We start from the raw sequence: 72089 nt of genomic DNA on the forward strand, positions 1-72089 counted from the left end.
TCACTGAGGTAAACACAGTCATTCGACATTTACACCCATGCAGTTTACCTCAGGATTTTATTTTCCTGCTCCTTAGGGCCTTTGGTAGTCAAGATAGCTCTGTAAAAGTACTGACTGGGGAGGACAATATAAACTTTGCTATCAAAGTCAACGAATAAAATAGTCATGTAATATAAAAAAGTCATGTAAGTGTGACATACGTGAGTGCTGATAGAAGAAACTGAATAAACAGCTTAAGAACAGCTGGACACAGTCACCTCACATGGGCCAGGGTTACAAAGGACTATCTCTGTCATATGACTTGGGTCAGTGCTATTGGTTCCAACAACACAGACATATCTTCTGTCTTTTTTGAAATTCAAATGTGAACAAAATATATTGCAAACTACAAAGTTGGCAGTACAAGCCAATACAACCATTAAAGAGTAGTTACTGCTAACACCCAGTAGCTGCTACTATTGCTTCTTGAATTAAAAAAAAATTAAAGATTGAAAGTTTCACCTTCATCCCCATCATAAAAAATGATATTATATGGGATAGGAATTAGCATGGTCTTTTACTCCTTCTGGCCTCAGAGAAAAATGCTGCTTGGCAAATGCCATTTATTATTAAACAAGATGTAAGAGTGGAAAAAGTCTTATGCAGGATGTACCTTTTCGTATAATAATTAGAAACAACCAAACTCCTAACAGACTTTTATGAGGTAAGAAAAGGAAAGCTGCATTTGTTTAAGTCAAATTATTGCAGTGTATCTGTTGCTCTTTTAAAATACTTTGAATGATATGTAGAGAGATTCCAAATGTATTTCTGTTAATGAATACTGAGAATACAGCCAGTAGAGAAATAGAAGGTTTGCTTCTCTCTCCTTATTTAGATTATAATAACTGCCAATACATTTATTTAGTTTTAGTATTGTTTTCTTCATAAAAATCTAGCCCCTCTCAAGGTGATATGGATGATAAGGCAGGCATATACAATAGATTTGGTATCAGGGGGTGAACTAATATGAGCAATAATTCAGGCAGAAGCTTTTTTTTTAAGTCTTGGGGAAGAGTGAGGGAAACGTAAAACTAAAACATATTCTCATCTGGAGAAAAAAAATCATTTAAAAGCTTGTCCTAAATGAAAACAATTTACTTGTACCAGTGTCCTTAAGTGCCACAAACTCTTCTGCTTCTGCTGCTACATTCTCTAATGATATTACTGCATATAGCACATCTCATCTAATCTGTTAGTAAAATCCTAAAGTCACTTATGTCAGTCTCTAATGCAAGCCAAATGAGTCTTCCCAGTAATAAGAAGCTTCGCAGAATTAGTTTTCGTTTTGCAGAAAATTGCCATTGGGGCTGGCACTTTTATCTAAAAATTTCACTCGTGCATAAGCAAAAAACTCATATATTATTTGGTTACATTCCATCAGTATGAGAAATAACATTGTGAGAATTCTATGCATGCTAATGATATATAGAAATCCACCTGCTTTCAGATAAAATGAGTTTAATTTTCTGTTGCCCACTGCCTGGTTGGCCTTTCATAAATTACTTATGCACAGCTATTATTAAAATAGAGGGAAAGCAAATTAGAAAGTCCTCATATCTCTCCACTGGATTTAACCAAGGCAGGGCTGTGACAGCTAGAGTCAGCGTTTTTGAAAAAATTCTGCTCTCTTGAAAAATTTTGCATCTCTATACAATTCTATGCCACTGTTGTAAACGTTCTGACCTGCCTTCTTACCAAATTAACCTAAATCCTTTCTATTTTTCAACATTAATGGAATCCTCTAGAGTCCTGCTGATATATATTAAAATATATTTATTGGTTAATTTGAATTCCAGCATTTTGTACCTCATTTCCCAGTACTTCTGTTATATCTGAACAGCTTGGAGCTTTAGCATTAAAAACTTACAAATTAAGATAAATACATCTGACAATTATCAGATCAAAACAACTTAACTTTCATTGGAATATATGATTGCAAATTTCCCTTCCTGATGAAAGAGAAAATGAGGACTGTCTGCTTGAAACAGTTAATTGGATTTGAAAGTACTGTACGTTTCAGCAATCGGTGCAGCTTTTGGTTGGTCAATGACTACTTGACCTCCTGGTTTTCCAACAGACAATTGGTTTTCATTTCTTGAGGGTCTTTTAAGTCCATAGTTCATGGTGACTTTAAGTTTAATTTTCTGTTAATGATATTATTTTGCTCTTTTAAGATAAAACTTTCTTGTTTGAGCAACAGTGGCAATCCCATTACTGCATGAGGAAGGACACCTTCTGAAATTGCATTCTTTTAACATTCTCTGTACTGTTATGCTATTTCTAAATGTCATTTTAACACTTTGGGTTTGTATTTCGTGTGCATTTAAATGGATGGCTGCTCTGCTCCTTGAAATAAATACTAATACAAACAAAAACCAAACAAACAAAAAAACCCCAAAAACCAAAAAACAAAACAACAAAAAAAAGCCATTGTTGTCACCTGCCCAGCCAAAGCTCCTTTTTAGGTAACAGGGGTCCCGATTCTAATCAGCCACTGGTTTAACACCTTCCACCTCTCTGACTAGACTGACTCTGCTTAGAAGTGGTGTGGGTTAGTTTGGGCCAAGGACATGCCCTACAGGTTTCAGGCTCAATTTCTCTATTTTCAAGCCCATTAAATTTGCATCCACACTGTATAATAGTGCATTAAGCCCATCCACACAGCAGTCAATTTCCTAATGCTAACAACAATTTGGTCCTGAGCTGACATCCCCAGCGCTTGGCTAAACCCAGCTGGTAAATGCTGGTCCTGCTAAGAAGTCTCTGTAGTTCTTACACTAAAGCAGCTCTCCTAATGACTCAAAGCAATTATTTTGGAGGAGCTTTTCCCTAAATTTACATCAAATGCATATTTATTTGTTTTCTGCCATAGGTAGTATTTTATTTCACACTGCATTCTCAGGAGTGACCAGAGACATGCAGTGCTGGTCAGCTCCCAGGCTGTTGTTCCTCACTACAGCCTCGCAAATCCAACATCTCCCTGCCACCATGGGAAGCCCTCCTGCTCTTCCTCTACCTCCATATTTCAGTTCACAGAAATAAACCAGGAGAAAACCATCCAGTTTTTTGGTAAGGTTAGTTTTCTGAGAGTTGAGGTTCTTAACTGATGGAGAAGATGATGGAATAAATGCCGGAGTAGGAAAACAGAAGAAGAGAGAGCATGTGGCTGTCAGTTAAGAACAAATGGTTTCACTATGAGGTATTTCAAATGTCCATTCATGAAAAAAAAGGCTCTGGATAGACAGGAGAATGAAAAACCATCTGTAGGGGTAAAAATAGACATAGATTGTAAACAAACTGCAGAGCTCAGAAACTCTGCTGGGTTCATTACAAAGCTGAGTAGAGAAAAAGAAGATTTGTCTTTATGTAAATTTGGATTCTGGTTCTTCATTTTATGTGAGCACAGGGTGAGCAGGAGGTGCTTAGCTCTGGATTCTCCCTCTGGCAGGTGTCACAGAGCGTAGTGGTCCCTCTTTGGTTTCTGGACCTGGCAATCTCGCCCTGTGCTGATGGGAGCCCCTGAGCCAGCACTCAAGACCTTAAACTGATTTTTAAGCCACTTCTGTGCGTGGCCAGCATGGAGAAGAGAATAGGTCTGCCTTCATGTGTCTATTTAAGCTTTATTCATATCAGCAACCTTTGCCTCACTCAGGGTAATCATGTGAGAAAAGCCAAGCAGAGTGCTTGGGATTGGGATCTCAGAGAACAACTTGTGATCACAGCCAATTGTGGTTATCAGCCCTAAGGTAATCCATGAGTTTTTAATTCTTAGGAGTGTTTCTTCTCAGTAGTGGTTGCTAATGCAGAGATTGGTTCTATTCAGTGATTCACATTCCTGCTTATGTAGATCTATAAAAGTGAACTAAGTTGAACATACCTCATGCAAGGTACATTTGGATAGAACATGCAGTGCAAATACACACATTTTTCTCTAGATTTGGAGCAAAAAGTATTTTTTTAGCTGCCTAAAATGTTTCTAGAAGTGGTTCAAATAAGAACAAACATATGAATCCAAACATTATTGTATACTATACAAATTTAGAAATCTCAGAATTAGTCAAGAAAAGTTGAAATCCTTTCTGTTATGGAATATCCTCAAACTCCTTCCCCTATTAATTTTAGAACATACACATTTTCCCTTGTTTCTTACAGTTCTGTTATCTAACCAAGAGAACAGGTGGCTAACTGATCAAACACCAGTTTTTACCAGAATCAAAAATATTCAAAAACTCATTACTCAGCTTCTCCATAATCATTGATTGTTTTAGCTATAATTATTGTGAATAGCTAAAAATACATCAAATCTGTCTCTGATTTTGAGATTTTTAGACTGTACCTCCTTCACAGTTTCTAGGGTTAGAACCTTACATCCATTTCTCTCCAATCTTCAGTGACATTTTCAATTATCATAGATCCCTGTGAATCCAGGAACATTCTTTACTGGAAAGTGTATGTTGCAAAATCTGTGGTAAAATTGTAAAAATTAGCTGGTAGGGTATAATACTGATTTTCACACACAAAAATGCTTCTTATATGGTTGCATGCTTGGACAAATTGAAATGTGATGTACTAAACATTACAGAGCACTGCTGCTCACAATATTTGACTATTCCCTGCAGTTTCCTCTCCCTCCTGAAGATTCCATACCTGTAAATCACTTTGATAGAACTCTCACCCTGCGCAGCCAAGGCCCAAACAGTTCATTGTGAAGCCTCAATGGACCACACATAATGCAAAGACTTGAGACACAGTGATACAAATCACGTGAGATGAATGACTGTAATTTCTGGCTTATATTATAGGTACACATAGGAATTCTGGTCAGGACCCCACTATGGTACATGGTAGACAAACAGGAAAAAAAAAGGTCATCCTTCCTGTCAGAAATTTGCAATCTGAATAATTTAATTTGTAGACATATCTTTGAGCATAATGCACTCTGCTACACAAATAGCTTGTGAGAAACCCATTCTCCTAAAACAATGACAGATGGTTTGGAACAATAATGAGCAATTGTATTAAAAAAAAATTTAAAATTCTGTTTCCAAATGGTTCTTGAACACAACAGCTAAAGTATTCACTCAGTGTAACTTACCCGGATGCAGAAGACAACACTGAGTAAAAGCCTATCAAGAATTAAAAAATGTTCTGAACATAAAGTACACCAAAAACTATGATTTCTTTTTATACCCTCTCAAGTACAGAATGTCCTGTGTACTAGTAGAGGACATCCTACACTATAAGTCTGTTGAAATGCTATAATTAAAGGTCTGTCAGAGTTTCCATTAAATCCCTGATTTTCAGGGTTTAATTAATAATAACAGTGAAAATTAATGGGAGTAGAATTAAAGCCACTGTCATAGCTCTGCTGCATATTAATTCCTGATTTTAAGTCTCTACAACATGTGGGACTGATTCAGCTTCCTCTCCTCAGTCAAAACTCCTATTTCAATGTAAAATTCCACACTGGAGACAGTGGATATTTGCCTGAACATATAAAGTGTGATCAGGCTATAGTATTATAGTACCTATAGTATTCATCTAGTAAATTAAATGAACATTTCAGAAAGTCAAGAATAACTATATTGCATAAAGTTTTGGAATAAATACCTTAAGTTTAGTTTATGTACCTGAAAACAAGTGAACATTCAAAATTTCTCAGTCAATAACTTCCCAGCAATCGACTCAATGTAAGTTTATCCATTTATCTTTGGAATATTAATAATCTTAACTATTTTTATTTTTTTCTAAGTAAGAATTAAGAGGTTGACTCCTTAATGAAAGATGGAGGACAGATGTAAATATTGGGGAATGGACTTTCCCTGGAACCACAAGAGCAAATCAGATGTTCTGTTACTGAAACAAAGGCTCCTGGCATTTTGGATTTGGGTGCAAATAATTTAGAACATTCCATGAGATACTTCCCTGAAAATAAGCACTGGTATCTCACCATACAACACAGGAAATTTAATCTTTCACATAAAAGGATCAAATAAAACTACCTCAGTGTGGAAGTCTAGAGAGGGACCTGGCAGAATACTAGAGGATATTCAGTTCTCTTCAAAGTAAATAGTATTACAGCTGAAAAATGTGAAAGCATGAAATTTTCTCAACACTGCTGTGAGAAACAGACCCAGAAATCCCAGACGTATGCAAAATACTATAGTGAACAGTGGAGACAGTACATTCAGAAATTGTTAAAAATGTTAAGAACACTTTGTTTCACATAAAAACACCTATTATAAAATACATATTTTTTTGTCCAAATTCCAAAATAATAGGTGGCATTATTTCATCTTACATTAAAATCTATGCTGTAAGTGGATATCACACCTTTCAGAGGTTAATAGGTAAAGAGGATCAATGCTATTTGCTGTTAGGACTGCTAAGTAGGTCAAGGAAGTTCACAAGTCAGAAACTTTCATGTAATAAAGCCAAGTGGGAATTTATATGGTTAATGAAATCTACTCTGTTGAACTAATGAAAAATGAAGTTGACTTAATCAAAAATTCACATTTTATCATATATAATGATAAATAATAAGCTGGAAGAAAATGGCAGAGAATATAATCTGTCTTCAGTAAAGCAGGATACATTTGCAGCACAACACAAAAATGGGGGTAGAAGGTCAGCAATCAAAATGCTTTGTGGTGATCATGTATCTGCACTGTCTTGATATCTGAATGTGGGGATCCACTGTTGTTGTCAATGTGCAAGTCACTAAAAGACACTCTTTGATCTGCAGAACTTAAAATCTGAACAGATAATTTGTTAAAAATGCTGGAAAATGAAGAATTATCATTCAAAATGTTGGGAAAGACAGAATTATCATACCTTTATCAATCTAGAATTGAGGCTGTATTTCCAGAGCAAGCTGAACCAGAAATGTAACTGCCAGGCCCTGCCTCTCTATGTGCTCCCCAGGCCACTTGCTGAGCTGTCCTAGTTCACTATTCCAGCATAAAAATATCCCTTCAAAACCAAGCACAGAAAGGTACTGACACAGATCAGTAAACTAACTGGCAAATACCTGAGGCAGCAAGAGACAAAAATGTGTGTCCAGGTGGGAGAGGATGGAGGGGAAAAACTCCTGCTTTGGAATAAGTCAGACATAGAGATTAATTTATCCAAATTCACTTAGAAATTCTACGGCATACATCATATAACTTTTCAATTATGTGAATAAGTAGCTATAAACAGACCCTGGAAAAGTTTAGAATGGACATTTCAAGAGACTTTTTAATTTCTAAAGCAGCTAAAGTTTGCATCAGCCATCCTGTGAGGTAAATAAGAGCAAAAATTGTAAGAAGATTTTAGATGAAACTTTGCACTGTACGAGGTGGTTGACAAAGCTAATAAAGGGTTACAACTTGAAAATTCTAAGTTTCTTTTCAATTCTGAGCATTTTGAAATGCCTCAACTAATTCTTAACTAAGAGAAGATGAAAAATGCTCCCTTAAGTACATCATATTGGAGGCAGTTAAATCAATGACTGCCAGTGCTAAAACTAGGAAAAAGATACAAATCTAAATCTGAAACTCTTAGGAGTGGAGAATAATGTTCTTTATGATTTGCTAACATCACTAACCCAGGAATTCATACAGGCAAATTACCAACCAAACCAGAGTAAACTATACAATTAATCTGGACTGTATCTTGCTCTGCTTCCATAGTCTTTCAGAGTTAAAAGAATTGAGAAACCAAAGCAAAACTTGGCATGAGGACATAGTTTGCTGTAATCAATATCATGATAAAGCAAGGAATTTCTCAAAAAAATGGAAAAAGCCAATAACTGTTTGTGTATATCTATTGCTGAGCAATGACCCCTTGTGTTAGATTTAAGCTAAGTACCACACCAACACATCCTCCTCTCCTGTGTTCTCTAATGCTGAAGTCACATGACAAACATCTGGTGAACAAAGTGAAATCACGAACTGGATAATTTCTACTTGGATGCTACTTTTTGGCTCCACTTATCCCTGCAGCTGGAGCATTTCCTTCCAGCATCTCTATGCTGTTTTGTGAGCAACGCTGGAAAAATGCCACAAATGTATGAAAAACTTTGAAGGGGCTTAGCGTTAAAGACTTCTGCTTTCCAATCAGTACAGCTTGAATCAATAGCACTGCTGCTAAACGTAAACAGGCATAATGGGAATTTTACAAAGCAAGGCTGTTTGTATGTAACATCAAAACCAGCACAAAGTCCTCTTTCCATAAGAGTGCAAATCACATTTAGAGTAAGACCAGAGAGAAAAGCAAGATTACTTCGTGATGATTTGCTGCAAAGTTCACTACACTCTTTGCTTGATAATGAATTTTGCTCATATTGTCATGCACTTCAGGCTTCATCAACAGAGTGCTCAACTGCCAAAAACCATGATTTTAGCACATCAGAACAAAGGTGGAAAAAAAATGAAAAAGAGCACACATTATTATTTGATTTTCTGCAAGTAATAATTCATAAAAATATTATTTTACTATAAACGCTGCCTAACCACAAATTCCAAAAAAAAGACAAGGAAGGGAGAAAAGATAGGGGATGCTCTGGAAGGATGAACATGGATTCAGGTATATGAAATATTGGATAATTATGTGGTGAGATTTTGCTTCCATCAGAAATAATAAACACGAAGAGATTGCTAAATACATTTCCCCTGCAAAGGGAAGAAAGCAGTTTCTGGTATGTTGCACTTGTAACAATCTGAATTTTTTTTGGCTTGTTGCTATTTACAGTATCTTATCTACATTAGGAATAAATACAAGACAAGCAGCATCTTCTGCTGCCTCCCAAGTCATAACTTCCTGGCTGCTCCATGTGTGCTTTCTAACAGCTGTACACACTGACAGCAACTTGTGAGTGGGTCCCAGCAGCCTTCTCCTGGCTTTTGAACATGTATAAAAGTATGACCCAGTTGTAAGTAATTAAAGAATTTACTGGTCAGGTCAGGCTCCAGAAGCTGTAGCACACAACAGGGAATAGCCAGGTTTGGTACCTCAAATTCCCATGTGATACAACAATTACAGAAATACACAGCTCTTGGTCCCTCTCCTCTCTTCTTAGTCTCTGGCTGCTTCTGCTCTTACATCTGCTCTTCTCAAGCCTATGGATATGCTTTTGAATTAGCAGGAGTCACTGGGCAGGGAGGCAGAGAGCAGTTGCTTTTCTCAGAGCTCTTGCAAAGAACTTGCTGGGAATTCATCAAGAAATCAGTTCTCTGAATTGAAACTTTTCCCTGGAGTTTATCAATTTTAATGAAACTTTCAGAGAGAAAAGTATCTCAAGTCAAGATTTGTGACAAAGTAAAGAAAGAGAGGCATGGCCAGCATCCCAGGATATAGGTACTAGCCTGGAATGTCAAAGACAAAATGTTCAAGTGAATCTGAGGCAGCATTTGTACAGTTGTAAATACAACACTGTGCTTATTAGAACACCTAAATTTTCCAGATTGTTGTCAATATAGAAGTTGCTTGGGTGCATGAGACTCCTGGTTGTTGAATCAGGTTGTGTCTTGTACAACACTGAACAATCCATAAGGAACCATCTTTCCTGAGATGTACAGTGCTGGATGAGTGCCCAGCATGCTCAGAAACCTCAGCCTCAGGGAAGATGCAAATAGGAGCTTATCATGAGCATAGAGGAGCAATGACTGGAAAGTTGCCTATAAGGACTATGAAAATGCTCTCCCAACATCCATTTGATAATGAAGTTATTCCAATGACTTCAGTGAAATTTTCCTTACTTTACACGGGATTCAGGGAAAGGTGAAGCTGCTCCAACTGTAAAAAACTACCTTGTACATCTCATAATGCAAATTAAATTTAAAACCCCCATGGAAACAGTCCAAAGGACTTTCTCTGCATGTGGCTGTAAGTCATTTAAGTCATTCAGTGAGACAGGATAATGGCCATCAGTTTTCACTTGGCCAGTTCATATTGTGGCACTGGGAGGAAGACAGTCTGTCAAGTTTTTGTCTGCAGTGTCTGATTTTTCACCACAGTGCTCCTGTCCTCCCTCCATTGTGTCAGGAGTGCATTAGGTGTTGGAAGGGCAACAAGAGGCTCAACCAGTGGGTGGAGAGGCTGGACAAGGGGGGTTGAATTGTAGGCAGCCTGCAGAGTCTGATGGAAAGGCTGTGCTCTCTTTGTGCTGATATGTATCTATGTCCCTGTGCCACATTACATGGAAGGGATTAGAAATAGGATTTCTGATATTTCAGCTGACATGACAGGAGTGATAATTTCATGCAACTATGTTGCAAGCAAAATTCAAATATTCCACCTTTTAAAGGGATTGTATATATTTTCATCTGTGCTCTTAGGCTCAGAACCTTATTCTGCAATGACTGATACAACAATAAAATTCACTTCAAAGAGTCTAATACACAGATAATGTCCTGTCTCTCTACGTATATCTTACTCACACCCTACTGACTTAAATGACTGCATGAAATGGTAATAAGTGTTAAAATAATCTCCAAAATCTCTGTGTATCACAGTGTGTAAAAGTTTGGAATATCTTTTGAAAATCAAAAATCTAACAGTTTTTTGGTTTATTTGTTTGGGGTGCTTTTTTCTTTTTCCCCCAAGGCCAATATAAATAAAGAAACAAAGTAACATAAAAATATCCTAACTCTAAGTAGAAGGTATCAAGGTCACTGGCTATAAATATAAATAATGCTGCTGCATAAATCTTAAACAGCTTACTGCAACTACTAATATAACTTTACAGTATTTACAAGATTAATCTTTTTAAAGAAAATTACAGGATCATAATATGAAACAAGATTATGCTATGTCCTATATAGCATTTTACATAGCAGTAACATGACAGTAAATATGCACTTCAGACATATCAAGTAACTACTGCATGAAGAGGGTGACACTGAGTACCAAATACTAAGCACAGCAACAAGTTTTGGGGCCATCTGACCTTCCCATACAAAACACTTTGTTAAACCCTTGATAGCCTCATTTCTGTCTAATGGGACATGTGTAATTTTTCATGCCTCCATAGAAATATGCATTGAGTATTCCGACTATAATTTACAGGTGTAAGATTTTCTAACTGTTGGCTGTTGAAGCAGAAGAAATACCAGAAATACTACAATGCAGACAGAATCCTTGGATCCTATCCTTGGGGCAGAATGAAGGAACTTTTGCTAAGTTATATGCATTTCTAGCACTCTTGCAATAGCATTTTCTGTGTTGAATTCATGCAGCCCACAGTCTGCACCAGGTAAATTGTAGCATAGGTCTGTTGGTTCAGGTGAGCCCTGTGCCTTATTCTAGCTAAGGACTTTGTTCATTGTTTGTAAGCTTTGTCCAGCAGCAGAAACAAATCTCCCAGCACAGGCAAGCAAGATCACCACAGGAATCCATTAGTAGTTAGATGAATAGACATCCTTCTGGAGCACTGAACAGTGATAAAATTTTAAAACAGAATGCTTTGCTTGCTCTAAGTTCTAGGTAGTAAAGAGAACCAAGCTTCCTTTCCCTTCCAAAAGCCTAAACCCACTTGATTTATGCCAGCATTTCAATGTGGCCTTGCACAAGAGAACAAACACACTGAAGAGAAGCCCAGTTTGGGCCTGTGATTCTAGACCTGAGCATACATCAGGATGCTGTTCTCAGCAGCTCCACCTCATTATGTTGCACTGTGAGTAGCTCCTACTTGCCCTGACCCACCCATAGATGGTGTTTGCAGTAAAGGGACCACGCACATGTTCCTGTGCCCTGCCACAAAAGCCTTTGGTTCTCTGGAGGACATTCCTGTCCCTTTCTCTTTTGCAGCTCCCCAAGCAAAAGCTGTTGCCTTGACAACTCTGGGGCGTTCTCTGGCTCCATGGATGCTTGCAGGAGGAAGGCCAATTTCCTTCCACAAGATACAGAACTGCTAAGGAATAAAGAGCTAAAAGTGTTCAGATTCTTTCAGTAGTGCCAAAAACAGAACGAAAATGAAGAAACTTACTACAGACACAGGATTTTATAAGCCAGAAGCAGCAGGATTCAAGCACTGAGAAATCACAAACACAAGTAGGGAACAGAAGAAATTGCAGTTGCCTGAGATTTCAGCAAAGGGCTGGAAAGGCTGTGGCTAAGGTCAGGCTAAGGCTCTTCTCTTTGATCTCCCTTCTGTAACTGGAAGGCCTCTGGCCTTCCATGGCACTGCCCTTGCTTTACCATTACACTGTTTATAAAGAAAGTGATAAAAATTAAAACCAAAACAAAATTTAAAAATATATTAAAGAAAAATAAAAATGATGGATTTGCAGTTTTCACTGCTCTTGCCTATAACCTTTCATAATATTAAGTAGGACTAACTTTCTTCATTTCTAATCTTGTGCTGCAATTTTATTTTTTTTACTTCAACTCTGCTTCAAATAAACATATTTTTGAAGCAAAAAAGAAGACACAAGAAAACTGATGGTCAGAAAAGGGATCACATTGCACTCCACTAGAATGGACAGCAGACAGAGGTGCTGCTTATATGTAACACAAAGAAAACATGCTGCCATGAAACTCTGTTTTCCTGTGTCCTGTAACTGAGCTGAGTGCTGCTCAGCCATGGAATACTCAGCTGTGTGACCAGTCTGTCACATCTCACGGCATCCATGAGAAACAGAACATCCACTGGAAGTCACAGCTGGTATGTAGAAGGACAGATACCCTGTTGCAATCTTTAAATTCCTCAGTACTTTGAGCACATATAATGGCTTTTGGTTTTTCTCTTTTATCAAACCTTCCCCTCCTTTAAGGGTTAGCCAAAGCAAAAGCTATGTGTACTGCCAGCAGATATCTAATGATAACAGGTTATGTGCATCCTTTACCAGAAGGAAATTATTTTGGAAAGTATCCATTAGTAATTAGAGCTGGATTTTCAGAGCCAATAGAAGCTAAAACTACAGGAGAAGCTGATCACAACTTCATGATGCCAATAAAATCTGTAATAAAAAAGCAATGCACTTTATATTCCAAAAAGGCTGCAGCATATCAATAGACACATCTGACAAAAGCACCTAACACCACTGAAGCTCTAGCATGCATTATTGTATTTTATTCAAGGAAAGCACAGACAAAAGCTACTGGAGCAACCTTTCTGCTAGCAGTTAAATTTAACATGCAACCAGGTATGACCAGGCTTCATGATACATCAACCTACTAGTCAAACTAATAGCACTTCTATTTTAAGCTAAATGGAAGGGGATTAGGGTAAGAAAACTCCCTCTATTGACCACTGACATTGTTTATTACATAAAAGGTAATTGTTTGGAGAAGATTCCATCTCTTTTTGCTGCAGAAAATGTCTTGGTTTGCTGTTAACCCTTCTCCCATTACAGTGCAGCCACATTCGTACCACTGCTCACAGAAGCATAGGGAGCCTTGTGCATGATTGAGGGCAAGAACTTTGTAATGCACTACCTTTATCTGTCATATTTTGGTCTACAGCAGTAAATTTTTTATGCCTCTACTGACTACTCCCTGGAAATATGGTAAAGATGTGGCCTTTTATACAAAGATAAGGTACACAGAAATGATATCCACAGAAAATACGGTAATAGAAAAGAACAGGCTCAAACAACAATGAACAGCTCACAGTCAAATCCAAAAGCATTAGAAGATTTCAGGCTGTGTTGGTAGAGTACAAATCCATCTTGGATCAAATTATTCACCCATTTACTGTGGTCCCTCACTTGGCCTGGCAATTAGTTCAACTGTGGAATGCTACTTACGAGTACATTCACAATCCCCACATATTCTCTACAGCACAAATGGACTTTGGGAAGGAAGAACTGGATACAGACTACCCATTGTAAACAAAACAGCCACTACTTTCACAGAGGTGCTAAAGCCATGCCTGCAAATAAAACATAAAATAAAAAATTTCTGATTTCCTACTTGGTATTCTGGGCAATGTGAGGGAATTTACTTAACCTCTTCATGCCTCTGTTTTGTCATCTCTAAAACAAGGATCACACTACTGCCTTCCCAGGACTCACTGCTAGTTTTTGGCTCTGACAGGGCCATGAATTTTTCTGATCTATGTAACATACATGTGGAGCTTGGTAATTCTGTGCATTCCTGTAACATAATGCCCTCTTGTTAGGCCATGGATAAGGCTCATCTGTCAAGCAAAAACTTTTGTTAGCAAAATTCATTCAGCAAAACAACATCAACAAATAAGGAAAAACCAATCTTTAACACATTCTTGAGGAACTCACCTGCACAGACAGAAGGCAGAAATCAATGTCAGTGGATGGGCCTGATCTGCAGAAAGAGATTTTTCCATTCTGCTTAAGAAACAAAGAGAAGGAAAACCTATTTTTAGAATTACAATTTGAAATGCCTGTTGGAAAAATTATGAAAAGCAAAAGTATATTTCGCCCTGTTTTTCCTACCACTTCTGATTTATCATTGCATGACACAATTTTTACGACAACTTACAGTAAAATATTGAAATTAGTTTAATCCCTTAGGGATGTAAGCTACTTTTTACATGCATAAATAAACTGCTTTATGCTAAGCAGTGTTTTGGATATAATTAGCAGCCCCTGAGAACACAGTTGTCTATGACTGGCAATTTTGCAGTAACGATTCCCCTCCTGTCATATGGGTTTTAAACTGAAAGGTCATTTTGTATAATAATTGCTATGATTCTACCTCTCTTTCCCCTCAAAGTTAAAAACTTGAGTTAACTCATGGTGTCAGTAAGGGATAGGAACATGTTTTCTTGGAGGGTTTTGGAAAGGTACTATAACCTTGAGCTACACGAAAAGCTTTCAGAGGCAAAACTGCAGTTTTGTTTTTCAGAGTAAGTCCTTGGCTTTACTCCCAAATTCCTCAGAAAGCTGCTACGCATAGCATCAAACAAAAGGGTGATTTTTAACAAGTTTTGTGCTTGAGTCTGTAGAATTTGCTCACCTAACACACAAGGCTGCATTTTCCTTTGCATTTATCTGCTTTCACTCAGAGTAAGCAGGCCCTTAGTCACCCTTCAGCTGACCAGCATCAATGACAATAACAATACATTTTTATTTTTAGACCACTCAAATCTAAAGGCAAGTTAGCTCTGCACATGTATGCATGCATGCACAAATGTAAGTAATATGTGAACATTTCCGAAGGACAACAAGTCCTTTTGGAATAGTAATGAATAGAGAAATCATCTTGTGCCCTGCATGAGATAGGTGCATTTCAAAATTTTCCTGTATAGCTTCCATGAAAATTGGCCCCTAAGCAAGGGTGTGAGTCATTGATGAATGCAGCTCTGAGGCTTCACGCTGTGCAGCAAGAGCTGTAAAAGGCATTAGAGGAACAGAGGGGAGGAGGAGGAGAGAGAGAGAGGGTTAGGAGGTTATTAAATAAAATCTGGTAATGGTTTTACACGAACATTTTCTGAGCAGTGTTTGGAGAAGGCACACCCCGCCCCGCCGGGCAGCGCCTTTGCCGGGCGGGGCACGGAGGGGCTGCTCTGCCCCTCCACAAATCACTCCTGCCCGTACCAAAGGCATTGCTCTCACAGCTGCCCTCCCAGTGCTTGCTGACAACTCGGGTCCTACAAGTAAAATAAATTACCCTATGGCACATACTGGCTTATAGCAACTTTTCAAATGAATACTGCAGCAAAAGGATGGGGGTTTTGTCCTCTGCACCCATCTCCAGCACACAAAAGCCACTGTACTGTACCAGCAATACTGCAGCCTTTGCCAGCACAACTATGCAGAAAGCATAGACCAGGATAAAGAGAACAAATTTAAACTTCCTCAAACTTCAAAAGTATTTGATTTTGGCTCATGTTTGTCTTTTTTTTCCCCCCAAGATCAATATATTAAATTGCTGTTAATTTATATTATTTACTGGTTATGAATAGATTAAACATAACTGATAACACATCAGACCTAAATTACAAGCAATTCTCCTTTTTATGCAATTGTGCTTCTCCTACCCCAAGTCATGAGATCCAGCTTTCAATAAAGACATTGGGTTTTTAGTCAATACTTCACTCATTATCATGCCAGATCCTCCATCCTTCAGACTTCCTGCATGTCCTGATCTCACACTCACTTGTGTGGTCCCCTCAATCTCTCTTCCTATTTTTGCTTCTTCCATTGTGCCAGCAGCCTTAGTGCACCCATCTGAAAGAGAAGATACAGTGTGAGCCATTACATCCCATTATCAAACACCCTGCCACTTGTGAGTTCACATGGGAAATTGATTATAAACAATGATTAACTGACACCAACTGGCTATACTGGGTTAGTTATAAATAATCAAATAATCCCTTAAGTGAGTCTTTTTTCAGAGGATGTCTTAAATGTACAGTCAGGAAAAAATATTTTTCCGTATTTTATATAAAAAAGTATCATGTATTAGAAAGAAATCCATCACTGAAATCTTTATTTTCACACAGATAACAGTTTAAGGAGATTAAGCATAAACAAATGAAAATTATGTTTTTTAACAAGTACAAGAGGAGCTTTAAGTATTTTAAAGGCCAGAAACAGCAGGTTTTAATTTAAGTCTTTTGAACAAATGGGCACAGTAGTCTGCATAAGTGAAAATTCAACCCAAAAGGAATGTTAACAGGAAAACAGTTTGTCATGTTACAAGTACTTCTGTTCCTCTAGCACCTTTAAAAATAAGAGATATAATTTAAAAAATAAAACAAAACAACCTTCTGTGTATATATATATATGTATATAAGAACAGAAATTTTATATTCCCTTTTAACTGAGGAGTCGATAACTGACTGGTGCTATTTTCAAAAGACACCAACCAAACCCCCCTGCATCCACAGACACGCAGCACCATCTGGTGGATTAGCACGTCTGGCAAACAGTTCTGCATTTACTGAACACATTTCCACAGGCAGGAGAAGGGAGAAACCATACAAACAAAAGCATATCATGGAGATTTTTGTAGTCAGCGTCAGGCAAGAGATAGTGAGGGAGGTGGAATTTCCACGAAAATTGTGAAATACTCTTTACTCATGTAACACGCTATACTTTTCAGACACTAAGTATAAATCTGGATTCAAAAATATGTGAACACTTATGATGACAAAAATTCAAAAGTTTGGTATGTAATTTAACTAACTGCATTAAGATTGATTTAATTTGATTTCTTTCATGCACACACTAAGGCATATGTTTATAAAGTACCATTTTTTCACTGGAAGCCTTGCTTAGTGAACAGGACTGATTGCTCACCTAATAACAGTTCTCCAATAATTTGCTTTCTTCTTCTCAGGCACTATATGGTCTCATGTCCTTTCACACACAAGCTCTGCTTGGATAATACAAGATTATCAGGTGCTCATCACTGCAATGCCACAATGAATTACAGGTGTCAACTTAAAATCCCTGCAAGGCAAGTTGCATTTATTCTTCACATGCAGTGAGAAATAGGTGGTTCTATTTTGAGTAGGAAAGGAAGGGGTCCTTAATGTGTACACAGGGATGTGACATTGTAGTCTCTGCTGTCTTTCTAGTAGCTTGTAGTGTCTTTGGAATTCCACCTTTCCATTGAGCCAGGTCACCTCACCGCACTCTGCAATAGGTGGCTCTTGGCACGAGACCCCTGAGGGGGTCAAAAGGCCCAGTCCCCCACAGGCCACGTGCTCACCCAACACCATCCAAGCAGATGAGGCTCTCTCCTTGTCATCACACCTCTGCATCACCTCTACACCAATCCCTTTGTGCTCATCCCCATTTCTGGCACAGTGCTGCGAGCTGCTGGTCCTAAGATTTCATTTTGAAAAGCCACCTGTCTACACATGTCTGTCTTCTAGAAGTGTCCTCCACATATGCTAGAATCAGGAATACATATCTTAAGTCTGAATTTTCTGCCTACAGAAGTTTCCCTTCTTCTTAAAGGCCATATATCTCAGCTATCTTTCATCTTCCTGCAGATCATCTGCATCTTTGTCTTGCCCAAATTGGTAACGTAGGTCCAATAATCCCTTTGGAAGACACTAACTGTACTCAGCACATCATTCTCACAATGAGAGAAAGTGTACAGCAAGATCCAAACACAGGACACTGGCCATCACAACTTCATACATCCCAGAGGGCAAACAGGAAGGTGGCAGAAGGGTGCTTGCTGCCAATTACTGTCTCAAGACATGACGTTTTCCTTGATTCTTCAAAAATATTATTTAGCATTTCTTACAAGCATCCACACCCAACTGTGCCAGGTAAGACAAGAGGCAAAAAAGATCTTCCTCGTGACATCTATATTTTTTTCACAGGTAGCTTGAGGCACTGAACCCTGTACCATTCCTTTATTTTTAAGAAACTGTTGCCCTCATAAATTGTTGTTCCCTTTTCTTTCAATACTTTAAGAATAATGCAGGACTGTTCCCAGGGCATGATCAGTGAAATGACCAGCAATACTCTGTACAACACTGCAAGTCTCCCTTTTGGTGCGTCCTCATCAGGCCTGACTTTCACTGTCCTTCAGCAAACTTTTATTCTCTGAAAATATCCTATAATACATTTATAGATATGTAGCAAGACCAACGTCTTCTGCTGTGGTCAGTGTTGCTAGCCTGCCATGGGCCCATGTTTGTAACAAATCCCACTGCAAACTCCTTGCTCCTCCAAACCACCTCCCAAACATTTGTCAGTTTGCTGTTTGGCTCAGGCACCTTTGAATCATGCTTTGATTCATTCCTTTAATGTCTTTTCAGATGCTTTAGCCATACAATTGTCACCAACAGAGGGTTTCTGCATCAAGGCTACCCTTCCTTTTTAGGGACTTTTTCCAAGAGCATGTAGTGACAGGACAAGGAGGACTGGATTCAAACTAAAAGAGAGTAGGTTTAGATTAGATATTAGGAGGAAGTTCTTTTCTGTGAGGGTGGTGAGACACTGGCACAGGTTGCCCAGAGAAGCTGTGGCTGCCCCATCCCTGGAGGAGTTCAAGGCCAGGTTGGATGGGGCTCTGAGCAACCTGGGATAGTGGAAGGTGTCCCTGACCATGGCAGGGGTTGGAACCAGATGATCTTTAAAGTCCCTTCCAACCCAAACCATTCTATGACTCTATGATCCTTGCCAAGAGTGTTGTCTCTGTCTCCGTCTGTGAATGGTGGAACTCAGTGGCACAGGGTAATTTGCAACCCAGTAGAACAGATGGCTTCAAAAGGTGACGGGCAAGTTCACAAGGACGTTGCATTAGTGTTTATGGTCACCTGAAGGCAGCGTGGCTCAGGAAACCCACCTGTTGTGAAGACAATGCCAAAGGCGCCAGCCCCAGACCTATTTGGTGTCCCCAGCGGCAGATGAGCCGCCCCTCTACCGGCCCCAGTCCCGGTGCGGCCGTGGCTTGGGCCGGCTCTGGCAGCGGAGCCGCAGGGCTCTGAGGCGCTGCCAGCGGCTGTGGGGCTGACACCCGCTCTGTAGCACGGCCACGAACGGCACAGCCCCGTGCCGGCCCGGTGACCCGCAAAGCGCCGCGCCCACCCGGCAGCGGGACCGGGCCGGCCCAGCCCGCAGCCCTCGGCGGGGCCGCGCGGGAGGAGCGGCGGCGGTGCCGCCCGAGGCCCCTCCCGGCCGTTGCCGCCGTTGCCAAGCGCCCAGAGCCGCCTCAGCCCCGGCCCTGCCTCCGCCCCGGCTCTGCGCGGCCCCTCCGCGATCATGGAGAGCCTGTACAGCCCCTCCGCCGCCTCGGTGCTGGCCGAGCTGCAGTGGGAGCCCGGCTTCGCCATCCCCGTGGCCAACGCCGAGAACAAGGCGCTGGAGGACGAAGTGAGCGCGGGCCCGCGGCCGCCAGGGAGAGGAGACCGCCCTTTCCCCGGGGCCGGGGAGGGAGGGATGGAGGGATGGAGGGATGGAGGGATGGATGGAAGCCCCACGAGTTCCGCGGAGCTGCCCGGGGAATCGGCAGGGAGATCCCCGCCTCCAAGCGTGGGACCCGCGCACCCGCATCCCCCGAGCCCCTCGGGAGCAGCAGTGCGAGTTGTGCGTTTCCTTAGCAAAGCTCCGGGTTTTCTCCTGAAATCCCTCATTTCACTGCTTTGGAGGAACGTAGTATCTACTTCTTACGTTATTTTTTCATTAATAATTGCAATGACTATTTTTAGGTAGTTGCAGGTAATAAGCATTTAACCGCAAACAGTAGCTTGACGATTCTAACTCTTAAACAGCTCCAGAAGATGCTAAAGGAAAAAGAGAACCTGCAGAATGAGTTGACCAACTTTGAGGAGCGCATAGAAGCAATGACGTCTCATTTGAAAAACGTGAGACAAGAGATAACCTTCTCTCAGGTAAATGGCCACCTCTAGCAGATCTGTTTTGTCAAACAGACCTGTTACCTGAGTATCTCTCTGTGGCTGGTGTCCCTGTATATTTTGCCAGCTTTGTTAGAGGTTTGTTAGGCCTTTATTCCAGGATTTCCACAAGAAACAGAAGTTAAACTATGTATCTCAGTGATTTTATTTGATGGTCATTAAGACCATCCAAATTCAAATTACTGTACCTAGGAAAAAGCCAGGAAGGGTGAATTTTAGAATTCTTCCTGAGTGGGGACTTTTGTAGGTATTAATAATAATTAAAAAAAAATTGGTCAAGGAAAACACTAGTGTAAGATAAAAATAAATTTATAATCTTTATAATGGTGAAGAATTAATTGCAAAATGCTGGTGAAGACTTAATTCACAGACATGAAAAATGAAGTGAGATGGTCAAGATCTAAGTCTTACACTCTGAATTAACTGACCAAAAGGGCTGGTTTAGATTTCTAAAGTGTCTTGAGATGAAGATTTATGCCTTTCAGATAAAATGTCCCAGGTGAAAAAGTCTTAAGAAACTCCCCTGCCATTGAACAACTTCTTAATTTTTTTGGTGCTAGATTCAAGTGTTAATTTGAATTAAAAGAAAGATTAGACAATACATAAATACTGCTATAGGCCAGCAGGGGAGGTCAGTCTCAGCACAGAACAATAAAATATTTTTGCTGTGCCTCCTGAATCTGATGTAAAGTCAGTGGTGATCAAGAGACTAAGATTTTGATGTTGAAAGTTTAAGATCCTGAATCTTGAGTGAAAAATCTTAGAATTGAATTTTTAGGGCTATAAGATGTTGATCTGTGGATACTTGATACAAGGTATATATATGTATACATAAGGATACATGTATTTGAAATATTAAAATCAAACCAATAAATTTTCTCTGAAAATTCCTTCATTTACATGGTGAAACCACTCCATGTCTGACTTGGGATTTGATTTTGTGTAAAAAAAATGGTTTGTTGATGTATGCCTTTTGTTTATTGTAAAATACTGAACTTTATTATTCTGCAGTCTCTTTACAAAGCCAAAGAGAATGAAATTGAAACTGAACATCACTTTAAAGCCGTTGCTGAGAGAGAATATGGACGTCTCAAAAATGACATGAAACGACTGAAAGATGAGATAGCTTCCTTGAGACAAAAGAAGAACATTCAAGAAGTAAGGTTTGAAATTTCTGGAAGAGAACACCTATACTGCTGAATTTTATGGCTTGTCCTCACTTGCACATACAGCAACAGTAGTATAAGTTAAGAATAGCTAATAAAAATTAAAGCTTATAAACTGTAGTGGATGATCTGGATGGGCTTTTCCCTGTGTAGGTGAGTGACACTGAGGATCTCCTTGCATAGACTGGTCAAGACTTAGCAAATATTAATTAGATATTGAAAGAGTTCTGTTCTTAATGCCAGATACACAGCCACACATCCATATCATCGTATTTCTAATGCTCACATGTGTTTTCTTAATGGTTTAAAAATTAAATTGTCAGTGGCAAATCTTCTCTACATAAAATAAACTTGGGTCATGATTTCAATATCAAAAATGTAAGTTACAAAGTAATCTAATGCTACCCAATCACAGGTGGTTTTCTGGGTTTGGAACTGTCTCTTTTTCCTTCTATTAATTATTTAGTTTTTTTTAATCTGCTCTTTTTCTTCTGATTAAGGCTGTTTGTAATCTCCAGTCTCTCAGAATAGGTAGCAGGATGAAGATATTCACACTATTCAGCTGGATCTAGATTCTCTCATTTTTGTGTCAGGAAGTCTGTTCACAGTCACATGAAGAGGTCACATTTGAAAATTGATATGTAGGATAAGGGTCTAACAACTTGGCCTTAATGAGTGAGAGAGAACTTTTACCTTTTGATGCCTCAGATCAGTTTATTGTGTGGAACAAATACCCTGCACATGGGTGTATCTTGCCGGAGGTTGACTTTTCTGTTTAAAATAATTTGCATTTTAAATTTGTGGCAACCTACTGTCTTGTTTCTTCTTTAAGACCAGGATGTCCAGTAGCATTCCTCAAGTATAACACACAATTAATAAAAAAGAAAACTATCAATTCTGTGGGCAAGATGTGGGTAGAATTGTTACAGTAGCTTGAAGTGGTTGCTTCAATTACTATTCAACGAATATTACACATTTGATATTGAGCCTCTAATTTTCTCTTATTTTTTTAGAACACTATAAATAAAACCACTAAGAAGCTGGAAAACTTAAAACAACAGATGAACTGTGATGAGGAACTTCTGGAAAGCTGGATAAAGGAAATAAATCGTACAGATAATGATGCTATTGCAATCCAGAAGTATGCACAGCAAGATGAAGGGAAACTAGGAGTAAGTAGCAAAGACAGCAATTTTCAGAAACCAAATGGAGAACCATTTTATCACTTGAAGACCTTGTTATGTTATCAAGTGAGATAAAAGGAGGACAAGATTTTATACAATACTGCTTTGAAACTGGTTTCCATTTAGCACAATGGTGCAATTCCATATGAGGCTCATTTTAAAGTCCAGAGAGAACAAGTTTTACAACAATGAGAAGCATAATTGAAGACATTAATTTGCTTGTTCATCTGGGTAAAATGTAACTTTTTTTGAGAGGGTGCACAGATAGATTATAAAGTCTAGAAAACAGTGCCACTGAATTAAGAGGAGTTTATTCAAAAATTCACACCAAGTACAGATGAATAGTGTAGGATTTCACTTTAGAACTGAAGTTGTTATTGCTGAGAACAAAGTACAGCTACTTCAGTGTAGCTACCTGGAGTAATGGAAGATATAGACATATTTATCTGTATAAAGAAAGATTCCAGTCAAAAGCTCAGAGTTTATAAGGGTGAGTTCCTGAGCATATTATTAATTTAGAGATAAGTAACCCTGGTTATGATTCTTTTTAGCCTTTAAATAGAGTGAGGAGAAATTTGATTTTTACTCACTGAATACTTAACCCAGAAACTTTAGTTTACACACAAACAGTCTCACTGTTGTATGCCACAGACACCACACACATTTACACACTGTGGAGGGTTACTTTGGCCTTGCTGCACTCTGGTTCTTATGGCCATTTGTATTGACTGAAAATGTGGGAGGCTACACTGTCAATTTTTTGTTCCCTAAAACACAGTAAAATGGATGCCTCAATAATCCAACCCCTGATTGTAGCAGGGCTTCAAGAATTCATACGATGTGATTTATTTATTTTCAAATACTTCATTTTCAAATACTTTCATATCCTTTCATTTTAGGCTTTAACCCTTCAAATAGAAAAGTTGACCATGCAAGCAAATCAGAAGCGCAGAGCTCTGGATAATGAGCTTACAGAAACCATGACAGCTCAGGTTTGTGCTTAAGGTTCTCAGAGATCCCTTGTTTATATGTGACATTTTTAACATCAGAAATCATGGGGGTGCTTTCTTTTAAACAGATGGAGCTTGACAGAGCAGCTGAAGATTTTCGCAGAGTTCATCAAGAAAGGCAAGAAGTCATCAGGCAGTGGGAGAATGCAATTCAACAGATGCAAAAAAGAGATCAGGAGATTGATCATTGTGCTTTGGTAAAACTGGTGTAACTGATCCATATCTGGGTTTTGGGGTTGTTTTGTTGCTTGTTGGTTTTTTGGTTTTAATTAACATGAAAACTACAATATAATTTTATGATTAGCTAATGCTTTACTTGAACTTTCAAAATGCACAATTTTCACTGAATAGCTATAAACCTGTCAGGTAAAGTAAGCATCACTAATGCTGGTAATTTTCCTGTTGAATTTCATCTGTTTCAAGTCTACCTGAAGTTTTGCTTAGCTTTTTTCCCCCAATTCAATCAATCAATAATTATTTTATTTTCATAAGAGTTTACAGTGTCTTTTTAAATTATTGGAATATTTTGGAAGTTTCCAGTCCAAAACAGTTGTAGTGTTTGCTGTGATGTATCCATGGAACAAAGTAATTTTAGGAATGATAACTGAACTCAGGCCAATAGTAATCATAATAGGAATTGATTTTCTGATTGTACTCTTTATTAATCTAACACAACTAATGGAAGCAAATCGAAAGTGTTTTTATTCTGATAGCTAATTGCAGAGATAAAACAGGAGATCCGAAACAAAGAACTTTTGCTGAGAGAGAAGACTTCCTTTTTGGTAAATGAAACTGTTAATAATATGGAATATGAAAAGAAAATCTCTTCTGCTGAGCGGGAAGCAAACAACCTCCGAAAGGAATACCAGGCTCAGGATACTCGCAGGACTCAGCTGCAGGATGAGGTAAGGGTGACCAAAGAGTTCAGGAAAACAACCTGAAACTATAACTGAGGACCAGATGGAGGAAATACAGGAATAGTATTTCCTTTTCTCTGGTTTTATACTAAACTCTTAGTAATTCAACAAAATGTTGCTTTTCTCAGCCTACTCCTGTTTATTTGGATCTGAACCCTCAATTTAATCCTGTAATTGAGAGTGGTGAAAAGATTGGAATGTATTCTCTGTTGTGTAGGTGTAAAATGGATGAATTTTCTCTTAAATGGTCTAACACTGTCAGATGCCTCAGGAGGCTTCTTTCTTTTAGCATACACAGACTTCAGTATTACATAAAGATGAGAGAAATCTCTTCCAGATTCTAAACAATTCCTGGTCAGTGCTCTCAGAAGTGTGTGTTGGTGGGCCTTGTAGTCAGGTTATAGTTCCTGGGGAAAACACATGCATGTGTTTTCACGTGGCTTTCTAATCAAGATGCAGTAGGACAGGGCTGCCCTGTGAACAAGTTGTGCTTGATGCTGTCCATACTTTGCACTTACATCTGGAAATGAGCTGCACTGCTTAATTACTTCAATGCCTGTAGAAGTATTTCTAAGAAGTAATTCAAGCTTCATGGCTCTGTTGAGAAGAGATACACTTGTATTAGCTGAGTAAGTTTTTTTCTTAACAAGAAAATGGTAACACTGGCCTAATCAGCAAGCTTGGTGATTTTTGAAAAACCCTGCATCTGCTGTTGCCTTAATTTTGAATAGCTTTTCTGTAGCAGGTGGTTCATAGACTGATCTCCTAATTAAACTGTAGGTAGCTCAGACAAGGTGTAGGCTATTAGATTACCCTATAATTCATGCAAGCTTGAGGGTTTGTAGAATTGGTCAGTTTTCATCTCAAGCTGTGAGATTCTTGCTTGAAGTTTTTCCATAATTAATACTCTCTGATGGGATAATAGAACAGTCTCCCCTTATTAGAGCATTTGTGGCATGCATGTGAGAAACAAGGGAAGAAGGAAACAGTTCAGCCAACAACGTGACCTCTAAGAAACTTGCTATACATGCCCTTGATCAGGTTTCTTCATCTGTGAAAGTGAACACAATTATACTTATGCTGTTAAGTGATACTGTGAAGATGAAAGAGCTACTGATTGTAAAGTATTCCTATCCTGTTTAATGAGTATATGCTGTCATGTATATTTTACCAAATTAAGTATCTGTGTATTTTTGTCACAGTGATGTCTTAATCAAAATAATTTTATGTGTCCAGAAAAGTTTGACATAGAAATGTTTATTAGATATATAATGTTATCCATGTTCACAGAGGACCTCAGCAAAGTCAGCTCTGCACTATAAAACCACAGTTCCACTCATACAGATGCTGTTGGACAAGAATTGCAGCCCACAGCACCTCTATAATTCTTTCTGTGTTCTTAATTATTATTTTCTCCCACTACTCATACTATGTAAATTAGTCTATTGAATTTATTGGCTGGGCCAATTTATAGTGCCTCAGAATTTGCAGCACTCCTCATTTGGAGAGCACTGTTTAAAAGTAATGGAATGCTTTCCAATAAATAGGAAAATATAATTTTGAATATCTTAACATGTACCAAAGAAAATAAGAGCTCAGTTGCTTGATTTTGTAATTTATTAGCTGCAGGCTTTGAAATCCATTGTGAACAGAACTGCTTCTGATCTAGAATCTTTGAGAACACAAGTAGCCAATCTGAAGAAAGAAATCCAGGGGAAAAAAGCCAGGTAAGAAACAGACCTTTAAAGATAAAATTGGTAAGGATTAGTAATACAATCAAATCCTTGAGATAGCAAAGAACTTTAAATAATGTTGATGACTGAAGCCTCTAACTTTCTGGTTACTTCATGTCCTGCATAGTTTTTGGCACTGGGTAATTTAGGCAAGATACTCCTGGGAATGTTTGTTTTTAAAGAGTGTGAAAAAAATCAGGGCCTTGCGTATCATAGGTTGAAGTTCAGACTGAGGCAACTGCTCAGTCAGATTGCTGCTTCCTTTTGGCAGCATTGTCTAGGCAACCTTCATTTAACTTATGTCATTTTGTTTAGATTACGCCTTCTTAATGAAAAAAATGCAAGTCTTTCTGAGAAACTGAAGCTTGTGATTGAGGAGTCACTCAGTTCAGAGGAGAAAGCTTTGAGGTTTGAAGAAATATTGAAAGAAGAAGAAAAAAGTGTTGAGGTAAAAATGTTTTTCGTGATTTCTATAGAGGAGTCATTTGTATTTGCAAGCTTTGTATTTTGAAATGATCTCTTTAATTTTAGAATTTTCTATTAAAATGAATGTATTAATATGTCATGTAGCTATTTCATCAAACACTGAAGTAATGTGCATGTGGATATGTCTGTGCTGAGAAAACTCTGGAGGAAAATAAGTGATCCTACTAATTCAGACTATATTAATACAGGAGTCTGATACCCATCAATAAGGTTGTTAAAAAGTGAGACTCTTGTCAGGATGGCTTTTCAGTAACACTGCGACCAAAAACTTCATGGCTCTAGTAAAACACCACCAAAATTTATAAACCTGCAAAGAGCTGTGATTTTGGCAAACAGTTAAAAAATATTTTGGAATCTTTTAATCAGATTTGGCTGGCCTAGTCTGCTCTTCATTGTTTAATTCTACTACATGATACTTTGACACATCTAACTTGTGGACTATTAAATAATGACTGGCTCACTTCAGATTTCGTTTTTGTGAATAAAGATTTTGATCTGGGAAGTGCCATATACAAGCAATAATAAGGTGACTATTTTTTTAACATGCCTAATAATACTTTTATAAACTTAAAAACCCACTTCTTAGGTTGGAAATGTAAGTATAGGAATAAAAAATCATTATCATCTGATAAGCTGTAAAGGGCTTTTGAATAAATGCAGTGTTGTAATGCAATCTTCTGAACTTTCCTGCATTTCAGGAAATGCTTTTACTCTTTTGTCATTTTGCTACTAATTCTCTTAAAGCATTTTCATTACTTAACTTCTGACTGAATATGACAGAAATATTTTTTTAACTTTTGCTGGACAACTGAGCATTGGATATGCTGAAGCTTTCATTTCTCTAGAATGACCAGTTTTAATTAATGTGACAGCAGGTGTCCCACACAACTGACAGCAAAGCTGTATTTGTGCATACCACTGTATGCTCTTTTTTTTTTCTTCCCTGTTTTGTGTTTCCTGTAGCATGCATGTGAAATAATGCCTTGCAGTAGATTGAATGTTATTTTTCAAACTTTTTAACTCCACAGGCATTAATCACACATTTTAAATATACTTTCGGAAACTAGAGACAGGGTGTCTTTCCTTTATAGAGAATTTCTTAAATCACAATCTTTACTGTTTTGGCTTTTCAGATAATTTAAAAACAATTTCTAATGGTGTAGCATTTCATTAAAATGAAAACCTCATTTGCTTCCCCTTAAGACAGTTTCCAGGGTGGCTAAAGCCTTAGCAGGGTTTCTTTACTCGTGTCTGTGGCGGATAACCTAAGATGACATTGAGCTTGGCAGCTCCACAGCTCCAGGGGAATATCTGAGCTAGGATGAACTGTTCTTGAACAATGTCTGTAATGTATTAGTCAGAAGCCTCCCTTCCATCACTGTTAGACACACATGGCTATTTGCTGCATCTGTTAATTTACTGTGAAGAGATATTTACAGGAACAATGTGGATGAAATGTCACTGTTTTGCTCTCTAGTTCTGTGGTACTTCTCCCTCTTCAATTTGTGGCAAAACACTGTTGCACAGCGAAGCTTATTGAATATCTTATCTCTGTTAACAACCTCACTTAAAGGGAGACCAACAATTTCTGTTAAATAATTTAGATATGCAATAAAGACCATGAGGAGAAGGTCAAATCATGATCCAGTGTCAGTGGATGAATTCATCATTGTCATTAGTTTCAGAAATACAGCTCAGTATTTGGCACATGCTTAAAGACCAGTTTGCTTCCCAAAGAAATTTCCTTTGTTCAGGCATGATGCAAAGCTCACTGACGTGTGCTACAGTCCATAATAAGTTCATATTAAACTTACACTTGCCTCTTACATCCTGAGTTTTGACTTTGGAATTGCACCTACAGCAAGTTCAACTACAAAAAAATTCTGCTGGGTAGAATGGGCAATGTGATTACAAACCCTTAGAGAAGGCATTTAATTCTTTCACCATTATTTAAGCCAGCAAGGTGCTTACATACATATTAAATCAAGAATAAACACACTATTAATCAGTGTAGAAAAGCGAGTTCTCAGGTGTTTTGCATATTAATTTAAATGTTCATCTTCAAATTCTGTACCAAACTTGAGCTAAATGTAAATGAGTCCTTTGGAACAGGAAAGGGAAATCTCATCACTTGTTTTAGGATGTACCTCACAGGAAACTGGCATGCTCAATGGCCTGAGCTTTGTAAGGTCTTTGGCTACTTGTGTGGGAGAGGTGGAAGGAGGGAGGGAAAGAATAAAATTGTTTTCCTTATTAGGGTTATGAAAAGGAAATAATCTCAATTTTAATTGTTTTCAATCCATTTCAGGTTACCTGAAATGTCTGGCATTGTCTTTTATCCTACTAAAACCTCATTTCCTGCACTGATTTAGGTGTTAATGGCAACTTACATCTGAGAAAAAGGAAGTGATTTTAGAAAGTGCAGTTTTTAGATAAACACACATGTACATACATGTGCACACACAGTGTCACAAGATTTAATAAACCAATGAAAAGCTTTGTATTCTATTTCTCAAATATTCACAGATGCTGGAGGCCGTAAGGAGGTTTGTTGAAAAGAATGACAGGAATTTAGTTTTCTGGAAGGCTGAAAAGAGTAGCATTTCTATAACTGAGAAAAAAAAGTCATGTAATTGTAGGGTAGGATTAGATTTTTAAGAAATGAATAAAAAATATTTCTCTTTCAAAAGTCAAATACTTTTTTTGCCAACCATTTTGAAGACTTACAAAATTCCATGTTCATATTAATGGAGATAGTAATTTTTTTTTCTATATATGATTAATAAAAGCAAATAATTCTTCAGAAATCAATTCTGATGTGATTAATTACTTCTTTCTTCTACTTAATGATCAATCTGTCACCAGGAAAAAGAAAATGAAATGAGTAGGTTAAAGGACCTACTTTTCAAGAAGACTCAGGAGTTAAAAGGGCAGAGGGATAAGGAGAAGATTGTTCTGGCAGAAATTGAGGGAGGTCAAAAATCACTTAAAAATCTCAAGAGTCGACTGCGCAAACTTGATGCAGATCTGTTAAAACAACAAGGATTAATATATGACCAGGTAAAATGTTAATGTATTTTCATACTATGGTCGTTTCTTGAGTCTACTGATAGCACGTTGCTTGAATTCTGTAATCTGTAACAGTTTTCCATTTTGGAAATGTTATGCAGTATCATTTGAAGACTGAATTTATTTCTGTCTCTAGATGTACAGATAAAATTGAAATTACTGAAACTTGCCAGAGTATCACCTACATTTTGTACTTGGGTCTTTCATTATTTTTTTGCATCAGCTGCTTTTCCCACTAATTCCTAAAACCCATTCTTTACTTTGATCCCTCTGAACCACAGACACCTCAGGGTATATTTTTAAAGCAATACAAGAGGTACATGCCAAAATCCTGTTATTTACTAATTGGATTATGTGCATATTTCCTATGCACCACTTTGAAAATTTGCTCTTTTATATCAGCATCCACTGGTAGCAACAAGATGGCAACTCCACTGTAAGCCTCCCTACAGCAGCCTGTGCTGAGTGTGCTTTGTTACTCTTCTAGAAGATTACCCCAAACCATCACTGCTCATCAGTCATCTAAGATATTTTGCTAATGAGGTCTATAAGCCAGAAACTACTATAAAAACAATAGCTTAATTGGGTGACTGTCCTAAAGCCAACACTTAGATCCAAGGTTTTTTGCTTATCTCAGACTATTAATTCCCTTAAAACTTATTTTAACAGGATTTTTATATTCAGCAAATACAGAGACGGCTGTCACGGTTAGAAGGGGAGGTTAATTCAGATGAAAAACAAGTTTTGGAAGGAAAAGTTGCTGAACGTAAGAAAACCTTAGAAGAAAAGAAAAAGGCATATGATGTTCTACAGTCATTGTGCAGGAAACTTCAGGTAACTTCCTTAGAACATCATTTTGACTGTGTATCATTTAGAAATCTCTGAATTAAGTAGATTGGGTCTTAGCAATTAAGAAGTTGGTATTACACTAAAGGTTATCTGAACTTTGTGTAACCCATGTGGAAAACTTCACATATTCCCTATAGCTTCCAGAAAAATAGATTACTGCCCAAGTGAGGCACCTTAGCATGAAGACAAGCATTGAATGTTGGAAAGACAAGCTGAGCTTTCATCAGGATGTGACTGTTGCAAATGTCTGAGTTTATCGTTTGGCCCATGCAGAAATAGGAGAATGCTGTTTTGTGAAGCTATTACTTTTGTATTTTTCATAAATTCTTAAGTACAGTTGCATTTAAAGTTGTCCAAAGACCCCATGCAGTACCCTGCATGAGGACATGCCATGCAGTTTGCAGAGCAGCATATGGATGCATCATGATGATGGTTCCTGGTTCCAGGACTTAAATACCTCTCATTTAAAATGAACTGGTAGCTTTTGTTGCAATTTACATTCACTGAAATAAGTTCAATGTAACTTATTTTGAAACAGAATGATGTCCAAATCACCAAGAGAAAAATTGATAAGACAAGAGAAGCAGCAAGTGGTTTGATAGTGAAGATAGAAGAACTAACTCTTTTCAATGAGAGATCGCTTCAGGAGTTAAAAAAAGCAAAACACATTAAGCAGGTACAGTATTATTTTGCAACTTTACTAATACAGTACAATTTGGTTTGTTTGGGGTGTCATCTGCTTTGCACAGTGCTACATCATTACATTCATAAGAACCCTTTCTGTAGTTTTCTAATTTATTCTTCCTTCCCAAACTTTGAAGTCATCTTCATCACTATTATCTTACTAGGCAAAGTCTTGCTTCTCCTCTCTATACAGCATAAAGTTTGATGAAGTATCAGTTTAATCCCACATTAGCTATACCACAATATCCACCAGATCAGTGGAGATGTTGGGGTTTTTTCCTCTGAGAAACAATTACCTTTAAAATAGAAAATACATTTACTGTTCAGGGATGTCTTTACAAAACACAGAGTTTTTACTCTCAGTCTGTGATGCCTAGTAATAAGTTTGGCACAGTATTGTTATTAAACTCTAAGCATTTTTTTCTAACAGATGGTTTGAATCAATTTATATTCCAATTTAAGGAATTGGAAACAAAGTGTAAGTCCTTTCCCCAAATTTTGATAAGCAGAAAAATACAGTTCCCACTCCTCCAATTATTGCACAATTTTTTTTTCTGCAGTAAGCTATAGCCTTCCTAAAGGAAGCAGTAACATAGTAGAAAAAAGCAGAGTCTAAGTAGCAGGGGAAAGAGTTTTGACTTTGACTTAACTGGTGCACTTCCTCTTCAATGAAAACTCTTTCCCTAAACATGGAACTTTTTTTTGAGGATAAAATTCAGGGGAACAAAAGAAGCTGATGACCTAAAAGTACTCAGATAAAAATTGGTCAAGTTTGGGATCATACGAGATTTTAACAGAATGATTTAAAGTATTTCCATGCTAATGAAGTTCACCATTTGCTGCTTTTCATAAGCTTTGGTATACAAAATTTGCTCATGTAACACGAATTGCAGGCCTACAGAATCTAGAATATACTCCAAGACAGTTTTAATGGTTGAAGTGAGATATTAACTGTTCCAGAAAGCTCCTTGTAAGGTCTCTTAATTTATTTGAAACCACCTAAACTGAAAAAGTTGTAGAAGGAAAAGTCTAATAACCCAAAACTCAGTCTGAATTAGAAAGTCTGATGAATTTGTGTAAAACAATTCAGGAAACAATCTACCCCTGTCACACTCACCATGTTAAACTGCTGGCAAATGAGGAAATGACAACATTTTTAAATGCAAAGCAAAAGGAGTCTTACAGTTGTATATATATTAAAGGTAAAATAATGAATAAATATTGCCTTACTAAATTATAAATAAAATTAATTAAAATGATTTCTTATTTTGATACCATTTGGCACTTATTAGGAGATGATGGTTGAAGATAATCTCTTAAAACTAGAACTGAAGCGCCTTCAAAATACTCTGTGTAATAAAGCAGAGAAAGTTCTAACACTGGAAAAACAACAACTGGAGTTAAAGAAAGCCATAGCAGAAAGAACTGAGGAGATCAGGATCCATAAGGCAATGCTGGATTCCCAGATAAGACTGTTGGATCAGGAACGGCATCGCATGAGGTAACTGTTCTTACAGAAATTAAACTTGTAGCTCTCATTGAGTACATTTTTTATGGGGACACACTAAAAAGAGAAGCATTTTACCCAGCTTCACTGTTAGAGAAATTGAAAATTAAATAAATCTTGCTCAATTATCTACCAAGACAGCTGAAGCCAGCAAGAGACCCCTTCTGTGACCCCCCCAGGCTGCAGCTTTAACCCCTCTGTGAACAGGAGATCAGTGGCCTTGCTGTGAGTGAGGATCCTCAGCAGAACTGAGAGGAAACCTGAGTCACAGACATCTTTTTACAGTAAACACTGTGTGTGTGACTCTGCCTTTTTCAAATTATTCTGGACATGTGAAGCCATGTGTCTGGAGCCACGCCAAAGTACATGAACCCGAAAAGTCGCTTTTAAAGAGGGTTTACTCCCAGCTGCTTGACAAAACTGTAATTTCTTTGATTCCAACAGTACAACTGGTTTGTTTTGTGGTGTGTTTTGTTTGGTTGAGCTTTTTCTTAACTAATGAGCTTTCCATTATGTATCCTACGTAACAAATCTCATGCATTACATATGCACCCCCTTGTAAACCAACAACACAGAAATAACGTTTCCCTCTTGTAGTAATCAGTGCAAAGTATCTGGGATGGTTTCAGCCCTGAAACCCCAGTATCTAGATTCAGCCAAAAGTGAACACTTCAGCAGCTGAACTGCCGTGCTGACCATACCCCACACAACAGCAATTAGAGTGATTTAGTGTGCCTGATGGTACCTTAACATTCCCACTGCTGGATCAGTGTGAGGCACAGCCAGAAACAGCCCCAAATCAAGACTCTGGGGAAGTAAGGAATGTTAAGGTACCATCAGCAGGGGGCAGCTGGAACAGCTCTGGGAGTGAAGGGGGGAAGGACTGTGGCACAGCCTCCCAGGATGCAGTGATCTGGGATGTCAAAACAGATTTGGCTCCATTAAGAACTGCAAAAGTCACGTAGGTAACCAGAACAAGGGGTGTTTGTGGTTGGGAGAACACAGAAAGCAAGCAAGACCAGTAGCAGCACAATTCCTGGTACAGGCTGCTGGAATAACAGGAATTTAAGCTGCTGCAGCAAGAACTGCCCACAAAACACTACCTGACAAACACTTTCTCAACCCATTTATTTTCTCCCCAAACAAATCAGTGCTGAATTTCAAGATCGCCTATGGAAAATTGATAGACTGAAATGCAGATATGAAATTTTTACTCTTTCCATGCCACCTGAAGGAGAGGAGATGAAAAGTCAGGCCTACTATGTAATTAAGGTACTTTATCAACATAATTCATTATAATTCAATTATTTAAGCTATAGATTTCCTTGGGCTCTAAGACAACCTCCTTGCCTACTGCTTACTTTGAGTCTAATTGTTCTACATTATCTGACACCATTGGTTATTTAAATGATACAGAAGTTTCACAAGAATCTATGTGGTGCCTTAATTCTGAGCAGTTTGAAAACTTCACTTTAGTGCTCATTTATTTACAAAACCACAAGAATTACTGGTCAAGTGATAATCCACTATGAACTGAAAACAATTTTATTGGAGTCTCATGTGACCTTAAGTTTTTCTAACTGTCAGTTATTTCCAGATACTCATTTTACCATATGAGGTTTATACCTTGAAAAATGTCTGCTTTCCCCTTTCACTTACCAATTACCTATGTATACTTCAGCCTTTCACTGGAAAAAAGAGAAAATCAGTCTTTATCCATAATGCAATACCCTGGTTCTTGAACAAGAATCTGTTAGTTTTGATATCCACAAATTCTCTGATTTCCTGTTAAAGCCACACACTTTTAGCTGAGAGATTTGCTCTGAAGTTCATATTAATTAAATTTCTTAGTGATGGTATTTGTGCTACTGTGAGATCCAGGACAGCAGAAGACCCTCTGCAGAAGCCGTGTGGTCACTGTGGGTGTATAAAACAGCCTCTACACCTATGGAGATTTTTCACCATATCAAATCTTCCCAGGGGCTATAGAAAATACTTCACCTGCCAGCTGTTTCTTAAATCTACTGGTCAGATCAATGAGGAGTTACAAGTGACTGATTCCCAAACTGGATGACTTCTAACAGTCTCTCAGTGGTTATATAATGTACAATCTCAAGTCTTGGATTTTGTGGGTGAAGGAAGCAGAGGTGAAGCATATGCTGTGATTCATTTCACATCAGCAGTGGAAGGCATGGAGACTGCTCTGTACAGGGTGTAGATGCTGCTGGGCATGACTAAGTGAGCCTAAGTGGAGATGCAGGTACCCATAATGAATGCACGTGGATGAAACACCTCAAAGAACTCCAGTACTGTAAATAACTCCTCCTTCCAGTTCCCTAGTCACCCAAATCTCAGTTCAAGTGGTTTTAACCCCTAAATACTGCTGTATAATAAATATTTTCTATATAATTATCATAATATTTTCAGTATGTCTGCAGTCACCTAAAATATTGGGTTTGCTTTCAGGCTGCACAGGAAAAGGAAGCCCTTCAACAAGAAGGTGATGATTTGGATGCGAAGATCTGCAAAGCTGAAAAAGAAATCACAGCTATGGAAAACAGCTTGTGTGTACTTAAAAACTGGAACAGAAACTACAAAAACTCTGTCTCAGGGACTGCCTTGAAAAGTATGTGAAATAGAAATTAGATAGAAAACAGAACTTAATTCTAAATAATACTTATTATTTAACTTTTGTGCCCTCTGCTGGCTCTGGAACCAGTAGCTCTTAAAACGTTCTCCCTCATGAAGCCAATTACTTTTTCACAGTGTATTGGAATTAGTAAGAGAGTATTTAAAAACCCCTCAAACCCTGAGGCACTGAAATACTGCCAACACCAATATAGTAATACTCTGAGATGCAGTTACTTTAAAGTGCAACTTATTTTCAAGTGAAAATTTAGTTGTATACACAGCAATAATGCTGCCTCATTGTTTGGGATCACAGGTGAGGAACTTGAGGAAAAATTGAAACTAGAAAAGGATAAAAGGGATGCTGATGAAAAATACAGATACAAACAAAGAAAGATCAAGGAACTTCAGGAAAACCTCCAGGTAAAATACAAGTAAAGTTCCAGTCAGACGAGACTGCAGCATGTAGGTAAATCCATGCAAGTCATCCTAGAGGAAAAATAGGAAATTGTCGTACAATTTTTTTTCTACTCTTTTATTAAGATACGATTTTTAGAAGCCTCTACCTCCCCTTTCAAAAAGTGAGTGCTTATTTGAATTTTCTTGAATCACACCAAAACTTCAGGTGTTTAGTCACATACAGCTAGAAGTTTCAGACTCCCACATGCACTGACAGCTGCTGTTCTGGCAGCCACTAAAGCAGCAGCACACACCACCATTGTACCATCCTGTCCAGCACTGCAGATTAAAATCCACACAGGATTTTTCTAAAATAATACAGATTTCTAAAATAATATAAAAACTGAAACAGAACAAATTCAGTTTTACTGTCATTGAAGGTGCCTCAGTTAAACAGGATTAATTTAGCTGACTTGTAATATAGCAGGCTGAGCACTAAATGCAGGCAAACAAGAGTTGGTGTTCAGGCTCCACAGCAAGGATTCACTCATGGTTCCCCTGGTTATCAAAAACCCACTTGGACCTTAAGAAAGAGCAACACTTAATTCTGATGTGTGACATTTCAGTTATAATATTATTAGGCAGAAGAAAGCAAAGGCACATGATTGTTCTACGCCCTGACTCACTGCCTATAGTCAACAATCATTCCTATTATTCTACCACCACAGGACATAGCTCTAATTTCAGAGATGTTATTTCTTAAGGTAAAGAAAAGGGACACAGATCTTCATCGGGGAATAAGTCCTTGGATATAATGAGGTATTGCAGCAAACCCATTTCTGACTTTTAATTTTTTTACATTTTATTTATTTATTTATTTATTAAAAAACCCAGTTGCCCTTATGGAGCTGATTTTATTCATTTCAGTCAAAGGTATCCCTCTTTTCCTACAGGAAACAATGTTGGGGTTTTTTTAGTATAGCTTGCACTGGTGAGTTGGTAGGGTAGTTTGTAGTCACTATGAGATACATCTTAAAACATATACCGGTAATTTCATTAACAGTACCTTTAACAGTGATGCACATTACCTGGAAGTTGCTTTGTCCAGGCCTGTATCCACCAAACAGCTGGACTGGCAGAAAGTTTAAAGTTAACATTAGCACTAATTGCTTGAGCTACATTTAGAAGTAGTAATGACAGCAGACCCTTCCACAAACACAAAAAGTGAAAGGATACCAAATCTGCTTTATAAACTAATACTACTGTTCAAATGAATTTCTAGAGCATGCAACAACACTTTGATACAGTACAGAAGCAGCAGGCCCTCTTTGAAGAGCAAAAGAAGGAAAAACAAGCTCTTATTCTGCAGCTGAAGAAAGACATTGAAGAACAGAAGCAGAAACTAGCAAGGGTTATAAAACAGGTTTGTGTGTTTATTGCTGAGAACATCTGACTTTATACTGATAGGTAGTAGTGTGGGTTAAACTTAGCAGGTGTCTGAAAAAGTGTTGTGTTTTCATAAGAACAGTGCTTTAAAAATATTTGTGTTAAGTGTTCCAGACTATCCAGAGAAATTCAGTCTCAGAGTGGAACAGAAACACAGGAAGAGAGAGACATTCATCTTCGTGAACTGAAAGGCTTCAACAGAACCGTCAACCAAGTGATAGCTGATGTTCTAGAAGCAAATCCTGGTTTAACTGCAGCCTTTCAAATGTACTTTGACAAGGTGAGCTTTCCAGTTAACTGCCACCAAAATCTTGAGTGAGAGCTCCAGCCTCCTATTAGAGTGTCTTTCAAGGACAACTCACAATATGGTAAAACAGGAAAGTGTTCACCTGCTTTCAACATCTCTTCAAATCCCAAGCCCTGTAAATGCTCCTGATATGCCAATTCTGTTATACAACCATCAGATCAACTTGTCTTTTCTTTCCAAATTTTCTAGTTCAATTTAGAGCTTCCTACAGCTGCTTCTCCTAGTGGTAGTCAAACTTCTCAGTCCCCACAGAACTCACTACCTCCTACCAGGTAAGTTCTAACACACTTGGGTTGCTTTGAGGTTTTTTTAAGATCACATGTAAACCAGCAAAATTAGTCCCTAACTGAAAGAATTCCTCACTCTTGAAGGTCTTCTCAATTGTCTCTACTTGCTGAAGACTATAAAAACTTTCTCCTTACTCTGTCCTTTAAGTTTGCTACATTTTTCTAGCACGAGGAAGTTTACTTCAGCATCCATCACAGTTTAGAAAACCCAGTAATTACAGAATAATTAAGTTTACTTTTGTTTACTGTGCTCTAACTAAAAAAAAGTGGTTTGATATTATAAAAGCACAATTTTGAGCCACGTTTTACACTTGGTAGTGTGAACAGCCCTTCCTAATTAAATAGAGAAGATATTAATGCTTTTACTGGTACCTTCTTCCCCTGTTCAATGTATGCTCAAATAGAGCCTGTACCATGCTGACCCAGTTATGGTCCAACATTCCCAGGGATGACTGAAGCCATTTAGTGGTGATGGCTACAGAGATCTCTTTAGGGACTTTCCCCTGGAACGACCATGGCTACTGGGTGGCTTCACTGTCAGCCACCCTTGACAGCTCTGTTTTAGATGCAGGGATTTCTGTATCCTAATTATTAAATTTTTTTCTTTCAGATTCCCCAGTAGAAAAACTTCAGCCTTTAGTCAGGGTTCATCAGCCAAAGTTGTGGAGCTGACCTTGCCTATGCCCACTCCTGAGGAAGCAGCAGCTCTTGGCTCACAGGCACCCAGCAGAGGCAGCACCTCCAGGATTTCGAAACGCAAGAAGTCTTAAGTCATTTTTTGAAGGCCACACTAGTTGAGATTTCTTAATTTTTGCAACTAACCTGTATCCATGGAATTACCTGGAAAATTTGCAGCTGAAGTACAATTGTCATTGTGTGGTTCTGCCACCCACCTTTGCAGGTCTCCCTGTAAACTGTGTAACCTTTTCTTCAGCAATGCAACCGCTGCCTCCCAGCGCTTATAAAGTAAATCCCCACCAAAGCTCAAACCAAGGGTTCACACTTGAGCTTACCTAGGCAATAAACACTGTTGTAAAACTTGCTCTTCTACTTCAGGTTGGGTTTTTTTACATTACTCTTAGAGAACATGCAATACACTTGCCTTCACAGACAGGGCAGGATTCCGTGGAGTAGACAGCACATGTAACAGTGCACCAGGATGAAACATCCCAGCAAAATTCACAAAAACTCAGACACAAAAAAATAAGAAAAATTAAGAAAATTTAATGACCAAATGGGCTATATACATTGATGGCACATGACTTCATTCAGTTATCCCTTTTCTATAGCTGGAAGTTAAGTCTGATAGAAAAATATCAACAGTCAATTGTACCCCAGGGACAAGAAAAACCAAGCCCATCTGTTGTTAAAGTGCATATTTGATGTGAGCACAGCTAAACTACACCCAGAGGTATCACGGGATTTCAGCCCATCAGACAGAATATTGTACAGGAACACCTCAAATTAAGAGCACAGGAAACTTGTATCTTAAATAATAACTGATATTTTATGTAAGATATTCTTCCATCTCTTTCCACCACATGATCTTTTAGAATTCTTTCACATTCTGAATACAGAAAAAATTCTGCCTTTCTCTCACTCTTTGTGTGTATTTCCTCACTTGATACTAAGTTAAAAGTTCACATAACTACACTCATCCAAGTAGTGTATTCTCAGGTACTTCACTGTTTCTTCTGCTTACTTCCTTTTTCCCTCTCAAACTCAGCTATCTGATTGAATATGTTAACTAAGTTCTGAGGCAGGTTTCTTTTAACACCACTTTCTGCTTGTTCTGTACCATTTAAAGACATTTCTTCATCTGGTTCCTTTGTTTTATCAGTCTCTTCATAAGTTCTTTTTCTATTCTTAGACTCACTTTCATTTTTATGGTGCCTGTCACTATCATAACCTTTGTCACCTTCATGTGAGCAGCTGCTAGAATATGACCTGTACTTCCCCCCTGACCTGCCAGAATAGTCAGACCCAGGGGACATGTAATACCTGTCTTGTCCTGAGCCATGTCTCTTAAACTGCTCTCTTCTCCACTCTCCATCCCTTTCAAATCTCCTGTAATAATGCATCCTGGGTTTATAATCTGACTTATGATATGAACCTGAAGAACCCCTCCAACTGGAGAAAAATCTCTCTGGTTTACCATATTTTTCAAATTTGCTATGACTTGGCTGATTTCTGGAGCTACTGTAATAATCTCTTGAATCTTCAGACCTACCTCCAAAAGTGTCTTCATCATCCCCTGAAGTCCTCGAAAAAGAACAGGGTCTGTCTTTCTCTTTTACCTCCATTTTTGGGCTCGCTACGCTGTCCTGCCTTTCCAGCAGCTTTTCCACTTCAAAACTTTGGTTAAGAAAGGAAGCAGAGGTATCAGCGGGAGGGGAATACCACTCCTCTTTCCTATTCTGATCTTTATAATGGGAAGAAGCTCTAGATGAGCTTTTTTTGGAGCTGCGAGCAGACTCGGATCTATGCCGACGCTTTTTCCTACGTTTCTTGTGATCAGAGGAAGAGGAGGAAGAAGAAACTGATACATTTGATGATGAATCGCTTGATGATGATGAGGAGGAGGAGGAGGAAGAGGAGGATGAAGAAGAGGAGGAGGAGGAGGAGGATGTAGATACTTTCCTTTTCTTCTTCAACCTAAAAAAAAAAAATTAACCTGTGAGATAACCTTCAGTGTCAGGCAAAAACTGAAAGAAAGCATATCTGCACACCCCAGTTAGGACTATAACGTGGGAACAGAAACTGAGCCTGACCATTTCAAATGTCATTTCTTGATCAAAAAATTAGGATTAAATCCACTGAACATTTTGTAATAGAAGATATCTTTCCCAGTTTCACATGGCATTACACTTTGCAAATATGTCACACTGCAAAGTATTCCTTAACCAATGTCTCTTTCACACACAGCTCCATTAAAGGTTATATGCACTAAAGGACACTGTCCACAAAATCATTCTGAAGGAAAAGCAGCTTACCCAGGGAGAAGTTCTCCCCAGCTTACAGCTTGTTGAGATGGATTGCTTACAGTCTCATCTGCACTTATTGCCACATAACCAGAACACTGAATAGAACAGTTACCTTTTTTCTTCTTTTAAGAGCTTACGCAATTTTTCTGCGCTTGTTTCTATTTTCTTTGCTTTCTGTCTCTCTTCTTTGGCAGCTTGTTTCTCCCTCATTTCCAAAGATTTCTTTTTTGAACCCAAGCATCATAAAAAAGATTACATTAGTAATGTTAACACAGGTATTTTCCCCCCATTCAACCCCATCCAAATGTATACACCAGGAATGTTTTACCAGGATTCCCAGACCAAAAAGGAATATTGTTCAGGAATTTGGCATTGGCCATTGTGACAGTCAGGTTTAAATTTAAGGACCATATTGCAGTTTTCATTCCATTAAAAAATATATTTGACCAGTCATTGCAGTGGTACCCATGATCCCGCACACCAGGAAGCATGGAGCCCAAAAGTTGTAGATAGAATATGCAAAAAATCCCCAATATTACCAACATGTAGAAAAATAAGGAAAAAAACCCCCAAACAACCGAAACACAGAGGAGAGTTTGACGGAAAGTGTCATCATTATTGTAGTTTACAAGAAAAACATGGCAGAACCCAGTTGAAGATGAATTCAAGTTGGCCATGTTTGAATACAAACCGTTTTGTAACAATTTCACAGAGCAGTTTGATGCATAGTTTACGTAAGAAATCAAGTTCCAGGGGTTTGGTGGTGATGAGCAGCACCAGACGGCAGGCACAGCAACAACAGTTCCGTTCAGAGGAAAATGCATTGGAGAAAAACACATAATCAGTATTACAGGAAAACACACCACAGAGTTGTTTCAGCCATTCTACACAGCAGGGACAGACTTATGTACTAAGTTACAGGTAAATGCAGGAGAGCATCTAAGCAGATAAATAATCCTTAAACTACTTAAGTCCATAGGAGATCAGACTTCTGCCACTTACAGCCTTACAGAGCAGCTCTATCCAGATTGAGCAGAAAGTCTGATTATAGTTTTGAAAAGTCAGCATCTGTCTTAACAGCTATAATAAAGGAAACCCTTCACTGCAGCCAAGGCCATGCATAGCAACAAATAACAGCTGTCATGTTCTTTATCTGCTGCATCAATGACTGCAGGAGAATGTCAAAAGAGTAACATTTATCTCCTACTTGCTGAGAATTCTTCATCATTTTAACTGACACCTCTTTCTAAAGCAGCCAAATGCAGGTACTGCTCAAATAACATACACATCTTTATCTCTGGTGTAGTTCAGTTTTATGAAGATTGTCCTATCTCCTCTTCCCCCTTGTTTCCACACATCCTGTCAGCATTATGGCTCCACCAACTGAAGAACTGCTGACTAAGGCCATCTACCCCAGCCTGTGTACATCTTCACATGCAGAAGCACAGAACAACACAAGCCTGTTCCTCAGTGCTCTATTTTACTCTGACTCACTCTGGAAGACAACACAAGCAAAGGAGGTAAATAAAGGGGAAAAGATGACAACTCAGATTAGGACAGAGACCCAGCAGGCTCACCTGGGAAACATGCTGCGTGCAAGGGAAGAGAGAAAAAAACCACCAGACAGCAGAGGAGAAAGCTGAGATATTCAAACTGTCTGCCCACCCACCCTCCACCTCCTGCTGTTTTCCTTCAAATTACCTTTCAATTTCCCTCTCATCTGAGCTCCCGTGCCTCAGCTTTGCCTGGCATTACTCTCTCTTTCTGTAATTACCCCAAGGACCAAGGGTCTGGCCAGACTATGGTAACAGTGTTTATTTGGCTTGTGGAAGTGTTTTACACTTTGAACATTTGTACTCACAGAATGTTTTACGTTAACCTCATTAATAACACTGTGTGATGGGATATTCTTATCCTGCTTTTCTCTTTCCCTGTCTCCACTGTCTGGCATTTCTTTACTATCCCAAAACAGTGGAGTCACCAAGAGGTACCTTTCTTCTGGTAGGTACAGCCATAATGCTCACTAGAAAAGATTTACTGTGGAGTAGGGAAGCAGAGAATAAGACAAACCATCAATTTAACCCCTTCCTGTTCAAAGGATTTAATATGACTTTTGCTGTTCACTTATTGTCACTGAGAGCACCATATGAAAAGAAAGTAAAGAATCACCTGCATGTGCTTATGGAGTTTTGTTAAGGCCTCTTCTGCTTCCTGAAAAGTCTCATCCAAGCTTAAGGCTTTTTTGTAATAACTTTCAGCATTTAGCAGTTTCTCTTCCTCTTCCAACCTAAAATTCAAGTGATAATTCATATACAGTTAGGACACAGATTTTGACAGTTTTTTCTTATTTTAGGGCTGTCTTATTTGCAAGTATTTCTTCTCAGCACTGTGACACCACCACTGCACCCCTCTGAGACCCCCTCTATCATCTAAGCTCACCTCACTAACAACACAAAACAGTATTTCTGACCTTATCCTCTCCTAATCCTGACCTGTAACTCTATTCTTTGAAATGTCAATTCCAGTTTCAAAAATACTCTCTCTTCTTAACACAGGGCATAAAAGAAACCTATTCCCTAAATACTCAAAATTAAAATTTTGCATTAGAGTGGTTCATCAATATTTCAGCAGAGTAATGGAACATCATTTTGTTACAAAACGTTTTTAAAAAAACAAACAAACAATCCTCAACTTTTTGGAATATATTCAAACAATTCACAGGACTTTATGCAAGCCTGGTATCCTATCAGTGAAAGGGTATCAAGGACTAAAAAGGATATTGAGGATTAAATCTCAAATATTTGGCTAGGCTTTTAACTGGGACAGAGGACAAAGTGTAAAACCAATTACACCAGGAGGGATATTTCCAAGGACTTCTTTTTTTTCTTTAAACACATAGCCAGGAAGGAAAGATGCCATTCTGTGTCCTCACTAGAATGGTATTTAAAAAAATACTATGAGAAAACTTGTTAACAGCCAACCAAACCCACAACCCCAACACTTACTGCCCGCCTCTTTCCACAAGGGTCTGACACAGGTATTTCCTTGCATTTCTGTGGGTAGGACAATTTTCTAAAGCAATTTCAAAATCCCCTATGGCTTTGTTCAGACTTCCTTTTGTTGCATATCTAGAACAACAAAAAGTTGCACGTGAAACAGTCATGTTTCTTTTTCACAAAGTGGAATAAACAATGAAACAAGCAGACTTACAGAGCTCCACGTGCTACCAAAGCTTCAACATTTTGTGGATCAATTTCCAAAGCCTTGTTGTACTCATTCATGGCTTCTACGTGGCGCCCAACCTTAAAATAATCCACCCCAGCCTTCACACTGGAGAAAAAATATTTAGAAAATATATGTACAGTTAGTCTATGCAGATTGTTCTGTTACTCACAAATTATGATTCCAAACAAGGGACAGGTAATAAAACCTGACCTTGTTATTGTGTACTTTACACTGGCATTTCAATTAGGTGACCTAATTCCACAAAAATGTATTATCTTTAATCCAAAATCTTAAGGCACTTGCGAGCATTTCTGCAGACAGTGCCACTATACTACATTGTTTTTCATTTATGGAATTATTGTTTAAGCAGTTTTCTGCACAAACTTATGAGTGACCTACCACCATTAACCTTGAACAGGCTTAATTATGTCCAAAGCTAAAAATCCCCATTAGAGCAATGGCACAAGGTGACATGGGCAGATGGTGCACACTGAAACCAGCTCATCTCATACAAACATCCTGAGGTTTTACATTTCATATTACCTGAACATTTCTCACACATTTTCCAAGAGATTAACTTACTAGAAGAGAATTGATGTAAGTTGATTTTCAGAACAGTTCATTATAGACTTCTTTTAAAAATTAAAATTTAACATTATAAGCAACCTTTTCTGCAATTAATCAATGTTGCAAATACACTGCATAGTGTAAAAGCAACAGCAAATATCCAGGGCTGCCGTTCCATTTAACTTTCCAAAAGACAGCAAGTGCACTTGTTGCATCTACAGTTTGAGGCTTAAATGACTTTACGAGTATGAGGTCATTCAACACTCAATTATAAAACAGAAAATTGTGTACTTGGTGTTATCACAAACCTTGCCCTCAACTCTAGAATGGGTCAGGATATTATAAATATTCTAAGAACTTGTCCCTTAAACCTGACACACATTTTGGAACTGGATCTCAGGACTTTGTCTGTCACATTCCCCACTTGGCAGATAGGTTTACTTTCAGTAAGATCCTGGTTACATCGCTACACATGCAGTGGAAAAACTGTTTCAATGGGTGTTTACTTTGAAGAAATAAAACCTGTAACCCTATCCAACCTAGGAATAAGCTGTGACAAGAAATATCACATACCATTTCAAGGCCCAAGATGCAGACTGCTTTTTCCTCAAGGCAGGGGCAAAATCTTCTTCACTGAAATTTTTACTTTAAGGAATAAACAAATAAAAACATCAAGCTGGCTGGCTGAGTCTACAAAGTTAAGCTGACAGTATTGAAGTGCAATTGAAATAAGCTGAAATATTATTTGTACATGCCGTACTGCTCTCCTTCAGTCAGGTCTGTTCTTTCATATTTCTGAAACCAGTTTTTCCCAAACCATTCTAGAAGTGTTGAACTGAACCAGAACAACTGCAGTAGATTTAGCAAAAACTACAAAGTCCACACCTGTTTTGGGCTTAATATAAGTAGGGCCCATAACATCATTGCATGTATTTGACTCCATTTTACAAAAGGGGTCAAACCTATTACTAAAATAAACATTGTGAATAAACATCTGTCAGAAGACATTAAAACCTAAACATCCTGCATTTCAATCCACCGAAGCTGACAAGCTACACAGTACATTCCTTAAGTATCTGATATCAAACGTTGCATTTGGTTAAGGTGTGTTGCTTATTGTCTTGGGGTGGCTTTATGATGTGTATCCCATGTCGCTGCCCTATGCCCAGAAATTAACTTTGTGCCTTTCTATGCCTCTAAACTGAGCCTGAGAGGGGGAAGGAAAACACTGAGCAAAAGTTTTTCAAAGCAGTTTGCAGCTTGTTCAAGGTCACACAGAGATAGCAACTTTTTTTTTCCCAGCTGTGGCAGGGGAGGGAGGGGGCACCTGGCTTGCTGCTTTCCAGTCAGCTTTTGGCCAGTTCAGCTTCTTTTTCTCCGGAGAGAGACTGAGAGTTGAACTTTCCTTTTCCTTCCCTGGAATTTCAGATTTTCTCCCTTTTCTACTGGACTGCTTCAACATCAGAGCACATGGGGAGGACCTTCCACCGGGCACAGAGGGCCTGGCCCTGGGCCAAGCCCCAGCTCCGAGGAGACCAAAGGGAGGACTCAAACACTTTTCCCAGGTTTTTTTTCCACAGCGAGAGATTTTATTATTTAGCATTATTTTCCTTTTCCCGTGTGTTTGGTAAATAAATAGTTTTATCTCCTTCACTTTCCTTCGAGGAAAATTTATTTTTCCTGAACCTGGTGGGGGAGGGATGGTTGTGCCTTCTCTCAGAGGATATATTTCTAAATTTGGCCAAACCAGAACACTTATTCAGAGCAATAGGATTTCAAATGCAAATTCCTTACTCTAGAGTAGTTTGCTTTTAAATATTTAAGGACACGTACACTGCAGTCATGCAAGTCAAAACGTAAAAGGTTTAAGTGGTCTAGGATTCCCACTCAGAAGTCTATTTCAATGGATTAGAATAATCTCCACAGAGCTACAGGAGAGGCACAATGTAAAAATCACTTACATTTGAAGACTTCTCAGCAAAGACGGTGGATTTGACTCACTTAGTCCCAGTTTTTCTGCTAAATATTCAACTAATGATGGATTAGCGAATCCTGGCGAACGATGCAAAACCTCTTCAAATGTCTCTCCTGTGTTGGCAACTTCCAGGCTTCGCCTTAAAAACAGCACCAATGTACACAAATGAGACCTCAGGCTCCATACCCTATTTCCATGCATATGTTTAGAACAAAAATGCCTATACAGTATCTGTATTACTGCTCACAAACTGTTCTCTTCTACAGGCACGTATTTTCCTGCTATTTACCTACCCTTACGTCCTTTACCCCAAATGAGCTTCTGAAACCTATGTGGGCACCCACCTTGGTATCTCCAGGACATACAAAAACATTACAAATATTACAGAGATAGCTGTGTCCCCATCTTCTAAGGGGAATTTTAAAATGTTAAGAATTCCTATTCCAGTCTCCCAAGGTTTTGGGTTTTTTAAATTTGTTTATTAACACAGTCCAAAAGCAACAGGTATCTCACTCTGCCTTTTCCTTTCCTTATAGTTTTGGAAAGAAGCTAAAAAGCCAACCACACCTACATATCCAGACACAAGAATGCTAAAGAAAGGAAGAACAAGGAGGATGTGATCATCCCATTAAATCAGAAACCCCACTGAGGAGTTTAAGGGACAGCCAGCCTGTCACAGATGCTCTTCAGACACCCTGACTGCACCCAGCAAGTGTAGCCAAACAGCACTTCCTTACTTATAATGCAGTGGGAAGTCATCAGAAGTGATCACGCCCAGTTTTGTGCTGGAAAGTTTGGGTGGAAGAGCCGAGCTGTAAAGCGACACTGCAAGCTTCTCGTGGTAACGGTCGACGTCCTTGAGCGCAGCTGCAGAAATAATAAAGGATAGGATAAAATTTCAGAAAGGGCTCAAACCCTAAACAACCAATTCCTGATAACTTCTGCAGCTACTCACCTCGAATAAGGTCTCCAGTTTGATAGTAAGACAGAGGATCTCCATGGTTGCTTTGAGGAGGCACATCCCTCACAGGACACAGGGCCTGCAACAGAACAGAGCAGGAATATTACAAGTGAAGCCAAAAGGCTGGGGTTTTCTTGCTCCCCAAGATCAAGCCAGAAAATATTATTTTAAGCTTAATACACATCAGAACTGTGATTCTTAAAATATGGCTTGGTTCAAGTAAAAATTCATGCAACCACAAATTATGAACTTTTCAACCCAATAGTGTGAGTCATAGCAAGATGTGTTCACTAGCTGAGCAAACTATCACAAGCTGCCCACAAAGTCAGATTCTACTCATTATCCCAAAGCTGTTTCACCTTTACACATTCCACTCTGTTAAGAGATGCAAGAGGCAACTAATACACATCAAAAATGAAGTATTGACCAAAAACTGTCTCTTACAGTGATTTCCAAATCTGCAATTTCCCGTATGACACCACTTCCCAGACAAATCAACACCATGAAAAAGCCAAATTCACGGATAGAGGTAATCCTCCCAATCACGATATCGCCACGCTCGATGTCACGGAAGAACAACTCTCTCCTCTCCTCCCTGGGCACCTCCATGAACCTCTCCAGGGGTGGCATGACAGCGTAACACTCTGCAACAAGGGCACAGCCAGTTACAAAAGGTCCAAGCGACATCCTGAGATCACAAAATATTTGACAACAAAACACGCGAAAATATGATAATTTTTTTTGTGCTAACAGGAAGACTACACAAAACCTATAAGAATCAACAGGAAAAAATTTAAGCCTGTTTTTAAAGGTACCGCTAAGTCAAGTGCTGCCCTTACAGAGTGACCCCCCCCCCCCCCCCACCTCACACACCCTCATTCTCCTCGATCGTGTCCTCGATCGGCCCGTTGGGTTTCCACGAGTGCGCGAACAGCAGATCCGCCTTCTTGGCGATGAAGCGCTTTATCTCGGTGTCGATGCTCGCCCTCTCTTTCCTGGGGGAAGGAGAACGCGGTGAGTCGCGCCCCGCGGCCCCTCACGGCCCGCCCGGCCGCTGCCCCGGCGCCCCTCACCAGGCGGCCGGCGGGGCCCCGCGGGGCGGCTCCGGGGCGGCCCCGGGCGGCGGCAGCAGCCCGCGGAAGTCGGGGTTGTCGTGCTGCTCGGCGCGGAGCAGCGACAGCAGCGCGGGGCCGTGGTGGCTCAGCGCCTGTCGGAGCAGCTCCCGATCCATCCCAGCGCCAACGCCGCCGCCTCGCCCGGAACGGGAACCGCCGCTCGGGCAACGGCACAGGGCGGGACCCGGCGGCCGCAGCGCCCCCGGCGGGCGGGAGGACTGCGCTGAGCGACGGCGGCGCTGCCCGCCCTATTCGCGGGCCCGTCTCTAGTTGATAAGCAGAGACTAATTAAAGAGAGCGTAATTAAGACACACAGCGCAAATTACACAGATTTTCCCCGCGGGAATCCTGACCGGCTCGGCAGCGGCGGCCCGTGCCCGCGGCAGTGCTGCCGGGAGAGGGCGCTGCGTCCCCGCAGGCCCCAGCCCGGAGCGCACAGCGCGGGGGCCGAACCGGCGGTGTCACGGGCCCGGTAGCGCCGCCTCAGCCGGGCTCGCTCGAGGAGGCGCAGCCGCGGCGCCGCCGCGTTCTCCGGGCGCTGCCTGGAGCTTGTCCGCTTCCAAGGGAGTGACCCTAGAACAGCACGGGCGGCTCTCGGTCGGGGCTCGGCCAGCGCTGCTGTGTCGGCACCGAGTTACGGCAGTCGAGTGCAAAGAAGGGCAACGGAGCTGGGGAGGGGGCTGGACGCAAGTCCAGTGAGGAGCGGCTGAGGGAGCTGGGGGGCTCAGCCTGGGGAAAACGAGGCTCAGGGGGAACCTTATCGCTCTCTGCAGCTCCCTGACAGGAGAGTGCAGCCGGGTGGGGTCAGGCTCTGCTCCCAGGGAGCCAGCGACAGGACCAGAGGAGACGGCCTCGAGCTGCTCTGCGGGAGGTTTAGGTTGCACATTTGGAAGAATTTCTTCAGAGAAAGGGTGATTAGACATTGGAATGGGCTGTCCAGGGAGGTGGTGGAGCCGCCGTTCCTGGAGGTGTTTACCGAAAGATTGGATGTGCCGCTTGGTTCCATGCTCTAATTGACAAGGTGGTGTTGGTCACGGCTTGGACTCGATAATCTCAGAAATCTTTTCCAACCCAGTTGGTTCCGTGATTCTGTGAATAAAGGAGAATGCGTGAGCCAGCAGAGCGGTGCGGGGCTGGGGCTCAGCTCCGCAGCGTTCCTAATCCCGATTCCTTGTCCCTAGGATAGGCTCCCCTCGGCACTTCCCACAGGTGACACAGTGTGACACAGTGTGCGGGCAGAGATGTCCTGGCCTTACTGAAACAGGGAATACAGGCGATTCCCTCGCGAGAAGGCGATGGGCTGAGGCCACAGCCAAGCTGCTGCTACAGGCCTGGCGCCGGGCTCGGCCACCCTGCTCCCCAGAGCTAACTTTAGATGCTAAAAACACACTTCATTCAGGAGGCTCTTCATGCTAATCACCTCTCCAGCTAATGGAGAAAGGTGCTTAAAACCAGCTGGAAATAATCCAAGCCTATTAGAAAGATCACAGTTTTTCAGCTCCCAAGAATAATTTGTCCCTGGCATCGAATTTAATAATTAATTTTAAAAGGTGGGTGGGGGAGAAAACCCACTGCAAACAGCATAATGTCACTTCTCCCCTCAGTAACATGCTGAAGAAAAAATAGCAATCTGGCTGTCAGCAGATCAGGGACATGGACTCCTCTAGGAAGCAGCGTGACTGAGAGGGCAAGGATCATATCAAAGACTCTGTTCTCAGAAGCTCAGTTCAAAGCCAGTAGGGATATCACTGGTTTAGCAGACTTGGGGAAGACACTGGAAGGGCAAATTTATATTTCAGTTTCATTTCATGTCCCCCTGTTTTAATACAAAAGAAAATAAAGGAGGCACAACACTTACTATGTACCAAACAGCTGCCAGGATTTTGATTGAAAGTCTGGCTCATCTGTATGAGACCAGGTGTGCTCTTAGATTGCTGGTTACCGGTGGGAAAACACTGTTAACACCAGATGGAAATTTCTAGACATTAAGACTAATTAGACACAGGTTGACATGGGAAGGTTAATGCACCTGCACAGATCCAGTGCAGACAGGAGCCTTTCCTGGGTGAATCGTGTGGCAAGTGCAGTGTCCCAAGCTGTGTGGCACAACTGCATACAGAGGCAGTTTTATTTGAGGGAATGGTATTTTGAGTAAGAGTTAATTGGTGTTGCTTAGCAAATGCAAGAGCTAGCAATAAAAAAAAAATTAATAAAAAAAATAGTTTGAAGCATAAACTCTGCTTGAGTAAGCATTTCTCCAGTCTCATGTGCAGATACACCCACACAGTGTACAAGAAATTAGACATTATGAATAAAGACTCAGTGTGTTACAACTTCCTATGTTACAACTTCTGGACTGAAAACACCAGCAAAAATCACTGTCAAAGCAGAAACACCTATGGCAACAGATTCTTCTTATAGACATTTTCTTCTTTGTACAGAATCAATTGCATTTTAGGAAATTCAGTAATTTATAACACATTAATACACAGAAGGTAGATTACTTGTCCCTGAACATCAGCGCTAACTTCATATATAAAGTGATCCATTCTTAAACCGGGCCCAACACATTCTGAAATTATCTGAAGCAAACTAAGTTACCCCAAAGAATTCCATCCTCAGAAATAGCTTTACCAGAGCAGAGTATGTAAGCATGAACTTGTAATTTTTGTTCCTATTTTTCAGGTTATAGTAATGAACTAAGAAGCAATGTAAGACTGTGACATATTGTACATTGTTCCACCTCACCCAGGGCACAAACAAGCTTTTGCATCCTTTTCTCTCCCAGGTTACTTCCTGGATATTCAGTGTGACTTTAAAATACCTCAGCCTCTTTTCAGTGGTGGGAGTTTTCTGCTTTTCTTTTCATTCTTTGCTTGCTTTATTTCAGTTACCCAATAGGAAATGCTTTTGATAAAATGGTAAAGCAGCTGCCACAGTTCAGGCAGGAATAATGATAAATGGAAGAATATGGAATAAATCCAGGGCTATATATACTGCTCAGGAGATGCCAGGTCTGAGGAGGGGGCATGCTCCACACGCTGTTAATCCTCTGTTCCGTTGATTTAGGATGTCTGGATGAGTAGTGCTGATCCCATCTGCTAAGTAAAAGAAAAGGGTGGGCAGGAGTGTCCTGATTCTGCCGGAGAAAGCGATACAAGTCAACATCTCACCCTGCTGGAGGAGAAACACTCCAGATACTTTGAAACCAGACTTGTCTGAGCACGCTCGATGTAGATCTTCTGACAGTTCAGTGCATCATAAAACTCCTAAGATTTTGTGCAGCTCACAAAATCCATCATTCAGCTTTTAACTCCCACAATAAAAAGATGATGAATTTACACCATGTCGGCTTTGAACTCAGAGTCAAACTCGCAGTGCTATTGCCCCTGAACAACCCAAACACTGATAGGCATGGTAGAACTTCAAAGTGGGTAAATGAAATACTAAGCAGATTTTCATTCAAATCCAGTGAGCACAGCTTGAATGCAACAAGGTCAAGCTGCTTCTCAAATGTTTCCAAGTGTCCAATATCACTGGTGAAGCTTACAAGAAAATCTCATGCAGGAAAGGATTTTGTGCTCAGAGCCACATTTTATCACTGATAAAAAGATTAGATTCTCCAAGATCATACATGTCAGATTATTATTCTCTGTAAATTTTGGGCACATTTGAAGAAAAATTTTAGCCTGTTGCAAACCGGAGTGAAATATTCAACTAAATATGTCCTTTGGGCTAAGAATGAGGAAGCTAATAGTAGTAATGAGAATGAATATGAAGAGTTGTACTTCCAGCTGTGTTAGATTTATGGAAAATTCTGCCAAAAGCAGTCCTGCTGCCTAGACTTGCTAATTTATGCAGCAGCAAAGAGACTGTCCAATATCCAAGATATTATTTTAGCTCAAGACTGATGAAGGGACCTTCAGCACAGAATAACTGCTAGCCAGTTAATAGCCCTAATGTGAGGAAAACACAATGTCTGCAGGTATAATCACCAAATATGATGGAGGAAGTGTGAAGACAACCCCAAACTCAGAGTGATGGAGCAACCCAAGCCATGCCCAAACATTTCCTTTTGTAACAAGTTCATTGTTCAGTCCAGCTTTGGCACAGTCTGTAAGAGAGTATGGTTTCAGTGATGTAGACTTATCTGGAGTGTGCTCAGCACCTGTTTTTGGTGTCAAGGACCTCAGATTTCTAGAAACACATAGACAAAGAATAGTCAGTTGCATGTTATAAATATGTGAAGACAGGCTACAGGAGCTGCCTGGACTCTGAATCGACAGTTAGACACTGCTGGAGTACAAGGAAAATAATGGTGAAGAAATGTCAGTGGAGACCCCCCCCTCCAAGTCCTGTGGATTTCTGTCAGGCTGCAGGCAGTGGCACTGCTGAGCCTTTGTATGCTGTGACTTCAGCTTGTGCACCCAGTGCAGCATTTTGTGCCTGCAGAGTAGTGAAAAGTGCTTAAAGGTTTCAGGTGAAACTGAAAAGGTTACTGGAGAAAAAATTGCCCTTGACATTTTTTTACCCTAAATCTGAAAACCAGGTTGTGGTGAATGAAAGTTTGCTTATTTGGCAGGAGCCCCAGTCAGGCAACTTAGCAGCAATCGTGACACAGACAATATGTACACACCCACCTGTACAGCTTGCAATACATCCAGAAATCCTGCCTGCAGAGCAAATTCCTGTGATACATGAGGGCTCAGCAGCAGCTATGCTGAGCAGACAGGGTTTTGTGAGGTTTTCATGGATTTTCCAGCTTCTAACACTCCACAGACTGGCAGTATCTCCTGCTTTACAGCAAGGGAGAGTCATCCTGGATTTCAAGTTTTAGAGTGATTGCACCTTAAAGCAGCATCAAAACTTTACAGTCAGCAGAGTAGATCACATCCTTAGAGCCCAAAATTACGCTTCCATGGTGTAGCAAAATACAGTGTGAATATTTGGCCTCAAGGCTGCACGTACTAGAAGGAGATCTTTAGGCATGCAACTTCTCTTTGTTATTAAGTCTCTTGTTTGTAGTAGAGGAGTATTCACGTTTTCATTATAAAATTCTTTTTCCAGCAATTTGCATCTTTATAACTGTCATAGAACATGTATGAACTTTCAAAAGTTGTTCAAAGAAGTCTCTAAAAATATTTTGAAGATCTAAACCAGTTGGAGATCTTCTATTTCTGGTAAAAAACCCACTTATTTATGTATCTCATGGTCAGTTTCTCTAACATTCTATTTGTGCAACATGTGCAATAAATACTGCCTAAAGAGCAATGTACAAAAATCAGAAGTTGTTTTCTCAATTGCTTGCAGTGAACCAGGCATGTAACCATTGTCACAAACTAATTAGCAGCCTCTTTATTTCTTTTAAATTTGTCACTATTTAAACTACACTAAAACTAAAATCTTGAAACTGCTTTAATTAACTTATGAAGCACTAAACAGTTGGCAATACAAATTCACACTACAGATTAATTATCTTTGTGTTTGCTCCCATTTAATGCCTGAGCATACCTTGAAAACAAATAAAATGTACCAAAATTATTTTTGTCTTTAGCAGGTGAAACTCTCATTAAAAATGATAAGCTGAATTGGTGTGATATGATTTCTAATTAATTTTTATCTCAATAAGAATTGTTTGGAAATACAGTGATTAAGAAATACTTTTAGAAACAGAAAGAGAAGTTAATTACAGAATTATCTGGTTGATATAATTCCAGTAAGTAACAGCCATAAGTAGATATTCATTAGTCTCTCAACAGATCAGGTTTGTTTTTCCTACCAACCAAAAGCAGAGGCCAGATGGAACAGTGAAATGCCAAACTGATGTATGTATATGATATTTATTTGTTTAAATATTTGGTGAATTCCTCACAGTGTTAAATCCAGAAAGCTGGAATGACTTGTAACTAAATTAATGAGCCATGAAAAAAAAAATTATATCTGCTCTGAACTTAATAATTATCTTTAGGTTTGTAATTTATTGATAGAGGTTTCCATTTTCTGTCACAAAACTTTTAAAATCTGTAAGTAAAACCTGTTGCCTGGTGTTCCAGTCTGCCTTTTGGCTCAGTGAAGAAATTACAAGGGCTGAGACAAAAACAGCTGTTACTGGTTTTAATGGGCAGTTTTGTGCCACTGAGGGATTTTGGATGGAGACTTTGTGGATTCCCACTGACTTCAGCAGGTTTCAGGTCAAGCATGGAAGGCAGGAATTGGTTAATTAAACTTTCTTTGCTTGCCCTGCTGTCTATAATTAGGATTTAATCAAAACACATCAATACATTCAAGTGTCAAAGTCCAGACATGGTTTGACTGGGGCTTCTGGAATATAAGAAATATGCAGCTGCTGATTTCCTATCGATTCTTTTCTTATTAAGGCAGTTGAACGAAATACATAATCACAGGGAATAGAGGCTCTGAAACAGATTAAAATCTAAAGCAGAGGCAGGAGGAGGGAGCCTGAAATGTGAAAAAAAACCCCAACTTCTGTGAAATAAAGATATGTATATGTGCAGGTAAAGGCCATGACTTAGAGCAGAAGGGACCCCTGCCAAAAGTACAGCAACTGCTCTCTTACAAAAAAACCCAAATCAAACCAAAAACCCCAACCTCCAATACTGTGTACCAAATCAAGCACAGAGACAACCTGAAATGCAAGGCATGCATTCCATGCATCTCTCTTTTGTAGCACATTTTGTGACACTGATACCAAATTCTGTTTTTTAAGATATTGGCAGCTAAAGTCAAAGAATGTACCTAAGAAGGTGTCAAAAAACCATAACTTAGGCATCTGAATACCTTTTTGATTCTGGCCTAAGAATGGATGATAATTAGTATACCACAAATTAAGTTCTTACATATGCAAATGAAATTTTTTTGCTGTCGCAACTAATTACAGCTGTAGCTCTGTGCTGAGTTGATTGGGAGTGAGAAGCAAACATACAAATCTAAACCACTGGTGTTTAATACTCCCCTCTTGTAATTGTGATGTTCTGATCCTCCTACAACTGGCAAATATATACATGAGAGACTTTGTGTATGAGTGTAGGAGAACAGTAAGTGGGAGAAAGAAATCCAGATTTTTCCATCTGTACAAAATGTCAACATACTGCCTATAAAAGGCATCAACAAAAATCCTTATAGGCACAATTCAGGCTACTTGAGTTCTAATCTGCATCTTCACTGCCAGAGAGGGTTAATCAAAGCTCCAATACAGTGTTTCCTTAGTTGAGAAGCTGGAAGGAAATTATGTAGCACTTTCAAAAATGCTGTAAGACCTGTGTAGTGCCAGATACTGTATGTGCAATTGAAAGTTTAAATAGAGGACTAATAGCCCAGGAAAAGGTTGGTCCTGAAAAGTAACACGTCAAGCTGATGTGGCTGAACTGCCTGGTTGCCCCCCCCGCTTCCAGAATGTGCCTTTGAGAAATTTTAGTGGCAGCCAGGAAAACAGATTATTGTCAGGTCCTCTGATGCAGCCTTGCTATTATTTTTTATCTTTCACATCTCTAACCTGGTTTGTAATCTCATCATGCAAATTTAGCACTTCACTTCTTTAAAGCTGGAAAAGCCTGCCTTGTGTTAGGAGTGATCACAAAGTACATCTGAAAAATATGAAGTACAGTTTTTCTTCAAAATTGATAAATTTAAATAATGTTCAGCATCCAAAGAGAGTTCTGACTCCTGCAATCCAGAAGAGGTTTGGAAATTTCAAACGGGGGAAGTGGTTTTCCCCAGACTGTGAGGGTTATTTTGGCATTGGATGCCAAGATAAAAGGAAAAGCCTTCCCTACACAGAGCTAGAAGTGCCTTCTTGTATGGATAATTTACAGGGTCAGGTGGTGAGAAGCTGTAGAGAGTCTTTGACAAATCAGTTGTGGCAAAATGCTCTACCAGCAGCACATAAAGGGAGGAGACATGACAGGGGAAGGATAGGGGAAAGTAGATTAGAATACACAATATTTCCAGTAAGACCAAACGAAGGTATCAAAATATACGAAGGGCTATTGTGGAACTCTAAGATACAACGGCAGACTCTGAGCAATAGTTCCTGCTGGTTTCTAAAATGGACCATAAACCTCTGTATTCAACTTCAGAAATTGCACCTCACACAGCTGGGAGATGAAACTGTCATTTTGGTCTCTAATAGCCGTGTTAGAAGCCAGAAAGATCAGGAGGAAGCAGCAGCCTGGATATACAAATCCTTTTTTTTACCCCCAAAGAAAACATATTATTGCTTTGATCACAGAGAAGAAAAATATATTGTAAAGTAAGATAAGAGTACAAGAGCTGTTTAGCTTCACTGATACCAGAATGGAAATGCAGACCCTTTTTTTTTGTAATTGGAAATAATGCAGACACTGTTTTGTAACAAGAAAAAAGGAAAACCATTATTAGCAAAAATCTGTAGATTCTTTAGGCGGAAAAATATACAGCATAAATTGTTTACATTTTCGGTAGGAAGCATCCCTCGGTGCATCAAGCTGTCACACAGCTTAGCAGCATGAGACATCTTAGTGATTAAATGCTGGCTCCCTGGAAAAACCCAAAAAACAAAACAAATGAATTTTTCAGTGGAGAAATCCACTGCTCTCTTGTACAGTGGCTCTCACAGCTGAAAAGAGGCAGCAGCAGGGTGGTAGAAATCAAAGCCTCTCAGCAGGTGAGCTGTAGTTTGAATGTACCACTTCGCAGGGTTTCTTTATCTGCCTTTGGTCTCACTCCTCTGTTGGGGTAAAATACAACATTACTTACAAGTTTGATTTCAGTTGTTGGCTATGCAACATGATGGACCTTGGAAAGCAATTATTACAGCCCTTCACTTATTTTACTTGGAAGCCCCAAACCAAGCAGAGTTAACCCAGTTACTCAGATGCATGAAATCAGAACAGTGACAAAGCAAGAGTAGCAAAAGCCACCTGCGTGTGGAAGAGACAGTGAGGCAGATGGTGGGCAAAACAGGAGCGTCAGGGTCAGGGCTGGGGACAGTGAGCAGGGTCAGACACAGCCCAGTGGTTGCCCAGTGGCCCCTCAGTGATGACACAGCTCCAGGGGAACAGCCAGCCGGTGGGTTTGGGTTTAGGATCAAGTTGGATGCCAGAGCTCAGTGGAGACACAACTGCAACAGGGCTGCAGAGTAATGTGGGGAAAGTTATATTAAACCCTCAACTTAACAGGGAAAGCAGGGGCAGGCCCTCACTTCTAGTTTTCTTCATAGCAGTTCTTTGCAGTGAAGAAGCTGATCTTGAGCACAGCCCACTAAACCCCTTAACTCATCCAACTAAACTCCTTAAGGACATGTATTCAAGGCCCTGGCATAAACTCAGGCTTAGCTCTTTGGCCAGTGCAAAAGCACTTGTAGCAGATGGTACAGGTCCATTTTGTCATGCAGGTGCTTGTATGTGACTCATCAGGAGTCTGAAAAGCAGAATTATCTGTATTTCTTGCAAAGTTCACACTTTGTTGTGCCCCAGCTGTTCACTGTTACCAGTCCCACCCATATGTTACCACATGAAAAGTCATCTTAGGCTTACTTCAACTGGTATAAAAACAGTATTATTTTTTTTTGATGACTTAGTAATGTTTACCCACTTCTGTTTTCTTTATGCTGTTTGCAGTTCCAAAGGGGTCACATTCAGCAGCTGATCATGAAAAATACTCTCCTTAGGTCAAAGAAAGCAATGAGCAGTCCAGCACTGTCAGATGGGGCTGATGAAATGCATGAGTTGACACTTGACAGGACAGCGATTATCCCAGAATTTAATAACATGTTAATCATCTTAAGAGTCATTATTTGCTCCCAGGCACACACTGTACTCCCACAGTGACATTCAAAAAATCGCCAACAAAACACACCAGAGGATATTTCTACAGGGCACACACTGGAAAACTAAAAAGATGCTGTCTATGAAAACAGTCTCTTCAGCTGTCTAGAACACAAAACCACCAGAACAGTGGTTCTCTTTTTCACTGCTCTGTGCTACTCACCCCAAATGATTTTGGATATAATTGCATAGACTTTTATTGACTAAATTTAATAATAATGTGAATGTGAACATGCAGTGTAGTCTTGGCATATGAACACAAACAGCAAAAACTTCCTCCCACACCTTATGTTTCTTATTAGGTTGCAAAGGTTCCTGTGGGAAATCTGTGTTTGATTCATCTTTAGGTGACACACCTAACTGTGACTTCCAACAGAGTTGTCAGTGCCAGGTGCAGCAGTGGCTTTAATACTTTTTATCTGCTTTATCTGTGATTTGAGGTCACAACTACTTTCACATATGATACCAAACAATCTGGAGGCTTTTATTTTTATCTGAACCTGCCTGAACTAGAGGTGGGATATGATACTGTGGGAGGTTGCAATGGACAGTAAATGTTTGATTTGGGCATTTTCAGTCTGAGAATATTCCTTAAAAGAGTGTTCAAGTTAGACAGACCCATCTAGCCCACAGAGAGACTGCTCCTTCCCAAGGAACTCACTGATCCTATTTAGTGAAGATGGTCCCACTGGCACAGTATGGCAAAAGAGGAGTGAGACAGTGACAGAAGCTTTGTCTGAAGCCCAGGCAAAGACAGTGAGACACTTAGTGCTCCCACGAAGAAAATCCCTGAGGACCAGAACAGAAAGTCATTGAGTTATCAAAAAGTCAATCCAGAAGGAAAGCCACAAACTGCAAACTCACCAACAGGAAATACAGACATTATTTTTCAAATCTCATTTCACTTTGGAGTTATTATAGATAAGGAAGTTAATTACTGTAGATCCTGTTCTAATACAAATGACTTATGAATTTCAAAGCCTTTGGGGGATATTCCCTCAGTGTAGATCTATATGGACTCATCTGGGAGATAGGACTGGTCCCAGGCCCTGTCATGGGTCTGAACTGCACTTGTTTGGAGTTTATTTGGAGTTTATTTTCCCCCAGCCAAGCATTAACAGCCAGCCCAGTCCTTGCTGCTGCCTCGTAAGGCACTTACACAATGCAGATTAATGGGAATTGGTGAGAAGGTCATGTCCTGATACTAATGGAAATAAATTATTCCCAGAAATATCTTTAGTCAAGACTTTGTCCAAGTCTTCAAGCAATGAGGTTCAAATAGTTCCCTGGGAGATTTTTACAAGTTCATTTCTGTATCAGGATTTTTATCATAGTATTCAGCTTAAATTTTAATTTCTTCCTTCTTTCTGCCTTAGAACATTCTAAAGAATTCCTCTTCTTTCTTTCTGCTTTCCCATTTGTAGACTGTTGGCAGGTTCTTTGCTTTCAACCACTTAACCTTCTTTTCACCAGCCTATAAATATTGATCCATTCCAACCTTCCCTTTTTGTCTATACAAAAATCCCTCTGTAGTTATTTCTGCCCTACACTGAATGTTTGTTGCAATGAGCTACCTAGAAACCCATGTATTCTTCTGCCAGAGTTATATGGAGATGAACAATGCCTCCTTTTTCATGCTGCATGAGCACAGGCATTCCAACAATTTCTCAGTCCTTCATGTTACTCCTTCCCAGATTTGTTCATCACAGTGAGTATGTACAACATGAATTCTTTTCCTTGAGATTAACTGGCATTTTTCCTGGTTGAATTCAACTTTTTTTTGCATTTCATCAAGATTCTGAGACCTCCAATGAGCAGACTATTTGCTTCCCAGTTTCTTTCTGTACTTTTTCCGTAACTCATCCAGAGTGCATCCAAAGCACATGCAGGAGGTTTCATTAACATGAAATTTATTTCTTTGTCTTTGTTCTTAGTGACTGTATTTTCCCAGGAGCTACAAGTGATCTCTGCTGTACACTTAATCACCTTATTCTAACCCAGCATTTGTCCATTTACCAAACTGCATCTTGATGTTACTCTTGACTCACCATTAGCTTCAGGAAACAAACAACTGTTTGGCTACATTAAAAGGTATCATAGCAGTTGAATCTTGTTTCAGGAATGGAAACATCTGCGATTTTGGTGCATATATGAGCAGATATATTTATGAAAATGAGTATGATTCACTGCACAGATGACAATTTTATATTTCACAGTCATCATTTCATAGTTCATATTTCAATCAGATTTTAGTAATAGAGTAGATACTGCAGCAACTGCTGCTTGCAGCAATAGGTCTGGCAAGCTTGCAGCTGTAGTCCTTGCTATAATACATTGTGAAGCCATAGTATAAATTGCCCTGGATGGTGACCTGAAATCAAGAATTTAAAATTCAAAATGGGAATTAAAAATAGAGGAAAATATTTTAGAGGGATTTTTTTTTTTTGAGCTCAGTTCAACTTAAAATGCAAATTCCTAATAACGAAATCTGTCTCAGTAGTCATAAACTACTTCTACTTAATATCTACATACAAAGAGAAGCCTGAAAATCTGTTTGAGGGGTTATTCTTAGATGAGTTGTCTGTTGAGAAGAAATTTTCCTTCTGTATTCCCACCAGAGCAAATGAGATGCCACTGAGCTTTGGAAACGGTGCCCATAGCCACCTGCATCTACCTGGCCTTAGTCTAGTCCAGCCTTGGATTTAGACAAAAAAGGATCCATGTAGCAAAATCTCACTGTTTAGGTCTTACAGCACCTGCTAAAAACATCTGATTACTGCTATTTAGCTAGAATCTTCTCTCTTCATTCTTGTGTGTTTCCTCGAACTTGTCCTCACAAAAGGTCACAGAATAGAAGAAAGTCCTCCCTTTTTGTGAACCTGGTATAATCCTATTGATTTACCTTGTGTTCAACCCAGTTAATTTCAATTTACCCTTTTGTGATTTGTTTCCCTCAAAGGTAATAAACCTGTGCTAACCATTTTACTTCCAGCTATTATTTGTTTTTGCCAAACACCAGGGGAGAAAAAGGAATGGTGATCTCCTGTGCTGTGCCTCAAGGTGATGCAGCACAGAAATCCCAGCCCACAGCTTACACAGAGCTGGGGCAATGCAGCTGCTCCTGGAATGTGACCACACTCTGTGACACCTGTGGTTGGTTCCTGTCACCCAGTTCCCTGGGAGCTCCTGCCCTATGGCTCCATATGGGCTGTAGCATAATTTAGGATCCTCCCATCAATACACAGTCTGAGCTATGATCTATCTTTCAGTTTTGATATGGCTTTTACACAGAAATCCTGCAGGCAACTCCCCATGGCATCTGGTGCTCTGTGAGGAGAACCCATCACTGTGACCAGCACTGGACACTCAGTGCACACTGCACCGAGAGCTTGACAGATCTGGCACTGGTGAGGTGCCAAATCTGAGGTAATGAAGAACACCAGCTTCCCAAGCAGACTCATTAGTTCAGGAACATTTTGTTAGAGAAGTTTCACTGCTCTCCATTTCTTCGTGTGGCTTAGATGTGCCCCTCGTAACACCTGAGCATGTGAAGTTCCTTCTCGGCTGGGACTCTCTTCTGTGTCTGATGTAACAACAGAACCTGCAGACTTCACCACACACAAGACATAAGAAATCAGGAGAGATTAGGATATATGATAATGCAATCTGTAAGCCCCTGGATCAAGGATATGTTGAAGTGATGTTGAACAGGGATGCATTGTTAAGGAATGGCCTCTGCATTCTCTTGTCATCTTTCTCTGGATGTGTTTTGCAGTGTTCTCCTCAAAACATGCTGAAATCCCCATGGATTCCAAAAGCTACATAACTGTCCACAAGTCTTCTGATAATACTGATGTAGGAAGGTCAGAATTTGATGACAGCAAACAATACTGAAGTCACAGCACTTGGGCAGCAGTGAATTTAGCCCAAATGCATTATTATATTTATTTCAAAACATTTACATGAAACTGTACCCATGACTAATGAGGTATAATTTGGTGTTCCTTTGTGTATAAACTGAATGTTCTCTCTAAAATCCAGTTGCAGTGGATACCTTTATCAGTGATAACTTTTTCAGCCAGCAGCCATTTCAGGTCATTGCTGAGTTTAAGGCCTGTGGCTTGGAGCAAAAGAATCATTTGAGAAAAGCTAATCTCAGGAGTCTGGTATTAGGTAGCAAAGTAGGGCTGAAATGTATCACACTGTGGCCTCCACATTACCCCTATTTCAGATCAGGCAAACACTTTTCCAAGGAAAAAACATAAGTAGATCCAGTACCAGTATCATTTCAATTAGACCTGTAGCAAACAGCCCAATATATGATTGTTGACCAACTCAAAAATAGCTTCAGCTACAAGTAATAAGAAACAGGTTAGAGCAGGGCATAGAGCCTGGAGATGTTACCAGGCAGAAGATCAAACAGCTGAACTCTTGACAGACTCTGCTGCTTCCCTTTGCCTGCTGTTTCCTGGAACAGCAAATTCAGGAGCCATTTGTGAGTTGCTGGCCAGTTCACCCTCACAAATCATTAATGTCACATTTGAACTTTCAAATGTCACAATGGAAACAGCAAAAAAAAAAAAAAAAAATCTAACTCAGAAGTTTCCTGTATCTCAAAGAATTGTTTCCTTGTACTTTCTGGACTTGTTTTTGTAATGTGTATTTCAGGTGATTGACAGTTTGACATAAGTTTGGGTGGAAAAATGTACATGGAAAAGCTCTTAAAATGTTCTCTTACAGTTATTCCACTGAATAAATATTTTTATTGTGGCCAAGCATCAAATGCAAAGTGCCATTTCCTGAGTTCTTGCTGAGGGCTTTCAAATTTTCTTTTCTTGAGGAATTTAGTGTAATTCCCACAGTTCCCCAGGGAACTAATGCATTTTACTCTGGCAAGAACCACAAGGATGTAAAGCTCTATAGGCTCGTATTTTTTAAACCATTTTACTCATTGATTTTGTGCCTTAAGGAATCCAGAGTTCAGAATAGCCTTTTGTGTGCCACAACAATGAGGCGACCAGCTGGTGGCATTTATAAATCTGCTATTAATTGCTTGTATGCCTGGGCTCTAATGCTTAAGTGCTTTGAGTCACGTATCTAATGAGGTCGAAACTAAAACTTGCCAGAGATGAGGCAGTGGGGAAATCATCAAAGAGGGATGAAGAGCCAAAGTCTCCTGGCTGCCGGCTCTCCAGGTCCTTGCTGATTGATCAGTGCAGCCTGAGGCTAGGGAGGGTTACCTGGGACACCACTGCTGCTGTTCCTGCTCCCTCTCGTGTCACCAGGGCACTGTTTATTTCTGGAACATCTTGTTAATGCCAGTCCCCAGCTGTGAAGAGCAAAGATGCCAACAACAAGAACTCACCTCTGTTGCTCATGAGCAAACTCTTAACAGGAGTCCAGTTCTTCGGATCTAATTATAGGCAAAATCTCCCCCTCCGCTGACTGTGAAGAGGAACGGAGCAAATCTCACCTGACTCAGAGCTAGAATTTGACTGAGATTATTGTCTGCTGGAGACACACAATATTTTTTTTCTTTAGGTACTTAAATATCTGGCTTTTTGATAGCCTGAGTCTTTAAAAATATTAAAAATATCATCAGTGCTCTGAAATTATTAAAACAGGCTCCTAAGAATACCATTGGATGCCCAAAGTCCAGCCTGTTGCACAGAGAAATAAAACAAATTTACAGCCTAAAGGAGGCTAGAGCTCTGAACTTTTCAGGAAGACTTTCTATATAGGAAATCCCCAAAGAGATGTATAAATTCATACAAAAAATAATTACATAACAAAAATGTGAACCTTGTATGTCCACAAACTGCCCTGTTTCTTTTAAGTCTCTTATCACTTTGAAATAAAACCAAACTGTTTTGATTAACAAGGTGGAGGTATTATAGAAAAATTAAAATATTACTTAGAAAAATAGTACTGTCTTTGTACAGCACTTGCAATCATTAGATCTCAAAGTAACATACAGATGTATGATGATCCTCAATATCTAGTTGAGGAAATTGAGGTACACAGAGGTGAAATCACCTGCCTAAACCCTATAGAAATCTCAGTGGAAAGAGCAGCACCTGTTTTCAACACCTTGACATGTTGAAGAATTCAAAAGAGAATTACTGATGTTCAGGTCAATTCATAACCTGAAAATTAAATTCAGGTTCCCCAAGAACCCAGATATTCAAAAAGAGCATCTGGGATTGCCATGGAAATTTATCCTCCTGACCTAGGTAGAAAACCTAATGTGCCAGGTATGTTATATAAAACTAGTAAATATTAGTGTTTGTCTTGCAGAGATAAAGTTATAATCCATTTTGTCATAAAAAATTCTTTCTTACATCTTCGGAGTTTCACAGTTTTGGCTCCCTTGCTATTAACTACACATCTGCTTCTTAAAGTTTTCAAGTAACAGCTGCCTCATAGATCAAAGCCAGTCAAAGCAGCAGGGGGTGCTGGGAAAGAGTTGTATTCTTTTTTAGTGGTTTCCTGTGGTTTTGATCAAAGTACACAGAGAATCCCACTACGCAGAAACTGAATGTAGTGGAATGCAGCTCTTTTCAGCTGAGAAATAGAAAAATAATCTCCTCTAGTTTGTTGGATGCATAAGTCTTTGTTTATTCTCTTCTGTCTCTCATCTCCATTTTTTCATACAAATTGTTCATTCTGTATGAGCAAACCGAATGGGCTCAGGGGTGTCCATAAACCAGTTAGAGTCACAACTGCTTCCACTTTACCTTCTCCATTATGTTCTCAATTGCCAGACTCTGAGGCTGTAAGAGCACAAGGAAGAGCTGCATCAGAGGTCCTCAGCAAAGGCTGGAGAGGGATTGTTAATGCAGATGGCACCAGGCTTTGCTTTTGTAGAAGAAGTGTTACCTCTGTGTATAAACCCACATTTCAAGGGCAGAATACAATGCTTAGACACATCTTGTATTGCTTAGGAAAAGGTCCAGAAGGCCACTGTTATATATGTTTGAGATGGAAAAAAACCATCCTGTACGTGACTGCTCAGATTCACCTAAACAGAAAATTGGCAACCAAGCAGATAAAATAGATTTTTTGCAGCTGCTTTATTTTCTAGTGCCAAGTGTACTCAAATAGATCATCGGAAGCAAGAGAATCTATAGGTTTCTTTAAAATTTTGGAGCACAAAGGATGATTATATGAGAAAGCAGCATTCATATAAGATAAACCAGATTCCCTACCAGTGTAATTACAGCAAAGCAAAAGATTTAATACCCTATTATTTATTGAGAAGAGTAGCTTGTTGTCAACTAGATTAAAATACTTCTAACAATTTCACATATAATGAAACAAAATAAACCACTCAAAATGAACTAAAAGAAACCTGAGTTTTTCTGCAATGTTTTAGCCATCTTAGATTAAACTCATATATTAAATTGTACCACTGCTATTCTGTGATAAAAATAGGGCCTTGAATGATATGTTCATTAAAACCATGTAAAAATGAAAGGAATACTAATGAAATGAAACAAGAGGGCAAGGGCCAAGTATATGCATCAATCAGGCTTCATAAAACCCGTAATCTGTTCCTGAAGTCAAATAAAACACACATTTGTCAATGTCTCTGGGTTTCTGGAAAGACTAAAAGTCTGCAGACTTGATTGTTAGCAAAACAGAAGCTCAATTTTGTGGTATTTAGACCAAAGAAATAATTCTTGCAGAAAATAATATTTTACTCTTTTTAAACAAACAAAAATTCGTAGTGGAAATATAAATTTCAACATTTCCTGTGAAGGTAAATCTTATTATTACTAAACTGGGAGAAAATTCCCTTCAACTTTTCAGTAACTGAGAAGCAGCTTTTCTGTCCATCTGTATGAAACTCTCCAGGCCAGCAGCTCTTTAGTGTCAGGCCAATTCTGTTTGTTCCCAAGAACACAGAACTCCTTGGAGCACATGGGACAGGGTGGGGAGCCATGTGGATGTGCCTGCATGGCACAGGACAACGTGGTGGTGATGTGTGATGGGGGATGTGAGTACCTAAACAGGTTTTTTAATGGTGGCCTGGAAAAAGGAGGCAACAGTAATTCTGTATTCTGGCATGCAGAATGGATCTTTAATCAGTGCCTGAAATTCAGGGAAATAACACAGATGGGCAAAGGGTGAGCTCTGGCCTGGACAGTGCAGGATGTGGCAGAATTCCCTGCCTTGTCTGATTTCTGGGGAGGGCAGTGCCATATAACACAGTCCAGACAAATGCTTTGATGTTGACATTATCAGTGTTTTCCAAAGGAAAAAATTCCTCCTGAAAATTTCCAATGAGTTTCTATTACGTGCTGATATTGAAATGCCAGTACAGCCAAACTGCATTTTTCTTATTTCATTTTATCTATGCTCCTAAATTCTCCCTTTTTCGTTTGGGATCTCCTCCTTTTGTCGTGAACTCAGCTGTGACAGTCATTATACAACACTGCAGTGCTCTTTTGCCCTCTTAAAGGCTTTTTCTAAGTGGTAGATTATTACTCATTTATAGTTAGATTGCTACTCACTTAGAAACGGCCTAATTCTGCTTTTGCACTCCCCTTAATTGTGAGACATTGCACTGAAAATATGTAAGTGGTGAATAAATAGGGAGAAAGACAAGGTCAAGCCCAAACTGATGAGGTTCTCTAGAATTAAAAAAGGAGTTATATAAATAGACAATTATATTTTCTCATTAACAAGAAAGTTTTTTCATTTTCTTTCTGGGCCCTTGAAGCTGCTGTACAAGTCAATGTGGACTTTTGTTTTCCCTGCCTAACTCTGGTTACTCTCAAAAACTTTTAATAGAGAGTTTAGCTTGCAATTTCCTTGTGCTATCAGATGGAGAGCTCTGTGATTATGTTAGTGGGCAAGAGATGAAAACATGCCTTATGCTGAGAGCTGTCTGAAGATGAGCATTTCAGCCTTAATGCTGAGTGGCCAAATTTTGCATGCAGATTCCTCATCGTAAATCAAAGGCAACATTATCACAATCATGAGAATTAGAAAGGTAGAATCCTAATAAATGAGAGGAAAACAAAACCTCAAGGGGTTTTAAGAATGTGGATTAGTTTAGGTAATTTTGAGCAACTGTTCTCAAGAAAGCACTTGGGGACAGTAAAGTTTAATTAGGCTGCAGCTCATCCTCACTGTAGGTGGTTTTGTTTCTGCCACGAAGCTCTTTCTTCCTCTCAAGTGTAGAGTGAGTCCCAACAAACCCCTGGAATGGCTCCTGCTTGATAAGGAAGGAAGGGAGAACTGCCTGGCCCCATCTATTAAAAGAGGTGTCAGTGGAATCAGCTGTGTTGATTTTGAATTACCAAGAGCTAAATCTCACTGCAAGAGGCTGGGCTGGGTGGGAAGAAGTCTTGGAGTGTGTGAGTTGGGTTGGAAACACACCTTGTCTGCTGCAAGAGGCTCTGGCAGCATGAGAGGAGCTGGATTGGCACTGCTCCTTCCATTCCATCATTATTCCTGCCTGGGCATCGCCCCCCAAGTGTTTTGTGCTCTACCAGGATAGACTAAACTCTTTACCTTTTACTACTCAGGCCTTTACTAAAATGCCCTGTTTATCTGCTTGAACATTTACAGCTCTGATCCGTTTGAAGTCAACACAACTACAGGAAAAAAATTTCAGTAAGTGCACAAAGCTTAGGTTGCTGGGCAATTTTTTTCCCATTATTTTTAATTTATTTCAGTTAAATTTTAATCAGGCAGAAAAAATGGGAGTCTAAAAGCAGTTGGAATTAATTATATTTTGTTTTTTCTATATTCATCCACAATTTTTCTTAATGTGGTGTCCTTGACGTGTTGCGTTTGTGACAACAACGTGGTGGGATGGCTCAATTTTATACATAATTTATTGAAAAATTTTCAACTCTACATTCCTTGAGTAATTTTCATGTATAATTGAGCTTAAATTGCATTTGGGTTATTTTGAACTAGGAAATCTTATAGTGGATCAAGTCACATTAATATGTGCTTATCATCTAATAAGAAGCCATTTCTAGGCCCTTACCGATTTTTAAAATATCCTTGAATCTCATTAAAAATTAAATCAAATTGCTGTGATTTTAAAATCTAAACTTGGAGTTTGAATATATGAAAATAGGGATTTTTAACCTTCCTGAGTATTTCCTTATTTCCTATGGAATTATGAAGTTCTCTCAAAAATATTTCTGACTGTATTATCAGGTTTTAAAGTTTTGATCCTAGTTGTAAAGAAACATCAAAAAACCATTGAACTGCTGGAAAAACAGACAAAATAAATTGCAGGCCAGGCTGTAACCCTAATGCTCTTAGACACCCTGAAGCTCTTGTGAGGAGCCATTTAGATCCTACAACACATCACACTGGATACATTCAGGTATCAGCTTCCTTTGTACCCTCACAGGGGCAGCTGGTCTTGTACAAAATGGGACAAAGAGCAGGAAAATGGATGCATAGAGGCTGCTAATTTGGGAAGATGTGAATTTTCCCTTCCTTATCACACAAACTCTCACAGTAGTCGCTGAAGTGTGCAAAAATAGGAGCTTGCAGCCCTAACTATAGCCTTGTGAAACAACGAGGAACTCGTAGCATCTCTCCATCTCTCCTACTAGGGAGACTTGTGGTTTGGGAAGCAGATGGATGAAATGGTGCAGCACATTTCAGCCACTCTCAGTAAGCTGCCAGAATATTTCAAAGTGCAGCACAGTTCAGCAATATCGCTTTAATTATGACACAGCTTGGGTTTTATCACCAAAATAATTTTGGCCTAATTTTGATTCATATTGACATGCTAACAGGAAGAAGGGATGATACGGAAAGAGAAGGAGCTCTAAAAGACATTAATATTCATACCAGCAAAATATTCGTCACGCATGACCTCATGCTTCAAAAGTGTAAAAAAGAACATTATTAACAAAGGCAGCACTTGGGAACGTGGCTGGGTTTGTGCTGGTGTCAGCATTTTGTAGGACATAATTTGCTTTCTTTTTTCATTGTAATTGGATCCTAAAACACTTCCTTGGTTCTGCAACTTGGAATTTCAGTGCCAGCTCAGCAGAAAGATCCCTCAGAAAAATATCTGGAAATTCAAATCTCTTCTGAATATTGAATAAAACACAATTATTTAAACCTTTTAAAGTAGGCTTGTTCTGATGAGCTCTCATGGCACCTTCTTGTTCAACAAGGCTGCTGTCTGACATGGCCTCTCACTTAGACGCTGCAAGTAAACTTTTGCTCTCCCATTCCTCCTGGAATTGATGCATCTAAGAGGATGGAAATTTGTTTCTACTACTACTTTGTACAACAGAAGAACCACTACATTTTCATTGCCTTCCTTTGACTGTCTCCCTGAAGGCACTGGTGTAGAAGCTGCTGGCATTGGTCTAGAGGCCTGAAGAGTCCAGCTTTCAGAAGTTTTCTTCTTGACAATAACATATGAAAAGGTGGTTGATTTTTTCCCTGACTTCTCTCTTCATAAAAGATATTTTCAAATGTAAAGTGAGTGTATTTGATATAGAAAGTTAGTAGGCTAAGCAAACAAAACACCAACAAGATTTATCTAGAGCAGAATTTCACTTTAGAGGGTTCTTTTTCTGCATCACTGTAACTGCAAAAAAATCCTCATTTAATTGTAAATACTAGTGTTAGAATGTTTATATTCTGGGATTGCAGATTTCTATGCAATATGGCTTAACTTCTTTCAGATTAGGAGTTCAAAATTCCTGAAAATGTGTATATCAAATAATGACAGCAAATGTGTAGAATTTGCAAGAGTTCAGGCTGCTGAGAAAAAAATATTTTAGATTTCTGGCCAATGATGTCACATGAGATGTGAGATTTTGAAAATCAGGCCCTGAGTTGGTTTTTTTTTCAGTTTTCCAAAGCATTTACATGCCTAGAGATCGAGAGAAACAGCCTGGGAGATTTATAGAAGCACCTAAACATGTGTTGTTAGTCAAGGCAAATTAAGCATGTAAGCCTGTCAGATGCTTCTGTAGATCATACTGGATGTCCAGCTGTGTATTTAAAAATAGAAAACAATTATAAATTAGTTCCTTTGAAGCTATAACCTCTCATAAACTTTATCAGCTATTGGGACCTCAGAATCCAGGGATAGATTGCTCACAGCCTATTTTAAAGATGCTCTTCACCTGTATGATGCAGCAATGAAACACAGATGGACAAGTTACAGCTGAAGCATCAGAATTTCTGCTAAGGGACAGTACCTGAGCTACAATAACCCTACACACATCATGGAACCATGGTGAGGCATTTTGAGATTTCTCTACTGAGATTTTATATTCATGTAAAGCCAGGTCAAAATTACAGTCATATGTGATTAATTTTCCCATAATACCGAAAGGAATTTTTCCTCTTTGAGTTACTCCTGTGTTGTCTAATATAGACTTGCTAGGAATATACAGGGAGATGGCACATGTTTTGCTTGGAACAGATGCAAACTTGGATCTAAAATGAGAGGTGTGTTTTGTAGGTTGTTACTGATGACATATGGGCAGGATAAATTCAGAACAGATTGTCATTTAACACCACCAAGAGCCATACTCTTAAAACGAGGCTGGATATGATCCTAATGGGTTACATCCTGCCTGCACTCATGTCTTTGTGTCCAGGAGGAATTGTTTCAGCTCCTCTGGCCTTGTGACAAATTCACAAGAGCACACGTGTCATTTAAAAGATGACTTTGATGACCTGTACTGCTGCAAGTGCCCCTGCTCTCCTGGTGCCATGTGTCTCTTTGTGCTCCACTGCATCCATGTGTGCACAGCACAAGCTCCTCAGGCCTCTGTGATACTGGGCTTCCACCAGGAGTTCCAGCATGGAACACCCTCATGGGACATCTGATTCTCCAGTATTTCACCTCCAGGTTTATGTGGTATAAATCAAGTGAGAGCCATTCTGCCTTAACACTGCCACGGGGTGGAAGGAAGCCTCGCACAGACAATGACCACACTCATTGGCAGCTTGGAAATGCTGATAAGCAGAAAGGTATTAGGCTTTAGCTGTAAATCTGAAACTTTTGGCTTGCTAGACAGTCACCTGTGCGTGACTATGGATTAATGATGGGAGAGATGGCTGCTTTCCATGGAGCTGCTTTCTGGCCTGTAATCAAATCCTTATTACCTCACCAGCCTAAGAAAATTTCCAGGGAACTGTGCTGGCCTTTTCTCCAGAGTGACATGAGGAAGAGCAATCAAAAGAAAGGCAGAGGAAAAAAAAGAGATTAGAAATAAGTCACTTAGTGTTCTGCTCCCCTGACAGAAGCTCAGAGTGGGGTGAGCAAAGAGCTGTGTGAGTTGTCCAGCTGCTGGAGGAGACTGAGGAATCCTCTGAGTGCCCGACTGTGCGTGGGACACCTGGCTCCATGAGGCTGCACGTTGTGCCTGCATGTGAGACTAGTCCTAAGTGATGTTCTCAATTTCCATATTAATTCAAGGACTGCAG

At 39.5% G+C, this 72089-nt stretch overlaps 2 protein-coding genes across 2 annotated transcripts; one reads left to right on the plus strand and one right to left on the minus strand.

The window, feature by feature from the left end:
- Window positions 1-19673: 19673 nt before the first annotated feature.
- On the plus strand, window positions 19674-39153 carry CCDC39 (coiled-coil domain 39 molecular ruler complex subunit). The gene is made up of 20 exons (XM_069024265.1): window positions 19674-19784; window positions 20183-20302; window positions 21338-21484; window positions 22506-22664; window positions 23576-23668; window positions 23755-23883; window positions 24400-24591; window positions 26227-26330; window positions 26652-26784; window positions 29688-29882; window positions 30561-30725; window positions 31279-31416; window positions 32717-32925; window positions 34083-34203; window positions 35398-35557; window positions 35876-35982; window positions 37241-37381; window positions 37511-37684; window positions 37901-37983; window positions 38609-39153. Exons 1-20 carry the CDS (start codon window positions 19674-19676, stop codon window positions 38766-38768), a joined length of 2841 nt encoding a protein of 946 aa, XP_068880366.1. The 3' UTR covers window positions 38769-39153.
- A 49-nt stretch (window positions 39154-39202) lies between these two features.
- On the minus strand, window positions 39203-48969 carry TTC14 (tetratricopeptide repeat domain 14). The gene is made up of 12 exons (XM_069024287.1): window positions 48784-48969; window positions 48584-48705; window positions 48155-48354; window positions 47705-47789; window positions 47487-47616; window positions 46736-46888; window positions 45348-45419; window positions 44193-44312; window positions 43988-44110; window positions 43152-43269; window positions 41095-41204; window positions 39203-40653 (listed from the first exon to the last, which is right to left on the minus strand). Exons 1-12 carry the CDS (start codon window positions 48939-48941, stop codon window positions 39681-39683), a joined length of 2364 nt encoding a protein of 787 aa, XP_068880388.1. The 5' UTR covers window positions 48942-48969; the 3' UTR covers window positions 39203-39680.
- Window positions 48970-72089: the final 23120 nt, after the last annotated feature.

The sequence above is a fragment of the Aphelocoma coerulescens genome, chromosome 9, assembly GCF_041296385.1.
Source record: "Aphelocoma coerulescens isolate FSJ_1873_10779 chromosome 9, UR_Acoe_1.0, whole genome shotgun sequence".
NCBI classification, from domain to species: domain Eukaryota; kingdom Metazoa; phylum Chordata; class Aves; order Passeriformes; family Corvidae; genus Aphelocoma; species Aphelocoma coerulescens.

Excerpts from the sequence above, each read along its gene's own strand:
- CCDC39 (XM_069024265.1), top strand. The coding sequence starts at position 19,674 with ATGGAGAGCCTGTACAGCCCCTCCGCCGCCTCGGTGCTGGCCGAGCTG. Across the intron at positions 23,669-23,754 it reads CAGAAACCATGACAGCTCAG|ATGGAGCTTGACAGAGCAGC; the intron begins GTTTGTGCTTAA and ends TCTTTTAAACAG. Across the intron at positions 26,785-29,687 it reads AAGAAGAAAAAAGTGTTGAG|GAAAAAGAAAATGAAATGAG; the intron begins GTAAAAATGTTT and ends ATCTGTCACCAG.
- TTC14 (XM_069024287.1), bottom strand. The coding sequence starts at position 48,941 with ATGGATCGGGAGCTGCTCCGACAGGCGCTGAGCCACCACGGCCCCGCG. Across the intron at positions 47,617-47,704 it reads AACTGGAGACCTTATTCGAG|CTGCGCTCAAGGACGTCGAC; the intron begins GTGAGTAGCTGC and ends TTATTTCTGCAG. Across the intron at positions 45,420-46,735 it reads TTGCTGAGAAGTCTTCAAAT|TAAAAATTTCAGTGAAGAAG; the intron begins GTAAGTGATTTT and ends TATTCCTTAAAG.